The sequence below is a fragment of the Peromyscus eremicus genome, chromosome 3 (assembly GCF_949786415.1).
Source record: "Peromyscus eremicus chromosome 3, PerEre_H2_v1, whole genome shotgun sequence".
NCBI lineage: Eukaryota > Metazoa > Chordata > Mammalia > Rodentia > Cricetidae > Peromyscus > Peromyscus eremicus.
In genome coordinates, this window is record NC_081418.1 from 102931400 (window position 1) to 103002480 (window position 71081).

The 71081-nt window shown below is 49.7% G+C and overlaps 1 protein-coding gene across 1 annotated transcript; it reads left to right on the forward strand.

The window, feature by feature from the left end:
* The first annotated feature begins 28720 nt into the window (after positions 1-28720).
* Hdac11 (histone deacetylase 11) lies at positions 28721-46355 on the forward strand. The gene is made up of 10 exons (XM_059256795.1): positions 28721-28826; positions 29385-29533; positions 30924-31024; positions 36987-37103; positions 37679-37721; positions 39650-39726; positions 40715-40777; positions 41436-41532; positions 43911-44089; positions 44771-46355. Coding segments are annotated over exons 1-10 (1044 nt in total). The 5' UTR covers positions 28721-28824; the 3' UTR covers positions 44987-46355.
* Positions 46356-71081: the final 24726 nt, after the last annotated feature.

Sequence of the window (71081 nt, forward strand, 5' to 3'; positions counted from 1 at the left end):
GGCTGGAAGTGGGAGAATATGATATGATGATATGATTAATCCTTTTTAAATTATTTGATTATATGGGTTCTCTCCTCTCTCTCTCTCTCTGTATGTATATGTGTGTGTGTGTGTGTGTGTGTGTGTGTGTGTGTGTGGTACCTGCAGAGGCCAAGAGTGGGCATCAGATCCCCCTGTAACTGGAGTTAAGAGCCACCATGTGGGTGCTAGGAATTAAACCCTAATTCTCTGGAAGAGCAGCCAGTATTTTGTGTGGTTTTTTTTTTTTTATGGTTTTTCGAGACAGGGTTTCTCTGTGTAGTTTTGGTGCCTGTCCTGGATCTCACTCTGTAGACCAGGCTGGCCTCGAACTCACAGAGATCTGCCTGGCTCTGCCTCCCGTGTACTGGGATTAAAGTGCTTTTAACTGCTGAGTTTAGTTTTGAGATCCCCTAGGAGACATACTTCTGAGCACATCTGTGGGGTGTTTCCAGAAAGGTTTGACTGAGGAGGGAAGACCTTATGCCATGAGCTGGTCTCCTGGACCAAATGACAGGGAGAAAACAAGCTGAGTTCCAGCATTCATCCCCCTCTGCTTCTGATTGTGGATGTGATGTGACCAGCTGCTTCATGCTCCTGCCACCATGCCTTCACTGCCCTGAGGGACCACACCCTCAAACTGTGAGCTAAAATAAACCTTTCTCTTTTTAACTTGCTTTTGTTGGGTATTTTGTCTTAGCAACAGAAAAGGTAACTAATTCAAGGGTCAAGTGCTGGGGAGCCGTCATGTGCCAGCTGGGTGAGCTTGGTGGCAACAGAAGGCTAAGGAGACATCCCAACCCTCCAAAAGCTTGCTCAGGCCACTCAGAGCATGCAGCTATCTGGTTCTCATGCAGAGGAAGATCACTTGTCTTTGGGCGGCTGCACCAGCGTGGCTCCAGCTCTCTCTCGGGTGCACAATGTAGGAGTGACAGCTTTTGAGCAGCTGTCATGAAGATAATGTGACACTTGGAAGTGCAGGTGCTTGGTGGGTCCGAGTCCTGTCGTGCTCTGTCCACCAGAGACGTGCTGAGCAGCTGGGAAGCTGAGTGGTCTCTCCAGGCCCCTCTCCCGCTTCTGTTGGAGTCACCAGAATGCAATCATTAGAGCTACAGCCTCACAACTTAATCTGATCACTCCCCTATATCCCACCTCCAAACACCAGGGTTGAATTAAATTTCCACTCTGTTAATACTATGAACCGAAAACTTTGGAGGCCAAATCCAGTGTTTAGAGGGACAAGTCACACTCAAACCATATAAATCCCCCTGGATTGAGAGTGAGGGAGAGCTGGGTTTCCAGAGAGGATGCTGGGCCAGCAATCCCACCAGTACCCAGCCCCATTATCTAGTTTTCTAGATGTCAGCTCTTCCCTGACAGCTGATTCATCTCCGTGGCCAGAGGCAAGATAGTGAGACTCTGCCTAAGTTGATGGGTTTGGTCAGCCCGTGGGGACAGTCCCTTCCTGAGGAGGACAGATACTATGGTGGGGGATTTGAAAGTCTGGTGTATAGAGGGAATTGTTCCAACTTTCCTGGCACTGAGCCCATTGGGACTTTCCCAGAACTGCACACGTTTTCCCTCTAAAACATTGTAATTTCTTGTCAGTTGATAGCAGTCCAAATTCAGGGAGATTTCATTGTACAAAGTCACTGTGAACAATAGTCTCAGGCTTTTCTTGCCGACGTCATTCCAATCACACTGTCTGCCTCCTGTCGGTCAGCTGAGTGTGTTGCACACGGTGGCTTTCGATCAGTGTTCCCAGCACATTTGCAGATTGGAGTGGGGTTTGAATTGGGTATTTTCACTCATCCCAAGAAAGAGTCAACTGAGGTACCTGACTTGCCCAAGAGCACACAGGAGTGGGTGACCCATCTGTGAGTGCCCAACCTCTGCTCAGTGTTGTTAGAGATGAGTCTGGGGTCCCGAGAAAATAACTGCACAATCCAAAGGATTTAAGCAAGCAAAAAGTTTTACTTCTGCAGCAGGAGGCATAGCCATGTTGACTCAAGCAGGCAAGCATACCCAGTGGGAATCCCTCTGGGTCCTGTGCTTCACTCTGAGTAGTCATAATTTATTTTCTTTTTAACTATGAGTCTCTGTGTGGGCAAACATATGTGAGTGCAAATATCTGTGGAAGCCAGAGGCGTTGGATCCCCTTGAAGCTGGAATTCCAGCAGGTTGTGAGCCTCCTGATACGGATGATGGGAATCAAACTCCAGTCCTCTACAAAAGCAGCACGTGTTTTTAACCACTGAGCCATCTTGAGCCCCTTGGCCTCACATTCATTCACGGTAGGCACAGATGATGAGCAGAGTACAGCTTTCCAAAGGAAGATGCAACTCCAAACACGTGCTGTGCTGACCCTGGAGGAATCTGCCTTTCTGCCAAGTGGCTTCTTTGCCATTTGTTTGAAAAGATGTATTTATTTTTATCTCGTGTGTACATGTGTGTCTGTGGACCTACCACAAGAGTGTCTTGTGCTCTCAGAAGCCAGAAGAGGGTGTCAGATTTCCTGGAATTGGAGTTACAGATGGTTGTGACCTTCTGTGTGATGCTGGGAATTGAACCGGGGTCCCCTGCAAAAGCATCCAGTGATCTTAACCACTGAGCCATTGCTTCGGCACTCTATTTGCTTTTATAAGATGTTCTGTCTTATTTAACCCTTTAATAGAAAAGACAGTCCCCGTTGCTTACATTTCCCAGCCCACCTCTGCTGGCAGAAAGGAACAGGGCTTTCCAGCGCAGTAGAGTTATTGAATACAGCACAGGAAGCCTGTTGAATGCATGTTTCACACAACAGTGGCGGTAGCTGCGTGTTCTGGTGAAGGTAGACTCAGCCAGTGTGGGCTCATAATACTATAAAATTACTAGTCGCTTATGAACTCCAAATGCAAGTGGACATCTTGCAATTTTATTTGCTAAACCTGATGACTGGAATTTGGGGAAGATGTTCTGGGGTCACTATGGCCTAGGGAGGGAGAGAGGCCACACACAATGACTTGGGGAGTTACTGGCAAATCCAGGCTTGAGTCCTGCCTCCTGGGGAGGGGGGGGCACGCTGGGAAACCCTCTGAAGTTTCTGCTATGTGATGGGAAAAGCAGCTTCCTCCACATGCTTTCTGTGTGTCCCTGCCCCCTCCCCAGTTGTCTTGAAGGGCAGAACCTTGAAGCGGATCCCGGATCCCCCGTGGAAACTGGAGACCAGAAAAGTGAGGTCACAGTAATTTAGAGCTGATGCTGGTGATTGAGATTTCCAGACAAGGAGTACCAGCTGCTCAGGAAGCAGCTAATTAAGCAGGAGACTCTAATTAAGAAACGATTGGAGCTTTAGCTGCAAACCCCAGCCTCTGCCGAGTAGAGCAGAGAGAGTCTGGTGCTCAGGCTCCTCCTTGTGCGGTTGCTCACTGGGGACCTCAGGGAACTCACACAACCTCTCCTAGCTGCTGTTTTGGAGGCTATTAAATGAGGATGCTGGGCTGGTTTAAAACGCTGCTGGTCTCAAAATGGGCGATTCCAGAGAGCAGAGGTAATATGCTCCTGAGATGCTTTCCCTCCGACACTGGATAATCCCCTTTGCATTCCAGGGTCCTCCTCACCCTCTGTGTATGCTACTGGAGGTCATTTATCATTTCTAGACGATTCTGCTCTGTAAAGCCAGCTGTGGTGAATTGTACCTTTCTTTGGGTTTTATATCCCAGCTTAACTTCTATTTGCAGATTCCATGCCTCTCGGCTGGCAATCTAAGGTTCCCCTGGGATGCACCATACTCCAGAGACTGAATGCCATGCCAAATCATGTGTAGGCAGAGGTCAGAAGCCTCTGCTGAGATTCCATTGCTACCATCTGGGCCTCAGGAGTGGTCCATGGCTGGTTGCCATGGAGACTGCATTTCCATCTGCTGAGGATGCAGCTTGTGGTGGATGATTGTAATAATGGCCACAATTATCCTGTTTCCCAATGTTCACATCCCTTGGTAGTTCCCTCTCCTCAATACTGGCTGCAGGCTGGGCTATGTGACTCCCTCCGACTAACTGATCAGAGAGAGATGTAATCTAAGCAAAAATGGAAAAACAACAAAAACAAACTTTTCGCATTGCAGCTTTGTTGCACATTGCTTGGAGTCCTGGCTCTGCCCTTAGACATGCCTAGGTTAGCTGCCTGGAGCAAGGTAAGAAATACAGGTTGATGAAGACAAAGTTGGGGGGAGAGTCATTCCCAACAAGGCTGACCCACTAACTAATTGCAGCCAACATCAGCCAGGGATGATTCAGATTCAGAAAACCAATGGACTCATGAGAAACAATGTTTTCATTTTAAGTGCAGTTATACAATAAAAGCTAACTGATACACAGCTTTCCCCTACACTTCCATGTTTACCCCTCCTGCCCAAGGTTTCAAGAATGCATATAGAAGCTTTCCTACCATGTACAGGGCTCTGTAACCCAAAGCATAAGTTGTCCTATCTTATAGAAGTGAGCAAAGAAGGCCCTTTCTTGATTTAAAATTTGTAAAATGTCGTTTGGTAAAGTGTAGCAAAGGCTTTTAAGTTTTTGTCCTTGTTTTGTTTGTATTTTGAGACAATGTCTCCTATAGCCCAGGCTAACCTGACACTCACTGTGTAGATTAGGCTAGCCTCTAGCCTCCACCTCACAAGTACTAGGATCACATGCTGTGGATATCGCTATATGTAAATAAACACTGATTGGCCAATAGCCAGACAGGAAGTATAGGCAGGACTAACAGAGAGGAGAATTGAGGAAGGAGGAAGGATAGGGGAGACTGCCTGGAGCCGCCGCCAGGACAAGGAAGATGTAAAGTACCAGTAAGCCACGAGCCACGTGGCAAAGTAAAGATTAATAAAAATGGGCTAAATATGAGTAAGAGCTAGACAATGATAGGCCTGAGCTAATGGCCAAGCAGTTTAAATAATGTAAGCGTCTGTGTTTTTATTTTATAAGTGGGCTCCAGGACTGGTGAGACTTGGTGGGACCTGGAGAGAAAAGCTCTCCAGCTACAATCACAGGTGTGGCCACCCATCCGGCTTCATCATCACTTGTTTCATTTAACTAAGAAAATAATCTGAAATTTTGGGAGGATGTAAGACATGGGGCCTTGCTATCTTACCTTGTCTGCAGTCTGCTTCTAAATTTAAGAACCCAAGTGATCCCCCTGCTTCAGAATCCTGAATACCTGGGGTTACAGGTACATGTGACCTCACCTGGCACAGATTTAAAAAAAAAATCAAAATCTCTGTACAAAATTATTTATAATGATTGTGTTATTTACACGGGCAAAAATATAAATCAGGAAGCTGGAGAGATGACTCAGTGGTTAAGAGCAATAACTGCTCTTCCAGAGGACTCAGGTTCAATTCCCAGCACATGTCAGTTCACAACTGTCTGTAACTCCAGTTCCAGGGGACCCGACACTCATGGCAAAAACACTAATGCACATAAAAAAAAAATGTAAGTCATCTAAATGTCCATCAATATAGTATGGAAATTATGTATTTGCATGACCATGATTATAAGGAATTTGCAAACAATACAAAACAATGTTTTAGAATATAGTAAGCCATTGGGTTAAAAAGCATGTAGATCACATGGGACACAAACTCTTATATTCGATGCAGGGGAATGTTGGGGCTGGTAACATGGCTCAGCAGGTAAATGCACCACCTGCTGCCAAACTGATGACCTGAGTTCAATCCCTGAAACCCACACTGAGGAAAATTGAATTCCAAAACCTGGATATGGTAGTACACACCTGTCACCCCAGTACTGGGGAGGTAGAGGCAGGAAGATTATTTTCCACTATATAGGGAATTTGAGACCAGCCTGGGCTACATGAAATCCTTTCTCAAATTTAAATTAAAAGTAAGATTAAGTTATATTAAGTAAGGTACAGAAGTATGGGAGGCCCATTCCCACTTTTACCCCAGGGTACACTTGAGGAGAGAGAAGTGAGAAATATTTAGATAGAAATACAGAGGGGAGAAAGACAGAAATACAGGATAGCTCTGGAGGGCCTGGCTCCCTATCCACTGGCCCCTTCTGTCTCTTCTAAAGGGCTATTTATAGGAGTGCCAGATGTAGACCCTTCCAATCACCTAGTAACCATGCACATGGTCAAATAATCCTCTAATGCAGCTCTTCTGGGTAAAGCAAGCTCAGATCTCACTAGGAAACCTTTGTGGACCTCCACAATTCCTCCTTCTAGATATAATAAAGACTCCTCAGGCCCCTCAGAGAGACTGTGCCTGTCTTAGTTCATCCTTCTTGATTGATCTTCCTTACCCATCATGGAGATATACTTTCCATCAAGCATACTCTGGCTTAGGTTGGAAGCTATCAAGAAGAAAGTTGCCCATCTTTGACTACCAGCCTCTGGCAGGAAGGGGTACAGATCTTAAGTCAGCTCTGGCCCAGGTCCCTACTGAGCTTGCAAACACCCACAGCGATCTCCATAGCTGCCACACCTCCCAGTAGAGGATAATAAAGATGGGATATCCTTTTTGTGGAATGGGGCTAAGGTGATTACAGCAATCTTAGCTGCACCAAGCCCTTTTCCTGGATCAAAACTCTCTCCTAATAGATACTCAGTAAAATTTTCAAGAGACTATTTTGATTCCCAGGAGAAAACAGTCATTTCAAATCATTTCAAAGTATTCACTCAAGTAAACAAAAACCCATGCTAATTATAAAGACACTTTTACAAACTAACTTGATTGTGAGAGGCTTATCCCTTTGTGGGAGGCCTACCCCTTTCTAAACAAAAGCAGAAGGAGTGGAAACTTCTAGGAAGAAGACAGAGAAAGAAAGAAACCGAGAGAGAGAGAGAGAGAGAGAGAGAGAGAGAGAGATGCTGCAGCTTCACTTTTCAACTTAGGCACTCCACCTCCTAACTTTCACTCCTGAACATAGAATACCTCCTCCTTAATGTTTTCAACGTGACCAGACATGCCCAAACTTCCCATGGGGCCCTCTCCCCTCTTTCACCAAGTCCCAGGTCCCTGCTCAGGCGCCATCTGTGAGAGGCCCACTCCCACTTTTACCCCAGGATACTCTTGAGTGAGAGATACTTAGAAATATAGAGGGGGAAGAGACAGAAACACAGGATAGCTCAGGAGGGCCTGGATCCTTACCACCAGCCTCTTCTGTCTCTTCTAAAGGGCTATTTATAGGAGTGCCAAGGTGTGGAGCAAAGGCCGCCCCTTAGCTCAGCCAGGTGTAGACCCTTCCAATCACTTAGCAACCATGCACATAGTCAAGCAATTCTCTAATGCAGCGCTTCTGGGTAAAGCAAGCTCAGATCTCACTAGGAAACCTTTGTGAGCCTCCAAACAGAAAACTTTGGATATGTGCTCTATAAACCACACCACTGTATAGAATGAGCTTGAGCTCCTTGGACCTGGGACCACACAGCACCAAGTTCTTGAATCTAGTGAAGGAAATGCGCACACCATATACTTTGGGATACTAAACACACACTGAGATGTGCCTCCACTTCCCAGGTTGGCAACATCCGTAAAAGTGCAGACAGATGGATTTCTATGCTACCGATAAAGGTATAAAATGATACCAATTTTGGAGGACCATTTAGCCAGAATGAAAGTTCCTATCTGGCTCTGTGGATGTCTCCATCTACAAGATCTGCGGGGGTGTAGGAGCCTGGAAGCTGGAGATAAATCAGGCCAACAGGGGACACAGCATGCAACTGGAGAATTCCAGCTGTTACAAAGTAGAGGAGGAACTACCGCTGTGCAAAAGTCTGCAAAGATGAGTCTTAGGTGAAAACAGCATGTAATGTGAGAGCCTGGGGGTAGAGGGCACAGAGTTTCTAAGGGAACAAACACCACGAAGATTTGCTAGATGGGTTTACATTATATGGGCTGGGTAGTCTAGCAATGGCTGTGTTTATACTGGAAAAGCAAGAACAGTATCTGCTCAGTCCCTGATGCTGGCTACCCCAGCAGCCCCAATCTGATGCTGAAGGCCTTGAGGATTCAAGAGAGCTGCTGGCTTTCAGTACACACTGGATGTCTGTGTCAAAGTGTCACAGCACTTGGGTGTGTGGGTTCACATGGATCTGTGGAAAGAAGACTCAGAGGCAACTTAAGAATGAATCTAGCCTTTCTCAGCTGCAGGGGGGTCCAGCCTCTAAGGACTGAAGCACTTTCCCTTCACCCTGGGCATTTTTATTTTCTCTATATTTACAGTTTAGTCAGTTGGTTTCCATATGCTCAAAACGACATGAAAGGAGCTGCCAACAATACAATGCCAAGTGAAAATTCCTCGATTTATGATTTATCAGGTACCATGGTTTTCCAGGTTTCTTGAACCAAGTTTTGCATAGGCTTTGTGTGCTTGGGAGATTCTCAGACAAGATTCACATAGGGTGACTAGAGAAACAAAAGGTAGTGGTTAAACAAAAGATGGATTAGGGCTAGGTGCTACTCTCTGGAGCCAGGCCAGGAGTAGCTCAGCAGGAATGCAGCCTCAGACCCCCCTTTATATATATATAAATTATCTTGAAGGCTATGGAGCCTTACAGTAAATATAGCCTTCTTTCTATTTGTCTTACAATCTTACACAAGTATACCAAAACACATTTTTAAAGCCAATAAAGTCACTATTGCTAAAACGAGAGCAACATCTGCTACAGTAAGAAATCTATTAAAACGATTCATAGGATTGAATGAGGCTGTGGTATCTGCTAGACTTTCTATAATGTCCATTCCTGTCGTATCAGGGAACTTTTTTGCAAAAGCTTCTTTAATCTCTTTCTGTAAATCATAAATCATTTGAGAAGAATTAGGGTGACCCAACAAATGCATCTTAACCTTACTCCGATCATACTTTTGCTTTCATTAAATCTTAAGGGTATGATACAATAAGAGGAAATATTCCAATCACATTTTAATTTTATGTGCTCCTTCAAAATCTCTAACTGATCCCCTAACAACAGCTTGCCTTAATTCAGCTAATTCATTTACTATCTCATTATCCATCTTATTTTGTTCAGTGCACAGTTCTTCTGAATGTGTATGCCAGTCTCTAATGAATTCAGCGGTTTGGATTTCTTCATGAAGCGCCATTCCAGCTGTTGCTGCTGTAGCCGGCAATGCGATGATTCCCATAACTGCAACCACCAGTATAACCATTAAATGTGTTCTTTTTAATATTCTTCTTTTTTTATTTTTTATTTTTTCGAGACAGAGTTTCTCTGTGTAGCTTTGCACCTTTCCTAGAACTCACTCTGTAGCCCAGGTTGGCCTTGAACTCACAGAGATCCTCCTGGCTACGCCTCCCGAGTGCTGGGATTAAAGGCGTGCGCCACCACCGCCCAGTGAGGTTTCTCACTCTTACACTGTTACCAATGTACCAAGTCAGGTTCCTTGTTGGTAACCTTCATCTCACAGAATGGTAGGTGTATGGAACTAAGTAGCATTAATCTCCTGTCCTTTAAAACCAGATGCATGAAGCATATAAAACTTATTACAATAATCCTGGGTATTATTGACTATGGATAGACATACTTGAGAGGTTATATTTCCATTTCCCATGCAAATAGGAATTTCTTGTACTCCAGCAGTATAATTGTCAATCACTTTACCCTCCTCCATTGGCTAAGCAGGAACTCAGTTGTCATAAGGACCAGGTAGCCAAGAAGATTCATTAACCATTACAGGAATATTCATATCTCCCCAACTTACTGCTATGTTAATTGGAGGATTGGGGATAAAAGCCCAATAATTATGATCCATCCCTTTTACCTGCACCATTACCATGGAAAGCATGGCAAGAAATAAGTTTGTAGCGTTTAGAGGCTTGTAAATAATGGGAAGTATCATCTCTCTTTTGTCACACAAATTCTTAAGCTGTCCCCAGGTGGGAGCATTGTTTGTTGCAAAGGTCTCTTGTATCTCAACTTTGGCAGAAGCGTCCCTGCATCTGCAGCATCTTGGAGATGTCTTTTGCTCATGGAGGATTTTTTTTTTTATTATCAATTTTGATGGAATCCACAATTTATTATCTCCTGTGGAAACATAAGCATAACCCCACCTCCCCCTTTTTCCAAGCAGAAGTCATGGCATTCTTGTAGTACACAGGTTGATTTAAATCAGCAGTTTTTACTATGGTCCAATGCCTTTCTGATGCTATTGTCTCTCTATCATTAACATCTAGAAAATTTAAGGTTAATAAGGCATTATGTAGTCTGTCTCTGAGGGTCCTCATATCCCCCTTCTGCTTAGCAAGCATCTCTTTAAGGGTGCGGTTAGATCTCTCAACAATTGATTTTATGGTATCCCAGTAACATGCTTTATGTTGTAATGCACAAAAAATTGTTTCATTTTACTGGAGACATAAGCTGGTGCATTATCAGTCTTAATTTGTACCGGTATGCCCATTACAACCATTGTTTCTAATAAATGTGTAATTATAGAATCTGCCCTTTCAGAACTTAAGGCACATGCCCATTGGAATCCAGAATAAGTGTCAATGGTATGATGAACATATTTTAATTTTCCAAAATCTATGAAATAAAATACAACCATTTGCCAAATTTCATTCATTTGTGTACCTTTAGGATTAGTTCCTGCAGGTAAAGGAACTTGATTACACAAAGAACAAGCAGGACAGTTTTTTATAATTTCCTTAGCTTGTTGCCAAATAATAGAAAATTTTTTCCTTAAGCCTCTACTATTAACATGATGTTTCTTATGAAATTCTGAGGCTTCCGACACAGGTCCTATCAATAATTGATCAACTTCTGCATCTCCTTCTGCTAATGGCCCAGGCAACCCAGTATGGGATTGAATATGGGTAATGTTGGACAATCTCTTTCTTGGACTGTCTGTTGTAGTTGTAAAAATAATAAAGTTAGTTCTGAATTATCAGGAATAAATTAAGCAGTCTCTATATGAAATACAACCCTTTCAGCATATTGAGAATCAGTAATTGTTGGGGACCGATTCCGGACAGCAGTGTCCTTACTTTATCAAACCTTACAAAGGCAGGAAGTTCCTGGCCTAACCGCGGGCTGTACAACTTCCTGGAATACCTGCTAATCAACCAGCTGCAGGGGCCTGGGACCAAAGCGACATCACCCTCCCTTAGGAATTTTCCATCCTTCTCTCCGTGCTTCCCCTGTTCCCCCTCCCTGCCTGAAGCCCTGTTTATAAGCCTCAACACCCAGTCAATAAACGGAGACCTCGACGCAACTCAGAATGTCTCTCTCTTCCTTTACGCGCCTGGTCTCCTTTCTCTCTCGCCCCCATTGATCTTTCAGGAGGTGCCTCCTCGAGTCTCATCAAATAAACTGGCCCGCGGGACCGGGCAAGTGGCGCCCGAACGTGGGGCTCGAGGAACGGTGACCTGCCGGACGACGGACAACGGAAGGGGCCCCGGAGAGGATCAGGGTAGAGACGCCCAGACCGCATCACTCGTGCAACGCGGGAGAGTCTTGAGGTAAGTATGTCGTCCCATCGATCATGGGCAAAAATTTATCTAAAGAGGCTGTTTTTCTAAAGGAGATGAAAAGGTAATCTTAGGGAGAGAGGAATAAGAGTTAAGAAAAAGGATTTGATAAAATTCTTCCAATATGCGGAGGAGAAATGTCCCTGGTTAGTGATTAATGGACCAGGAATTCACCCTCTGACTTGGAACGAGGTTGGAAAAGATATTAACAAATTAATCAGATGGGGAAAATGTCCCGGATGCCTTTTTTAGTTTTTAATGGTGTGATTAGAGATGTTCTAAAGAAAGCAGAGGGAGATGGGCGTGTTTCACATTTACTAGCCCTTGCAGAGGATTTTCTCTCAAACTCCCCCTGCCTGACACCCAAGGGTCCAGAGGTTTATTGACATCTACCGGTAAGAGCGCTCTCTGTCCTGTCTGTGTCTCTGTCATGTTACTTTTGTTTTGTACCGGTCGATCGATTTGTACTTTGCAGGCTCTCACTGGGGCAGACGTGTCCGGACAGTGAACCTGGCGGCGAAGGGAGACGTCCCAGAGCCCTAAGGCCACCTCAGAGGTGACGATTTGGTTTAGGAGCATCTTTGGGTATCTTCCCCCACGGTGGGAGGAAGTGCCACTTTGTATTTTGTCCCGGGAATTTGTCAGAGCCATTTTGTGGGTTTTTTTGTATGTTTTGTTGTGATCATTGTTACTTTACTGTCTCTCCTTCTCTTCCAAGAAAAAAATTTTTTAACTAAACGAAAAAAGGGGAACTGCTGCAGGCTGTAGGAATATATCATAAGAACTCAGCTGGTTATGGCAAAGTCACTACCTGGAGGAATCAGGGAATTCCTCCAGAGGAAGCCAAATCCTAAGGAGTTTTTGGTGTTACTTGGCTTGTTATATATCAGCTGTATTCTGTTATAAAAATCATGTGTGCCTTCATAGTTTTCCCAATTGATTTTTCCCTAAGAAGGGCTAACAATGTGCACTGATCACTCTCTAGACATACACATTCCAGGCATTTGGAGAACAGCCCCAGGAAAGGCTTTCTCTGGAATCAGATATCTCCCCTAGCCATTTTCAAGGACTAAAGGAGACACCACCCAGGTGGTCACCCAACTTCCGAGGATTAACAGTGATAACCACCCACAGGCGAGTCTCCTAAATTCCACAAGGAGACACCGCCCAGGTGGTCACCCAATTTCCGAGGACTTACAGTGATAACCACCCACATACAAGTCTCCTGACTTAAGGTAAATTCCACAAGGAGACACCACCCAGGTGGTCACCCAACTTCCGAGGACTAACAGTGATAACCACCCACAGGCGAGTCTCCTGACTTAAGGTAAATTCCACAAGGAGACACTGCCTAGGAGAGGTGGATGTTAAGTAATAGCTTTACACAGTTTAGCTTGGACCCTCCCTTTTATATACCGGGACTTCCAGGGCACAGAAAGAAAAAGAAAAAAGAGAATGGAAGAACTAGATGGGTAAGAACTTGAGAGGAACAAACTGAGATGGGGAAGAACTAGATCGAAGGGCTAAAAGAGAGGACTAGAGGAACGAGATGGAAGATGAGGAAGAGCCAGATGGGGAAGAACAAGATGAGGAAGAGCCAGATGAGAGAGAAGGAGATGGGAGAGGAGCTGATAGGGGAAAGAACTAGATAGATGAGAACCTAGAAGGGTCAGAACTATATGAAGGAATTAAGATAGAACCTAGAGGTAGATAAATATAGAGAAATCAGTCAAGAAAGGAGCTAGACATGAGAGCAGAATAGAAGCTGTGTAGAGAGAGAACTGTCACAGAATAATAAAGTGTATGAACAAAACAAAACAACAACAAAAAAAAGGTGCATGTCTGACTGACAGGGATGTGGAAGCCCCTGATGTCTGTTTGATCAAGGACAGAGATCCTCGAGTCTGGATTGTTTTTGATGTGATTGAGCCTGGAGGGTTACCCCCCCCCCCCCAGAGCACGTCAGGCTGTCATTGTTCTTGGAGCTTTGTTGGTTGTCTTGTTGGGGCAAAGATTTTTTGTGTGCCCTTGGTCTTGTGTGTAATGTATTAATTGCTCTCATTGCTGACTTGACTGTGACGGACGCTGGGACAGTTCCCTTCTTCTCTACTAGATCTTTGCCTAGCCCACTGGAAGGATGTGTGAGCCACAATAGAGGGAATTGAGTTCCCCACCCCCACTCCCCGATTGAACTGAGATAAACAGGTAGCTCCTGCCAGGTGGGGCTTGCATACTGCAAGAGGGGCTTGCTGGCTGTGAATGAGGCCATCGTCTCAGTGCTGATGTTCCGGTTCTTGGATTGTCTGTGTAGATGTTACTTGTTTCTGTCTACTAACCTCCCTTATTTTCCTAGAGGAAGAGGAGGAAAGAGAGGCATAACAAAGGCCATCTCCGTCCCTCCCTAGCTCTCTTGCTATCAGGACTGCAGCCAGCTGGCTGCTCTCACGAGGGTGGGGGTGCGTGCTCTCGGTACAGGCGGGCAAAGACAGGAGCTCTGGACAGGGCAATGGGGACTGCCTGCAATTGACAAAAACTGTGTGAACACTAAAGAGAGAATCTGACCCTCCCTTCCTTTACTGTGATAACTTCAAGGTCTCTTCTGCCGGCCAGCAGCTTCTCTTGTTAGCCCTTCTCTGTCCTGATATTGCTTAAAAAGAAATGTTAAATTACCAGTTCAAGATACTGGGAAAATTATGCTTTTGTTTCCACAGGAAAAATAAAAATTTACAATGGGTTTTGGTCATTTGAGTTCAGTGGGTTACAAATACTTGCCATCATTTAAGAGACTTGGTTTCAAATTATTGCTGGTTAAGATAAAATATAATGTTTTTATAAAAAATGACTTGAGATATATATATATATATATATATATATATATAAAAAACATGTTTCAGATTTCTTTGTCTTGCTATTCTGCTGTTACATTGAGACTCCAAAGGGTCATAGTTGTAAAATGTCTGTCTACTCTACAGGTATGAATGAAAAATGTGGCCACATGTATGTTTGGTTTTGAATGTCTGAGTTTGCATGTCCTTTGTGTTAAGAAATGCAAGTTAATACTAGTCATCTGGCTATTCAGATACTAGTTTAAAGCATAAACTGTTTTATTTTAATATAAAAAAAACTGAGAGGTATATTTGACTAATATATCTATAGGAGAACAAATTGTCCTGGTTATTGTTACCAAACTTAGAGATATTTTCAAGATTAGGCCTAGATTTGTTTGGCTCAGATACATTTAATAGATAATGGTCCTCAAACCTGTGAAAGATCTGATGAATATGGCGTTTACATTATTTGATAAAAAGCTTACTATAGCAAACAGAGACTCTGAGCTCCCCAGCTCCTAGCAATGACTCCCAAGGTCTCCAAAGAAGATATGAAACAATAACAAGAAGATGCCACCTGAATTGTGGACAATGCTGTCCTGACACCTGTCCTGCCAACACTATGAAGACTATAGGAGCCTGGGATGATGACAGTCTGGGTAATGGATAATCTATGTTGTTTTTTAAATAGACTTAAAAGTCTGCACTCAGGTAAAGTTTATCCTTCTCAGATCTTTGATGACATTGATGACTGGGCTAGCTATAGCTTTCTCAGCTTAGTAATTGATTGATCAATGGATTAATTAATTAAAGCTAATAAGTCTCTTTAAAAAAGGTTCTAAATATAGACTTACAGATGCTTTTCATTGGGCCAAGGAAATTTCAGTCCAATCTATACTTGGTTCTCTAGATAGAAAAGACACTATGGATTTCAGGGCAAATTGATAATACTACAATTACTAAGACTATGGGTCTAAAAGTTCCAAATAAGTTCGTAAGTTTTAACTCCTGTTCCTAGTTTATATCTGTCTCAACAGGTTTCCACTTGGCTGACAGATACATCCAAGCATCATTTGCTGGTGACAACCTACTGCAAATGACTATGAGCCCTGAACTTGCTGAAAGCTGATATGGACCAATTCAGCCGACATGCATACCATCTCTTCAGCTGGTCAATAAAACGTTCCCTCTTGTCTTTGACTAACATTCTGGCTTTCCAGGGCCTTGATAACAACGTCCCAATTTCAGCAGGAAGTAATTATAGAAGAGAGAAAACTTCGCCCCTGTTTCCCCCCCACCCTGGAATGTTAGCTCAAAAGGGAATTTCTTGTCATAGGGAACCTGAGATAAAGTTCCAAGTTGCTTGAGGATAAGAAACTCTGTCAGCCATCATAAGGCTTTTGGCCCTTGTGCTTCTGCTAATTACTGTTGGCTCTTGTATCACTGATGTCTTAACTAAATGATGATTCATGTCTGGGTACCACTAAACTGAGGATGCTAGAATTCCAATATCCACCTCGGAACCCATGACACACTTGCAGATGGCAAAAACTGAATAAGGGGAAGCTCGCTTTGCCATTGATAATGGGAAAACTCTTATGTTGTGGTCCAATTAGTCTCTGATATGGAATTCTTTGAGCAGAGAGACAGATACACTCGAGAACCTGTGTCTATGACTATTGCCCTCTTGTTAGGTATTGGGGGCATCACTGCAGGAATTGGTACAGGAACTACTGCTCTCGTGCAGAGCAACCACCTTATGCAGTCACAAATGGCTATGACTACTGACCTAGAGGCCATAGAAAGATCCATTTCTGCTCTGGAGAAATCTTTAACCTCGCTCATAAGAGGTCTGGATTTACTGTTTTTTAAAGGAGGGGGGATTATGTGCAGCCTTGAAGGGAGAATGCTGCTTTTATGCTGACCATACTGGTATTGTCAGGGAATTGATGGAAAAATTAAGGGAAAGGCTGGCTCAAAGAAAAAGGGAGTTTAAAAATCAGCACGGGTGGTTTGACCTTTGGTCCCTGGGTCTTTCAGCGGTTGACTCAGTTTATCAAAAATCAGATTGATTCGGCCTTACCACAACACATCTCGATTCATTATCACAGAGTAGATTCCGAGGAGGCCAGCCAGGAGCCCCATCAAGGACTCAGATTCAGTGTCCTAAGGCCCTAACGTCCCCACGGTCCTGCTAGAGGGTACTCAATGACGGGAATAGTACAGGGCCCACGCCGGAGACAACAGCATACAGAGGTCACCCGAGACCGGCTCAACACGGCATGCTGCCGAGCGTGGGAAGCCCCCTGTGTAGCCTAAGACAGGGACTCTCTCGGACCACCCCGATCACATGGACTTGGTCCATTTTTGAGAAAAGAGGGGGAACTGTTGGGGACCGATTCCGGACAGCAGTGTCCTTACTTTATCAAACCTTACAAAGGCAGGAAGTTCCTGGCCTAACCGCGGGCTGTACAACTTCCTGGAATACCTGCTAATCAACCAGCTGCAGGGGCCTGGGACCAAAGCGACATCACCCTCCCTTAGGAATTTTCCATCCTTCTCTCCGTGCTTCCCCTGTTCCCCCTCCCTGCCTGAAGCCCTGTTTATAAGCCTCAACACCCAGTCAATAAACGGAGACCTCGACGCAACTCAGAATGTCTCTCTCTTCCTTTACGCGCCTGGTCTCCTTTCTCTCTCGCCCCCATTGATCTTTCAGGAGGTGCCTCCTCGAGTCTCATCAAATAAACTGGCCCGCGGGACCGGGCAAGTAATTATGTTGAGAGGTTCCTTAAAGTCTAATAAAACCATCAGAATAGCAAACAGCTCCGAGTTTTGAACTGAGTCATATGGACTTTGAACAATCTTACTGATGTTCCCTGCCGTATAACCAGACATTCATAGTTTATTTGCATCAGTATAGAATGTAAGAGCCCCAGAAATAGGTGCCCTTTTTATTGTGTAGGGAAGAATCCATTCAGTTCTTCTTATAAACTGTATTTGCTTCCTTTTTGGATATTTGTTGTTAATTTTTCCTAAGAAATTACTACAAGCTCTTTGTCAGTCATCATTAATCTCCCACAATTGCCTAATTTCAGTATTGGTATAGGGTACCACAATCTCAGCTGGATCCATACCTGGCAGTTGATGAAGTCTTAATCTTCCCTTTATGATTAGTTCAGAAACTTTTTCTGTATAGGTTTTTAATTTTTTACTCTATTTATGAACCAAGAAGATCCATTCTAAAATATAATCCTCTCTCTGTATAATGAGTTCAGTAGGGGAATGATTTGAAGATAAAATTACTAAAACACACCTCTTTGTAAGGTCTAATCTATCCAAAAAACACAGGCATTTTGTAATTTTCATTCTACCATGGCTAATTCTTTTTCAGCCTCAGCTGTTAACTGTCTTGGACTATTTAAATCTGAGTCACCTTGCAAAATTTGAAACAAATTAGTTAATTCTTGAGTAGACAATCCAATTGTAGGCTGCAACCAGTTAATATCACCCAATAATTTTTAAAAATCATTAAGAGTATGCAGCCGATTTCTCCTAATCTGTACCGGCTGAATTCTCAGTTTACTTAATTTATAGCCTAAATAGCTAAGAGAATCTCCTCTTTGTATTTTTTTTTTTTCAGGAGAAATTTGTAAACTCCAACAGGATAAATTTTTCTGTACTACACTGAACGTTCTTTCTAAGGTATCGGTATCAGAAGCAGCCAATAAAATATCATTCATATAATGATAACTAATAGATTGAGAAAATTGTTTACATACCACTTCCAGTGGCTGATGTACAAAATATTGACATAAAGCTGGGCTATTTATTTAGCATTCCTGTGGGAAGACATTCCAATGATATCTTCTTACTGGTTGAGCATTATTATAAGTAAGAATTGTAAAAGCAAATTTTTCTCTACCCTGTTCTTGAAAAAGGGATGGTAAAGAAGCAATCTTGTAAATCAATAACTATAATAGGTCAATTTTTAGGTAATAAAGAAGGTAAAGGAATCCTAGGCTGTGAAGATCCCATAGGCTGAATTATCTTGTTAATAGCTCTTAGGTCAGTTAACATTCTTTACTTTCCGGACTTCTTTTTTATTACAAACACAGGAGAATTCCAAGGGCTAGTAGTTTCCTCTATGTGCTTAGCATCTAACTACTCTTTTTTCTTTTTCTTTTCTTTTTCCGGAGCTGAGGACCAAACCCAGGGCCTTGCACTTGCTAGGCAAGCACTCTACCACTGAGCTAAATTCCCAACCCCCATCTAACTATTCTTTTATAAGTTATTAAGAAGCTGGTTCTGATGTCAGTGAAGAACAGTAGCAGCAGCAGCAAGGACAACAGCAGATTAGATGCACTAGAAAACAAGAGGGGGTCTCTCTCTCTCTCTCTCTCTCTCTCTCTCTCTCTCTCTCTCTCAAGAAATGTAAAAAAAGTTTTGAGAAGTCTCAGCTTTCTTCCTTGGATCTCCTTATACTTAGGCTGCCTCCAGAAGGTACCATTCACTCTGCTAAGGAACCTCCCTTGCCCCATTAGTCTTTCTTACAGACCTTCCCAGAGTTGACCCTCTTCCAGATTCAGTGAAGTTGACAACCAAGATAAACCAACACAGAAGGGAATCAGCAAGAGGGGGCTGGTGCTCTTCTCCAGGGGACTGGGATTCAGGCTTGCCTGCCCTTTCTCAGCCTTGATTTTCCTTCCTCAAGAACAGGTAGGATGACTGAGCAGGAAAGAATGGACTGCACAGGCAAGGGTGATCCTGGGCTCTAAGGGGCAGAGACTGCTTCTGAGGGTCCAGACTCTTTCCAGAGGGGATTCCATCCCATCCTGCTCCTGCCTCCTTTGGAGGCAAGGGCAGGTTGCCTTCTCTGAAGAGCAAAGCGCTGTGAGGGTTGGTAGATCTGAGGATGGATAACCAAGTGTGAAGGAGACCCTCTCCACCCCCTCATAGCAGGGTTCCCTCTTAGACCCTGGATTAGGCACAAACCACACCCAAACACATGTTTTCACAGAGAGATCCCTTATTAAGTGGAGAAGAAAAGTTAAAGTGGCTGCTTTCTGACTCAGGCAGAAAAACAGCAGCAAATGACCTTACAAGTATAATTGTTAAGAACAGAAAAATGGGGAGGTCTGTGTTAGAATGGGCTAGGATGTGGTGGTATATTTTGATGACATATGTTAATTAGGTAAACCAAAGAGGGTTTTTGATTGCTGGACTTTAATATTTGATAGCTGGACTTTGGTAGTCAGCCTCAGGAAGAGGAAGTGGCCAAATAAAGGAAGAGACTTTGGTGGCTGGATTTAGGAATGTAATCTAATGGTTTTTAGCTAGGCAGAGGGAAGGGGAGAAAGCTGGCCAGAGTCCTTCATTCCCACTTTTTTGTTTTATTATCATTGAGTTTCAGGTAAGTGGGCATCATTCTCTCTGGCTGCTTCCTGTTGACATTGGGGCATTGTTGTTAGGAGACCCAAGAAAGCTGGATTACTGGTTTCAGGAACAGCCAAATGTGTCAGCTAATGTCCAAGTTCCGCAGGACCATCTAAGGCTAGAGAAGTGTAGTCTGTGAGGCTGGACCATGTGGGCAGATTCCAAGCAAACAGCTGGTGATGGCACTGGAGTTCCTGGAGCAGTCAGTAGTTGATTTGAAATCTGTTGGGACAGATAGACTAGGGACAGAGGTAGAGTTAAGGAGTCTAGAAAAAAAAAATTTGTTTTGGATATAAATTTGAAAATTTTAGGTTCATGGTCCTGGTAGTTGGGAAAGGAGTCCTGAGAACAGGAAAAAGGGGAGAGATCTCCAGGATAGGAGGGGAGATCCCTCCCTTAGAGTAAGCAATGGGCAGGAAAACTTAGGCTGTTGGTTGGCAGGATTACTTACCTGTAGTCTGTTTGAGAGTTCTTGAGGGGAGCCAGGAAAACCTAGATTGGCTGTATAAGGTTAACTGGGGACCAACTGCTTTCTGAAAGCAGGGTCTGGTTGTGTTGGGAGAATACAATTTGAGAGGCTTCCATTACATCAGTATAGTCTTTCCTGGGGTGTTCAGGTGGGTTATGAAGTTGAAATTTTGTAGGAACATGGATGATTGGGGAGGCTCTTGGTAAACGGTGAGAGGGATGGTCTGTAACAGGTTTGGGGGCTGCTGTTGGAAAGGTTGAGAGAATGTTTTAAGTTTGGCTTTGGTTTCCAAAGGAGGACTTGTTTGATGGTCAAGGGGATAAGTGGTCAGTAGTAGGATTTGAGGTGGAGGGAGGGAGTGTGAGTAACTGAGGGCTTTGAAGAGAGGCAAAAAGAAATTGGTGGGAGGTGATGAAGTGGGTATCAGTGAAATTGAGGAGAGAGTTTGTTGGATGACCTTGACCCAAGTGAGAAATTGGCAATGAGTGTGTGTGTGTGTGTGTGTGTGTGTGTGTGTGTGAGAGAGAGAGAGAGAGAGAGAGAGAGAGAGAGAGAGAGAGAGAGAGAGAGAGAGAGAGAGAAGATGACTTAGGTTTAGTTGTGTCTGGTAATTGGGAGTGTAGGCTGTGTTTAGTGTTTGTGTCTGAGACATCTGGACAGTTAATGAATTTAGGAGAGTGAGTTGGCGGTGAATATTTGGCTATCATTTGGACAGAAGAAAAGTAGGATTATGAGAGGAGATGAGATTTGTGAGGAGCAGGTGACCATGAGGGATCAGGAATCAGAGGATGAGGATGAATACCCAGAATTGGGGTTAGAAGAGTGTTCTGTGTTGAAGGAGGGTTAGGTGTTTGGGTTATCTTGTTATCTGGGTTATATAGTAGGGTAGCCTGGGGGGAAGTGGGGTGAGTTATAAAAGTGGGGTGGTGGCTTAACAAGCTTTCATGTTGGTGCTACTATTGATAATGGCAGGGTCAATCTGATGTGGCTGTATGACAAGAAGGAACTGCCATCTGCATAAAATGTGAAGGCAGAAGTAACTAGAGGACTCTTGTGTGTGACAGGGATGGGGGAGGAGTGTTTTTGAGAGTTTGGGGGCAGGAGCATAAAAGATCTGGGGACAGTGAGGCAAAGGGACAAATGCAGAGGGGTTGAGGAGAGGACAGGTAAGGACTGTGAGTGACGGGTTTGATAGAGAAGTTTGGAGAGATGGAATCTGAGGTGGTGGAAGGGACGGTGGAGTCCTTTGTAAGTTAGGGGTCAAGGGAGATGGTGATGGGGATAGATGGTGAGAGGGGGTTCCAGAGTTTATTTGTTAGATTTAGAGGTGATCAGAGAGGCAAGAGTATGCAGACAAGGAGTTCAGCCATGGACAGTGTTGTCTAGCGATTTGGAGAGGTAGGCTGCAGGGCAAAGGTCAGTCTTAGGAAGTGTCTATGCATTTTGGAAGTATAAAGACGGAAAGGTTTGTATAGATCTGGAAGGCAGAGGGCTGGAGCTGAAAGAAGAATGTTTTAAGTTTAAGGAATTGTTTGTGGATGGGAGGAAGGAGGAGGTCTAGGAGTGATTTGACATAGGAAATGTATTAGGAGAGAGTATTTAGGGATCTATGAGTGGAGGAAATTGGCCATGAGGGCAGAGGTAAGGTGCAGACATGGGCAAGGTGAGCTGTTTATGGGTTGATGTGAGAGAGAGTTCAAGATAGGTGACTTGGCGAGAGAGTTGAGCTTTGGAGGTGAGAGCTAATAACTTCTGGAGCTGAGGAAATAGAGACTCTAGACTCCTAGAGAGTGATTTGTGTGGGTTTAGTGAGTTTTAGTCCCTGGATAATCCCAGGGAGGCTGTGCCCTCGATGCCCAATGGCCACATTATCTATACCTAGGACAAAGCAAGGCTAGGTATGCCTATGAGGATTTGGACAGAGATGGGCCCAGTGACTGTTCTTACCACATTTAAAGCTCCAAGAGTTGGTAATCATGTCTTTGGTTGTGCTCATCACAGTATGGTCAAATTTAAAGGCCAGGACCAGGACCTTAGCCTGGGCTGCAAGTGGGCCTTGTTCTAGGTGTTTAAGTTTGGTCTTTATGTCTGGGTATGATTGGGCAAAGAAGTAGGCCATAAAACATAATTGGCTATCTGGGGTCTCAGGGTCCAGGTTTGTGTACTGAGGAACCGAGAGGGATGTTCAGGCTTGTCTTGAATTACCTCCTGGACCTTTTGAAAGTTAATTGGTTCAAGGGCTGCTCCCCTTAGGCCAGAGAGGAGACAGGTAATGAAATGGTCCCTAGCCTCACAACCAGCATTACAGTTGTAGTCCCAATGAGGATCTGTGTCAGGGACTACAGGGGCCCTGGTGGGAAAGTCTCTATCTGTTTGGTGCATTTGGTCTGCCTGGTCACATGTTCTCCCAGACATGTCTGCGTTTCTATTAGAGAGGATCATGTAGAGGTCATGGAAGGTAAGGTCATAGGACTGGCTAGGTTTGATGACGGTTGTGGGGTCTAAGGTAAAAGAGCCCAAAAGTTTTTCAACCTGGGCCAGTTCACTAAGACAGAATGGGACGTAAACTCGAGGAGGGCCCTCCACACCTGCTACTTCTCTGGGGGGGGGGGGGCAAGATTGAGACCTGGGCTGAGCACAGTTCACCACGAGAGCGAGTGTGAGGATGACTGGACACAGGAGGGGACTAGCTGGGGGTGGGTGGGATGGAGGAAGAGGAGGAGGGGAGAGCGGGAACCAAGGGCAGAAAGGCTGGTGGGTCCGGCTTTGGTGAACCCCGGGTGATGGAGGAGTGCAGACTGTAGTGGGACAAAGGAGGTTGTTGGGAAGGCGCTGACAATGAGAAGGAGGAGAAGGGGGGCTCACCTGCAGGTTTGAAGGATGAAGTTTCCGTTTCAGGAGCTGAAGAGTTAGGGGGAGGGGCTGAGGACTTCAGAGCAAGGAGGACATGGGATGGTGAGCACGAGGCATACAGGGAGGGCTTGGAGCAGAGAAAGGAAAGAGTAGAGACATAAAGTGTGGCGACCACCTCGACCAGCAAGGAAGACGCAACACCAGGCTCTTCTCCAAGCAGTTTATTCAGGAACCTTGAGACAATCTTCTGACCCCGGGGAAAGCCATCTTCTCACTCTGGGGAAAGCCAGCCCACGCCCTTTATAGCCACTGGGCAACCAACCCCGTAGTGCCACGTGGACAATGCCGATAGGGTCAGACATATGCAAGCAAGCCAGATTAGGTCCAGGTGCGCGGAAGCAAGCCAGATCCTAGCCTTAGCCAAATAAGGAGTTGTTTATCCCAGAGAACACGTGCCATCGGGAAGGCGGAAGGCGGAAGCTGGACGCCGGCGCCATCTTTGAGGCGCGGCCGTGCATGGCTCTCTACAATAAAGGATCTCTTTCCATTTTCCTGTGCGCTCACAAAAGGTTGTAAAGGTCCTGAATGATGTTAGGATCCAGAGAGCCCTTACGGGGCTACTTTGATATCTAGTGGATATAGAAGCAAAGCCTGGGTACTATAGTGAATGAGCTTAGGAGATTTGATGTCTGAGAGTTTTAGCTATTTGAGATTCTGGAGGAGACATCCCAAAGACAAGTCAGTTGGAATGGAAGGGACAGAGCCCATCACCCTTGGTGGTAGTGGGCCAATGTCTAGAGACTGGGTGTCCCTGTGTATCTCCAGTGGCTCAGGAGAGGTCTCTGTGAGAGAGGGAGTCATCACCCAGGCTCTGTCACCAAGAGAGGGATCCAGGTGGGTCCAAGGATGAATCCAGGACCTGTGGACAGGTTTCTATTTCAGAGCAGGAGGAAAGGGCACCAGATTCTGGCAGTGTGACCACCATGAGTAAAAGGGGGATTCCTTCTACCAAACCAGACTGGATGGAATGTGCCTAGCTCACTGCTAGTCTGTGGGAGTCCACCATAACCAGTGAAGGTCATGGTGGGGTGCAGTCTCCCTAATTCCCAGGCCAGAGTGGGGACACCGGACACTTGGTGGCTCTCACCTAATAACCTGAGAACTGTTTAGGACAGCCAGGGTGGGGGATTTACCAGTCAGCCAATGTTGGATGAGGGAATTGGGAGCCAGAAGGACTGGAACATATGAAAAAAGTTGGGGGGGGGCAGTTTACTGGCCTCTCCAAGTCACGGAACCAATGAAGGAGGAGACCTCACACACACAGCAGGAGATCTCTCCGAGACCCTAGATTAGACACAAACCACACCTAAACACCTTTATTAAATGGGGATGAGGTGAGGAGGGTAGGGGTGAGGAATGAGGAGGTAGTTAAAGTGGCTGTTTTCTGTCTCAGGCCAGAAAAACAAAACAAACAAACAAACAAACAAAAAACCCAGCAGCAAATGACCTTGCAGGTGTAATTTTTTTTTTTTCAAGACAGGATTTTTCTGTGTATCTTTGACTGTCCTGGAACTCACTCTGTAGATCAGGCTGGCCTCGAACTCACAGAGATCCCCCTGCCTCTGCCTCCCAAGTGTAGCTGGGATTAAAGGCGTGCTCCACCACCATCCTCAGGTGTAATTTTTAAGAAGAGAAAAATGGGGAGGTCTGTGTTAGAATGGGCTAGGATGTGGTGGTATATTTTGATTGGGCATGTTAATTAGGTGAAACAAAGGGGGATTTTGATTGCTGGACTTCTATACTTTGATAGCTGGACCTTGGTAGTCAGCCTCAGGAGGAGGAAGTGGCCAAAAAGGGAATAGACCTTGATGGCTAGCTTTAGGAATGTAATCTGTTTTTAGCAAGGCAGAGGGAATGGGGGGAAGGGCAAGGCCTGCCAGAGCCATGCTCCACACGCTTGAGCTGGCCAGAGTCCCTTCAGAGTGGAGAGAGCCACTAAGCTCAATGTGAGTGAGGGCAGCCTTTCTGAAGACTACTTCCGTGAAGGAGCAACAATTTTAGACAGGAAAATAAAGCTCTTGGGACCCTCAGTGGCAGCAAGATCCCATCCAAGGGAGGTTATGCCACAGCTCTGTGAGCTCAGCTCCAAGGTGCCAACTTAAAGACTGTTGAGGTGGTCAGTACGTGTTACAGATTGAAAGCTCTTGGGGTGCCATTCCATCACAAAGTAGGCGTGCAGAAACCAGAGGCCACCAGCCACCTATAAAAGCTGCAGGAATTGCAGGAGCGGCAGGTTTCTTGGAGGCTGGGGACAAGCTGTAGGAAGGAATGCTCCTATGCAGCCCAGGCATGGCGTCTTGGAGGCTGTCTCCGGCTGCACGAGTCCCCAATGGGTCTGTTTTTGGCAGGTCCTCAAACTGGTCTTCCTTCTCCAAAGAGCCAGGCCCCCGAAACTAGACTCTGGAACCTTCCTTCTTTTCTTATTCTGAGAAGTGCTTCTGAAGGGGAATGAAAGGCCCCTTCAGAGCTCTACTCAGCAACAGGGCCAATTGAGCTCTGATTGGCTGAATGTGTGTGCACGCAAATAAGGTATAAAATGGGGCCAATCAGGGTACAGCTGTCAAACCTGAGGGGGAGAAAGAGAAAGCCTACCCGAATTTGAAGGTGTTCTCAATTAGGTCGACAGGTCCCATGTCCCTCACCATGATGTTAAGGAAGTGGGCACCGAGCTGTCAAATCTGGTTCCCTCAGTTTCTGGTTGCCATAGCAACGCTCTGATCACCTTTGCACCAGAAACTGCTGCAATGTTCGAGAGCCAATCGTTGCTGCTGTTGCTATGGTGCTGTTGCTAGGGCAACAGTGTAATCCTTGAGGCTCTGCAGCCTGCTTCCCTGCCCCGGGTGTGTTTGGAGCTGTCAGTTTAGTCTGTTGTAGGCAGGCAGCCCATCAACAGTCCCACTAGCTTAGCCTTGCGTGAGCTTGGCAGCTGTCAGGAAGCTCCACGTGGGAGCCCCTGCAGCTCCTACCACCTACGTAGTGCACTGGGAATTCTGTACTCGGATTGGACAGGGAGGGTGGTGGTGGGATGGTATCAAATTCAGGCCTATGCTAAGTCCCGGTGCTCTACCATGGGAGCTGCACCTGCGGCTCTCGTTCATTTTTAATTGAAATATATCCCAGGATGATACGGATGACGTAAAAGGGAAAGGATAACAAACATACAATGTTCAGTAAGTCAGTGTCTTGTCACAATGACGATGTGAAAATACAGCACTGAAGGAAGTAAAAACCACCTCATGGAAGCAGCCCTCCCAGACTGCTGTGGACCAGGGCCCACTACCGCCTCAGGGCCCGGCTTGTACAATTTACAAGAATACAACGTTTAGTAATTATGACTCTGGTTTCCTGGGGGCTGGAGAGGTGATTTAGTGGGTGAGAGCACTTGCTGTTATTCCAGAGGACCCAGAGTTCAATTTCTCACACCCACATGGTGGCTAATAACTGTCTGTAACTCCAATTCTAGGGGATCTGACACCCTTTTCTGGCTTCCTTGTGGCACACATGTGGCGCATAGACATACATGCAGGCAAAAACTCATACACGTTTTAAGAAGTAAAAGACTTGTTCCTTCTACTCCCTGTGGGCTTGGCTGAGGCTGTCCACCCAGTTTACTGTGTGCACAGCTGTGTGTTGGGTCTTAACAGATGTGTTAGAACGCTGTAACAAAGAGCCCCCCCCCCCAATTCAACTGCTCAAATCACACAGCGTATTCTCACACCTGTGACTGTGCAGACAGGTGGCCCAGCCCGCCATGAGAGTCTGAAAGAATTCACAATCTCCAGCGTTCCTCAGACTACCTCCCTGCTCAGACACAAAAACAAAACTGAGGATCTGTTCTTAGACCAACTCTGCTCTCTTGGGCCTCAGCTCCCAGATGCTATACTGCATTCTCTGACCCTCACTCTTCCGACCTGATGCTCACCTGTGCTGCTTTCCCAAACCCCAGAGCAAGCAAGTCCCCTGAGATGAGACCAGCCTCATCTCTGGCAGTATCATGTGTGGGTTTTTGTTCTTGGTTTGTTTTGTCACTAAATTTTACACATTTATCTACACCCTTGATATTTGGGCAAGTGACTCCACTCCTTTTTTTTGTTTGCCTCAGTTTCACTTGTATAAAATGGGGACAGTTTGCTTTCGAGGGTTGTTTGGAGTTCGATATGCATGAGGCTTTTGGGACTGACTTGGCATGCAGTAGGAGCTGATGTTATCTGTGGAGTCTCTCGGCCTCTCCAGAAGGTAGACAGGACCACTGCCTTCCTCTCTAGATTCAGCAGTGAAAGCCCAGAGAACTGATTCAACTTCCCTAGGCCAGGATGCTGGCAGATGCCCAGTCTGGGTTTAATACGGGCTCGAGCCTCATGATAACAAAAAGATAAAGAAGACTCCCCTCTTGGTTTGTGATAATCAAACACCGTTCCCTCTTCCTGCACAAGCCTAAAGCAACTTTGAATTATAACTTCACTGACTTATCTACTATGGTTCAGGCTCTATAACTCCTAGCACATAGGCTAGGTCACATGGTATGGAAACTCCCCAAACCTCTAAGAACAAGAAATTGCCTTTGTCCCCTGAGCCAAAGGCTCTGTCTCCTCAGGCCCCACCCTAATACCGATGGCTGGTGCAGTGACTCTTGAATGAGGTCACACTCCCAAGGACATCTGTCTCAGTATCTTTCACAATCTATGTCATATTTTCTGAAAATTATCTAATGGTAGACTCATCAAAAGCACTCTTCAAAACTGTCAGCCCATGATAGGACTCAGCTGGCAAATAGATGCTTTTGGTGCCCAGGCCAGAGGACCTGAGTTCAATCCCTGGAACCCCCACAAAGGTGGAGGAAGAAAATTGTCTGCACAGAGCTGTTTTTTGATCTACACATCACACTGTCACGCTGCCCCCACCCCCTAAAAAACAGAAAATGTTGCTGGTTCCCTTCACGTGACCCTGGAGGCCCTGGGCTCCCAGCTGCCATGCTAGCTCCTGGCAGCCCTCTGGTCAGCTGCCTCTGTTTGGTTGATGGAGACAGCTGGGCCAACAGAGGCTCACTGTCTTTGCTTCTGGGCTCTATTGTTGAGGCTTCCTCCCAAGTTCCAGCCACACAGACACCCCCAGCTGTCAGTCAGCTTCCAGGGTCAGAATGTAGGGGAAATGGAGACAGGAGAAATGTTCAAATATATACAACTGTACTCTAAGGACATGATCACCAGGGCTGCTCTACAGACAGGGAAACTATAGTTCAAGGAATGTTATGACAAGTGGGGAGTGCTTATACCATGGTGAAGAAGCCACAGATGGTACAGGAGCGGAGGGCTGCACCCCAGGAAGGAATATATATCGGGGATGATAGGACCAGAACAGACCCACCACCTCCACAACTGAGGCCAGAAGCGCGAATGGCACAGAGAAGCCCATAGTAACACCACCTAAGCTAGTGTCTGCTTATTTCCACCCTGGGAATGCGGGCGGAGCTGCGCTTGACCACACCTCCCAGGCGGGACTCCATTGGATGCCTCTTCTTGGCCGGCGCGGGTCCGGTTGTCTGTGACGCAGCTGCAGGCCAAGGCTCCACCCCCAGCTCCAAGCGCCACGGAGGCGTGTTCTGCGCCGGCCCCGCCCCTTGCACCCCTCCCACCCCTCCCGGTGCGGAGTGGCGGCCAGAGCAGGCAGGGCCGGCTGCGGGATGTGAGTGTGCGGGGTCGCTCATGGGGCCAAGCCTGGGTGTTGGGGGTCCCCGTGGGCACAGCGGGACAGGTGGGGCAGGCTGGGAAACCGGGAGGGCGAACTGTGGCTCTCCCCTCCCCAGGGCACCGCGGTGGGCTGCAGGGCTGCGACGAGGGCACAGCCTCCTGCAATCGCGAGCTACAACCCCCCCCCCCACCCCCCCAGCGTAATTTGTTCCCAGCTTCGCAGATGCGTGAGCTGGCTCGTGAGACAACCACATTCCACCCCGCCACCCCACCCCCGTCACCCCGCCTTCCCCCGTGCAGGCCTTGGGCCTTGGCGCCAGCACTACTGAATACACCTGGCACTGGCATGTGACCTTGGGCACACCTGGTCCCCAGAGCTGCTGTGAGGAAGGTGTTGGATGCGGGTTTAAGCAAAGCCAGCCAGGGCTCAGGAAGGAGCTGTTTTCATTTTTGTTGGTGTTAAGTGACCTCCTGGTGTGAATGGGGAGGGGGAGACTGCTTTCCACAAGGAGGCTGCCCTCCATATCTGCGTCTGTCTCTCTGCACATCGAAGGCCGCACGCAACACAGCTGTACCAGCATGTACCAGAGAAACGCTGGCCCATCGTGTACTCGCCACGTTACAACATCACCTTCATGGGACTGGAGAAGCTGCACCCCTTTGATGCTGGAAAATGGGGCAAGGTGATCAACTTCCTGAAAGGTAAGAAAGCCCCCCACCCCAGATTTGGATCTGCCTCCATTTCTTCTCCCCAGCCTCATCATCCTCTTAGACCTGCATCTGCCTCCTCCACCACTGCATCCATCCCACCCTTATCTGAATTCAGCCCCAGACTGCCTTCTGTCCTGCTGTTAAAGGGTCTTTCCAGGCAGGCTGCTAAGCACAACAGGCCCTGTCTCATATTCCCTCCAGTTAAACCTAGTCCCCATCTCCCTTCCTAAAAATCTAGAGCAGGCTTCCGGCTCTGCATTGTGCAGAAAATAGTACCAAATTAGACATTAATAATACAGCTCTTTCTGTTGGGTTTGTTTTTGTTCCTCTGGTGACCTTCTATCTATGGCAAGTGGTACAGCTTTCCCCTCTGCTGTAGGTACCAGCCTGAACATCCAAAGGAAAACATGGAGTAGAAAGCACGCAGATGATGTGTGGTGTTGGTGTGAGCCTGGGACGCTAGCCTTGCACATCTGTTGCCTGTACAAATGGTTTCCTGCTGGTGCTCTCTCTGCCCCCGGGCTCCTGTCTCTCCCAGTGGCTCAGCACAAGGGTCCCTCATCTCCCTCAGTTGGGAGCGAACAGCCAGCCCCTTTTACTCCTGTTCCTCTGAGGATGAGGAAGGATGGGAGGCAGGACCACAGGGCAGGCTCTTTGGAGGCCCTGGCAGGAAGGGAGCTGGCTGAGTCGGCCAAGTGTCAGAGGTCCTGGGAGCACCTGCCTGGGTCTGCCTGTAGAAGTGGATGGGACTGGTTGGTTTCTGAGCATGACTCATGGAAACTAGAACTAGATTCTGATTTCTCTAGAACCCAGAGCCTCATGGCCCAGTCTCACAGTACTCTGAGGGCAGTGCCTTCTCTCAGCCTCAGTTTCTTTTGCAAAATGAAGTGAAACTAGACATCTGTAAGCCACTTGGACACCCTGATGTCCCCTGTACCACTTACTCCTGTGTTTACTGCATATTTTTAAATGACTGAGCCTTGGGACTTTTTTTTTTTTTAACTTAAATTTGTTTTAGAAGGAAACCCATGTCATCAATGTGGGAAAAGGCAGTTTCGTTTGCCATAAATAGAAGGTTCCTGCAGGAAGGCAGTGCTCTGAGCACAGCAGTTGTTAGACTCTGGCTTGTGCTACTCTCCTTTGGTTGTTAGCAAGGAGGATGAGCAAGGCTCGGGCAGAGGTTGAGGAGAGGCCATGCTGTCCTGCGCCACCTGTTGAGAAAGAGGTTGCTTTTCTACCTGGAATACCCACAAGTTCACTGTGTGCTGAGGGGCTGCCAGAGGCCAGCCTGCAGCCCGGGGAGGGTCTGGGGTTTGGGGGGGGGCTATGCCTGGCCTGAGGGTCAGCGGAAAGGAAGCAGGGGCTTGCTCTGTGGTTCCAGAAGAGAAGCTGCTGTCGGATGGCATGCTGGTGGAGGCGCGGGAGGCCTCGGAGGAGGACCTGCTGGTGGTACACACAAGGCGTTATCTCAACGAGCTGAAGGTACAGTACAGGGGTTGGTGGGCGGTGGCCAGGTGCAGTGGCTGGGGGTGGGGGAGGCTCAGCCTTAGGGGTACCTCCTCCTGTCCCTAGCACAGGAGTCTCCAGGGCTTAAGATCAGGAAGGGCTATAAGAAGACATCTCTGTGGGTAGTTAGCTCCCCATCTTCCGGTGTGTGAAAGCAGGGCTATGCAGACAGAACCCTCTTAGAGGTTGTGGACAGAGACTTTCAGCCTGTGCTCTGGACAGGCCTCAGAGGCCCCTGCTGGGATCATCACTTTAGTGGGAAGGGGACACCAGCCCTTGTCCTGTCCACTAAGGCCGCTTCACTCTGGCCTGTTTTTTTGAGTGGGCCGAGATGCTAATTCTAAGGACTTGTTGTAAATAAAAACTCTTGGGCTAAAACTGGGTTTGAAACTCCCCCAGGGTCCAGCAGGGAACATGAAGACCTGGGGGGGGGGGATGGGGGTGTCTGGGGTGAATTGCAGAAGACCTTTCTCTCCCACGAGGGACTTGTGGTAGGTTGCCACACGGTTGGACCCAGCATGACTACAGTGCCCGCTTTGCCAAGAGAAGCCAGATGCTGATTATTAAATGATATTCTCAGATTTCTTTCTTTTTCTATTTTTTTGCTTGGGGCTTTTTGGGGAGGGTTGGTTTTTATTTTTTTTTTATGATTGTTAAGATTGAACTGAGGGCCTCATGCATGTTAAACAAGCACCCTATCACTCAGCCATATCCCAGCCCCCTACTTTGATTTTGAATGTGCTAACTGTAAGATTTTTAAGTCCTCACTGCAAGCCACACTGGACTACCACTGTTTGCCTGTGGCCTCTTTGTACAGGAGGCTGCAAGCTCCAATTGGGAGCTGAGGTCTTTAGTACATCTTTTATGTGGCTGGTTGGCGTGGGAGCCTGGGTCAGAATCCATGGCTGCCAGCCTGCCCTGGCTGGAGCTGCATCAGGGTGCCATTGATTCTCTGCCTCAGAATGTGGGAGGCCTGGCCCCCAAGCTTCCTGTCAGAGTCATCTTGGACTCAGGACTCCGCAGATGGCAGAAGTCAACAGGCCCCTTCACTCTGTCTGGAAAGACCTTGGCTCGGAAGTAGGCTGTACCGGCTCAAGGCCATACCTAGGGGGAGCTGGTTAAGCGTGGGAAGACCCTTGCAGGCACTGTTCAGGACCAGGGTCCCAGCTGCTGGGCTCTTTCCCCTCCAGCTGTGTCCTGAGTTGTGAGAATTCTAGATGGGCCATGGCAGTGTGAGCTCATGAAAGATTGCCAGGAAGAGGCTGCACCCTGTCTCCCAGGAGAGAGGTGTGAGGCATTGGCCGGAAGCCCAGTGCCTGGCTGCCCTGGTTTCCTGGGGCCCAGACATGCATGGTTAGTCCGCAGCCCAGGAGCCTGGCCAGGAGTACAAAGGAGGAGGGGAAGGCAGGGTTAGATGCTCTGAGTTTGGACAGGAAGAGACCAAGAGTGCAGCTGGGATCAGGCTTGGGGCTGGGGGGATAGTCACCAGGATCCCACCCATTTATAAAACCTTCAGGGAAACTTACAAGGCAGGCTGCCTGCTTGGTCTTTGTCCCAAAAATCTGGAAGCAGGGTAGTCTGTGAGTCCCAAATAGAAAATAAGACCGGGGATGGGGCGAGGTGGTGGTGGTGGGGACACACAGCTTTATCAACATAACATAGGGGTTCACCAAGATGACGATGAAGTAACATTTGGCTCACAGCTCCCTGGTAGCCAGAAAAAAGGGAGAAACATAACTTTTCTAATACACCAGGTCTTGTGTGGCCTGGCTAGCCAGCACCAGACTACATTGGGTCTGGCTAGATGAGGAGGAAACATGAATTTTGTCCTGAGTACTGTGAACAGGTTTGCGGTGGGGGAGTGATACGTGAGGTGCTGTTCACACTCAAGTGAGACCCATTGTCTGGTGCCACAGCTCTCCCACCCCATGTCTGCATCGTCTGTCCCTTTCCTCTGCTGTGGACAGACATCCCAAGCGGTGTCCGATGTCTGGCAGGTCCCTTCAGGGTTCCCAGGGTTGTTATTGGGTCTGTCTGTGGGTGCTGTGTACCATGCACCTTCTCCCCAGCCTCCTCTGCTCTGTCCACAGACCTGTCCTGGGCTTCATCCCTGGTCCTGCACTGCTGTAGCCTTCCATCCCAATAAGCAGGGCACCAAAAGGGAAAGATCGCGTTGGTGCAGGGCACCACCTGTGTGTACAGCCTAGAGCTGGGCCCAGTCAGGGTGGCATCTGGGCAGCATCAGCACTGTTCCTTTGCTTGCTGTGAACTCTAGGGCCTTGCCCCTACCAGCAGGTCAGAGCTGGAAAGATCCTGATGTCTGTCCCTGAGCCCTGTCAGCAAGTTCATGACCAGCGTGCGTACTGTTCTGGGTCCTGCAGGGAAGGGATGGAACCAGAGACCAAGTCCCTCTCCAATGGAGAGCAGAGAAGGAACATAACTAGCCGAACAGGTGCCAAGTGTCCACAGAAAGGGGGACAGCAAGGTAGAGTGTGAGGACAGTGAGGCCCGCAGGCCTGGAGTGAGGGACGGGTAGTCTAAGCAGGAGCCACAAGTGCAAAGCACTGTGGAGGGAAGGACACTGACCTCAGGCACCTGGAGGGCAGAAGATGGGAGAGGCTATGGGGGATGGGAGCCTGGATCTTTGACTTTGTCAGTTCTTGCCCAAGAGGCCCATCTCTCCTTTTCTTTAAAGAAATAAAAATGTGGTTAGTCACGTATGACACAAGCTACTGTCTTAAAGCAGCATTTCCATCATCCACCGTGTGATGTCATGATCCACAACTGTTCCCCTCACCCTGAAAGGAAACCCTGATCCTGCAGAGCACTTGCTCCCTGGTACTCCCTGCCCCCTGCCCGGTCACTGCCCATCTCTAGCGTGCTTCCGCAGACTTAGGTGCTTTGTACCTGACTTTGTACAGATGGAATCAAACAGTGTGTGAGCTTTGGTGTCTGGCTTGCCTCACTGTACATCACACTGAGCAGGTATCATGCATTCTCCTCCCCAGTTGCTGGGATTCAGAGTATGCAAGGCAAGGGCCTTGTCACAAAGCCACGCACCACCCCCTACACATTCCTCTTCCTGGATGTATAATATTCTACCATGTGTGTATCACATCTTGTTTGCCCATCCATTGGCTTATGCACATGTGAGTTATTTCTCCATTCTGGCGATCGTCAGCAGTGTTGCTATGGATATACCCGTACATATTTACTTGAATATCCAGTCTCAGTTATTCGGGGTATACTCCAGTTCTGTACCAAGAAAAGGTCTAGCATAGCCATATGAGTTTGGAGTGAATGAGTTTATAGCGAGCAAAAGTAAAATAACCAATAAATAATAATAAGTAAAATAACCAATAAGTAAAAATAGCAGAAGCAGCAGAGAGAGCTCAAGAGGACATCGAATCAGGAGTCTACAGCCCCAGCACAAGGCATTGGATTGACCTGATTGGCAGCGGAAGAAAAGTAACAGGACCCAGAGGTCCCTGGGAGTTTACTTTTTTTTTTTTGGTCTTTTATAGTTATTTAATTTTCTTTTCTCCATACTGAAGAGCAAACCTTGGCAAGTACCTAATTACTAAGCCACATCAATCTCCCCCTCTTAAAAAAAAAAAGACCTTTTAATTTTGAGACAAGGTTAGTCTGAGCTAATGATCTTCAAGCTTGGCCTCCTGAGCAGCAAGATTTACAGGCATGGGCCCCCAGGCCTGGCAGTTTTAGTTTAGATCTGAGATTGATGGTACTAGTTTCCTTCTGAAGGGGATAGACACAGATGTCATGTAGCCTTGGGTATTGACACAGATGTGCTGGCAGTGGTGTGCAGCTCTAGGGTAGCCTCTGGGCAGCCAGGACACTGTTTTATAGAGGTGAGAACAGGCCTCTGCAGCAGGGCTCCAAAGTGACACCCTCATTCCAGGCCCTGCTTTGCAGATAAGGAGACAGACATGCACAGAGGGAAAGAACTGCATCCCAAACCATATAGCTGAGACAGAGCCCAGCGTGGCTTCAGAGCCCTGTCCTGGCCCTGCATCCAGCCTGACCATCCCTAAGCCCTTGCCCTCACGGAGTTTGTCACAAGGCAGTCTGGGTGGGTTCTGCTTAAAAAATCCAGGCTGTCCCCTGGTTAGCCTGCTGCACATCCCAGACCATCGTATCTGTCCCCTCCACACCAGTGCCTTCTCAGTGGCTCTGTCTTCTGCTGCTCACCCTGCCCTGTGTCAGTGTTACTGTGAGCCCCCATCCATTCACTCCCATTACTATAACTACCGTCTCCCTGGCCCACAGCCCACTCTGCCAAGCCCCTTTCTCTCCCTCTTCCTCTAGAGCTACAGGTCACCTCACCCCTGCACCAATGTTTTATTCGGCCACCTACAGTTTTTTTTTTTTTTTTTCCAGAGCAGTCCTGCCTGATAAAGCTATCATGATGGGCATGTCCTAGATCTGCTCCATCCAACCACTGGCCACAGTGGCTGGCCAGCATTTGAAACATGCCTGAAGTAACTGAGGCATGAATTCTACTTAAATGGAGATATTTTTGCTTTGTTTCTTTGAGACAGGGTCTTGTGTAGCCAAGGTTGGCCTTGGACTACTACTTATTCTGCCTCCACATCCCGATGGTGGCCATGTACTACCACACTACCTTTAGCTCAAAATTTACTCATACTTATAGGCAGGAGTCCATATATTTGAGTCCTTTGTTCTCAGTTTCAACCATCCACAGAAGGAGAATATTCTAAAAAGAATATTGCATCTATCTTAACATACAAATTTCTTGTGTTACTTCCTAAACTGTGGCATAAACTTCTCTCAGAGTGGTAGCACAGCCTGTGTCATAGACAATCTAGGCATGATTTATGCATGAGGATGTGCTCAGGTTCCATGTAAACATGACCATTTACACATGGGCCTGGAGTCCCAGTGGATCTTGGCCAAGAAGCAGTCCCCTGGGGAAAGCAATGAACAACTGTCTATAAAATAATAATAGTAATAATACCAAGCAGGGCGTAATAGCACATGCCTTTAATCGAAGCATTCAGGAGGCAAAGGCAGGTGGATCTCTTTGAGTTGGAGGCTAGCCTGGTCTACATAGTACCTGGACATCCAGGGATATGTAGAAAGATCAAGTCTCTAACAAAAATAAAGGAACAAAGAGCGGCAGAGCGCATTAGACACATCAAATCAGGCTTCTGCAATGCCCAGCAGAAAGGATTGGAGTCGCCTGCTTAGAAGTTCAGGAAAGTAACAAAGTATCTCCCATCAGCTGGGTATGGAGCTCAGGGGGTCCCTATGAATTTAGTTTTTAGTTCTGGTTTTTGCTTCTCTGTGTCTCTGACAGTAAGCTGTGAGAGTGTGTTCTGAACAACTGGAGAAGCTTATCTGCCCTGTCCTGCCATACCCAGCTTCTGTCATTCCTGGACTCAATTTCTTTGCCCTAAATTGCCTCTTTGGCCTAATGCCTGCATCTAGGGACTCTTGTTCACTGTTTATGTTTTGTAGATGTTGCCTTCTCCACAAGGCCCTCTCCTTCCCATGAAGATGAATCATTGCACCTGCTGGCTTGTTAGCCATGGCTACACGTGTCCCAGCACAAGACAGGACTCCAAGCCCATCTGGGTGTCTCACAGGCCCTAAGTACTTAGGAAGTGCTAACTGGCACTGGGCACCAGAGCCAAGGCCCTCCTGGTACTTACTGGGTAGTGGGAAGCTGAGGAGCCATATGCAGGCTTAGCCTTAGAGCAACCTGCAATTCTTTTTCTGGACACAAGAGGGCAGCAGAGTGCCTCAGAACACCGACATCGACTTCACTGTGCCCAAGCTCAAAGCCGGGAGTAAGAGGTGGTTCACAGCTGTCACTCCCCAACAAAGAGTATGCAGAGCAGGGAGCCACCATGCCTGGGCCTGGCACCAAGTTTAGCATCCCTGTCTCTTTCCACAGTGGTCCTTCGTGGTGGCTACCATCACTGAGATACCCCCGGTCATCTTTCTCCCCAACTTCCTTGTGCAGAGGAAGGTGCTGAGGCCCCTGCGGACCCAGACCGGAGGCACCATCATGGTAGGCTGGGTGGGGTGTGCCGCTCCTGACCCCCGCCCCACTCTGCCTTGTAGAGTCTTACCCCACCTAATAACAATTTGAGTTACTGTGTTTATAACCCAACAAAAGTATGTTCCATAGTAGCCCTAGTCACGGCTGGAGAGCTAGTTGAGGGACTCTGTCTCCGAATGAGGTCTATCCCAGCCACGGTCATTGCCCTCTGACACTGCCATGTTTTGTATTGCTACTCATCCTGAGTGCCTGCAGGATTTCAGCCACCAGCCTATGCCGCAAGCAGACTGTCTCGTTTCCATTCCCAAAGCCACAGGGGAACCCTCAGCTGACTTCACTTGTTATTTCTAGTGTTTTCCTGGTAAAACCAGGAGGGACACCCCGAACTCTTCCACATGCTGGCAGTCTGGTTCTTTTCCCCTGTTGGCCAGATAAAGTTGGCTGCTGGTCTGTTGACAGATGGGGTGGGTATCACCTGATTCCACCTGTGGCCTATTCCTGCCCCAGAGCTTACATACTGAGGGAGTGAAGGCATGCTTGCTGCAGGGTGAGGCCTAAACTCTACCCTCTGCTTGTCTCCAAAGGCGGGGAAGCTGGCTGTGGAACGAGGCTGGGCCATCAATGTTGGTGAGTGCTGGGGCTTCAGAATGACCGGCTAGCCTGGTGGAGCTGGAAATGGGGTGGGGACAGAGGGATGGGAAAGCCCTCAGAGCCAGTTCAGGAGCCTGGGGGTGAGTATTCTGTAGCTAGAGTTTTCCTGCCTGGCCCACCTCAGGACAAATCTCTCTCACCTGCCAGTCCCACAGCCGCTCAAACTGGACCAAGTAAACACAGAGACTTATATTGGTTACAAACTGTATGGCCGTGGCAGGCTTCTTGCTAACTGTTCTTACAGCTTAAATTAATCCATTTCTATAAATCTATAACTTGCCACGTAGCTCGTGGCTTACCGGCATCTTCACATGCTGTTTGTCATCATGGCGGCTGGCAGTGTCTCTCTGACTCAGCCTTGCACTTCCCAGCTTTATTCTCCTCCTTGTCCCACCTATACTTCCTGCCTAGCCAATGGCCAATCAGTGTTTTATTTATTGACTAATCAGCAACACATGTGACATACAGAACATCCCACAGCAGTATTCAGCCCTTTTTGTTCTTGTGAAGCCCCTCCCAGTTTCTGTCTGCTGTGGGATATTTGTCCTGAGAATGCCCCTGCCCAACATTTACATATTTCCAATGGCAGGGAGTCCTTTCCCACCCAGAGAGCCTGAGCCATCCCTTAGGAAGGCCCCTGGGCAGGTCCTCTGAGCATGTCTGTGTGGAATTAGTTGCCTCCAGGTGGCGTTCCTGAAAGACTCCATCCTTGTGGGGTCTAGGCCAGTGGACAGGGCTTAGTCATGTGGTGAGTGGATGGTCCCAGGCTCAGTGCCACCACAGGGGTCCCGGAGGCTGGTGCTCCCCAGCTCCCTGGGCTCTGTGTGGCCCTTGCACATCTGTGGTCACAGTTGAAGAACCTTTCCCCCAGCAGCCTTTCCTTGGCTGCTGCACCGTTGTCTTGTGAGGAATTGAACATGGTGAGAAGGTGCCGGCTTGTACAGGGTCTGTAGCAGGCTCTGAGCCCTTTTGGAATTTTGCATGGCTGAGGGCCATGGTTTTCCTGCCTGCCTTGACGGGTACCCAGCATTAGATCTGGCATAGCCGTGATGTTAGGATACCCCGTTGCACAAACACACGGGTGATGCATGCCCTGCGTGTCTGTAACGTGGTTTCCCAGTTCATGAAGGACCACTTCTACAGTGGTTAAAGTTGAGCATCTGGGTCCTGATTAAGCCTGGCTTTCACTGATGGCGCTGCCGTTTGCTAGTTGTGTTCTCTGGGCAAGTTGTTGACCCTCTCTGTGCCTGAGGCCGCTCATCTGCAAAAGGTACTGGTGAGATGGAGCTCTCTTCTGGGCTCGAGAGAGGCTTTGGAAAAGCCGAGTGCCCTGTTAGGAGTCCCCGGTGTGTGTGTGTGGGAGGCAAGTCCTTCATCTGCATGGCCCCAACCTTACACTGCTGGGGGTGGGGGTAGTTGTGGGTCTCCATTTCAGAAGGTTCCTACAACCCCAAGTCTCCAGAGATAAAGGGGCAGTAACAGCTTACTAGCCATTCTAGCAGAAAACTGGCAACAGCATTTCTCCAGTCCAAATCAAAAAGGACCCCCAGACTGTGTCTCAGGTTGGGGGTGGCATGGACAGCTGTGGCCAGCAGAAGGCATCCTTCCCAGTCATCTCTGTCCACTTCTGGGGTCCACGGCAAGCCTGCTGGTGCTGCCTCTTCCTGGTGTGGGAGCCCAAGGGCAGCTCAGCTGGCTGACATGGCTGGGTCTCCCTGGGAGGGGCCTTTTCTGTGGGGTGTGGTGGCTATGGCATGGAGCAACCTCTTGGCCTGGGTGACATGCCCAGGTGTTCTGCTCACTTGGCCGATCTGGAATCCAAGAGGAAGGGGCTGTGGGGATGGTAGGGATCAGAAGGCACCTGAACCTGGCTCTGACCGTTACCATCATCTGCCTTTCTGCAGGTGGCGGCTTCCACCACTGCTCTAGTGACCGTGGCGGAGGCTTCTGTGCCTATGCAGACATTACACTAGCTATCAAGGTGTGTCTGAACCTGCGGTACCTGACTTCTGAAGCCCTCCCGTGTTAGCTCATCACACATTCCAGGGAAGGGAAGTGGGCTCACAACGGGGAGAGGCTTCCTCACAGTGGAGAAGGACTTCCCTAGCTGCTCTTCTTGGCGGGGACTCAAGCTGGATCTGGCACATTCCGGCCACTAGAAGGCCTGTCTGAGGCAGGAGGGAGCCTCTGCTGGGAGTGGGTGTGGGAGAAGGGACAGGCAGGTTTCAGGACTGAGGACAGGAAGAAGGGTGTGGCTGCAGGAGGGAGGGAGAAGAGGGGGAAGAGGGGGGCAAGGAGACTACAGAGCTCGCTGCTGCTGATTTCATATCCTAACCAGACCCCCACCCCCACCCCCACGCCACCCCGCACCCCTGCACACTGAACCCTTGAGCATTACAAATGAGGAAACTGAGTGAAGGGAACTTGCCTGAAGATTCTGTGGAAGCCCTCCTCCTTCCCCATGTGTTCTCTGCCCAGTCTCATGCTGGGTGCCAGGCTAATGGGGTCTCTGCTCTCACAGGCATGTAGATGGGCTGTCAGTAGGCCTGGCTGGCTGTTAGAACAGGGCATAGGAGGGAGAGAGGGGAAGGTCTCCTCAAGGAGGAAGAGGCATCAGCATTTAGTTTTATAAAATAAGGCAAAGTTTGGAGAGTTAAATTCCAAGACTGTGGGGCTCATCTGTCAACCCTCACATTCCCTGGAGAATCGGGGACCTGATCCCTCAACTTTCAGGTCATAGTGTACTGCCTGCCCCCAGAGCCTTTCCTGACCAACCTCTACCTCTCTGACACACACACACACACACACACACACACACACACACACACACACACACCATCTTCCCTCACCCCAGCACTCCTGGGAAAGCGTTATCTTGCCCACTGTCCTCCTGACCCCTCAACCCCATAGTCCTAAAGGGCCGGGTCCTCTGGCCTGTCCGAGCCTCACACGCCTTCTCTCCCTGTCAGTTCCTGTTTGAACGGGTGGAAGGCATCTGCAGAGCCACCATCATTGATCTTGATGCCCATCAGGTGAGCACGCTGCAGGAGCCCAGGCCCCAGCACTTCCCTGTGGTGAGAGTCCCCTCCAGTGTCCCTGGCAGCCTCTGTCTGTCACCCAGCCCCATACTGTGGATACTCTCCTCCTGGAAATGGCTGAAGTATGCTTCAGCCAGCGTCGTCTGCTTCGCTCAAGGTGCAGACTCAGGGTCTGTCTCCCTGCTGGCAGCTCAGTCCAGCCAGGGTGGCAGATCCTCCTCATCGCTCCTGTCCTTGAACCCAAGGGGTCTCACTGCCTCCTGCTGACCACTCCTACACCAGGAGGGTCCTCAAAACCCCCACCTGCTCTCTCCGACCCATACTCCACTCTAAGTAAACCAAGACACACATACACAGCCCTTTACAGTTTGTCCTCTATGTCCCAGTTCCACTGATAACCCTGCAGAGCCAAGAGGGTAGCAGGGCCAGACCCTGCCCTGTTTCACAGAGAGGGTGAGAGACAGGGCTGGACATGGTGCAGGTTCTGAACGAGGATACTGGGTCATGTCTGGAGTGTGTCCAGCTCTGCTGGCTGACACTACGTCCTCAAGGTCTAGCCTGCCACATAGAGCAGGAGGCAGTTCCTGTGGTGGTTGGGGATACCCCCTTCCTGAGAGCGGGTGCCTGCAGTGACAGTTGTGTCTGCTCACAGGGCAATGGCCATGAGCGAGACTTCATGGGTGATAGGCGTGTATACATCATGGACGTTTACAACCGCCACATCTACCCTGGGGACCGCTTCGCTAAAGGTAAGTGTCACCCCACCTCTGTCCCCAGCGCGTGCTTGGTGGGTAGGGCTATGCCACGCCATTTATTATCTCTAGTATTCCCATGAAGTGGGTGCTCCCACCGTACCCACAAGCACATGTAGACCCCAGTCACTCAACCCCCAAGACTACAAAAACTTATCCAGGAAATAAACACGAGGGCTTCACGTTAGAGATGAGCATAGATGGTGACGGGGTGGGGGTGGGGGAGCAATAGAAAACATAAAGATTGCAGAAGTTAGCTCAGAAGATTTGTGCCTTAGTTAGAGTTCTGTTACCATGACCGAAAGCAACTTGAGGGATAGGAACAGTCTATATTTAGTCCATTTTGGGGGACAGAAACAGTCAGTCCATTATGAGGGTCAGGGCAGGAACTCAAGGCAGGAATCCCAAGGCAGGAACTGAAGCAGAAGACAGAGGAATGAATGCTTGCTCCTCCTGGCTCGCTCAGTTTCTTTTCTTAAACCCCAGGACCACCTGCCCAGGAATGGTATCACCTACAAAGTACAAGCCAACACAATTGACCCCTTGTCAACTTGACACACAAACACCATCACTATTCAACTACAGCCTTTCCTTTCTCATTTGTCCCCAGGATAGTATGTTAATATTAATATCACAATATAAAAATTTCCAACTTTTAAAAGTTCCAGCCTTTAAAAAGTCAAGCACTTTTAAAAATTTAATTTCTTTAAAACATCCAAAATCTCCTTCAACGTTCAAAGTTTCTCTAAACTATCCAAAGTCATTTCAAAATTTGAGTCTCTCTAAAACTCCAAAGTTTCTCTAAAATATCTACAGGCTGATAACTGGGTTTCTATAAAATCAAAATAAGCTAAACACTTTTTTTTTTTTTAACTCTGAAAGGGAGGAATCATGACACAATCATAATCAGACCAAAACAAAACCAAAATTCAACAGTGTTAAAAAGCTGAGTGCATCTGGGACCCACCACAGTCCTCTGGGCTCCAGGGGGCCCAGGCCACTTCTCCAGTTCCAGCCTCTGTGGTATACACAGCTGGTGTCCCAGGATCAGGCCTTCTGCACTCCACAGCTGCTGCCGACCACGGTGGTCATCCCATGGTACGAGGATCTTCAAAATTCTGGAGTCTACAATGTGACTGGGGTGCACCTTCACCAATAGCCTCTCCTGGCCTCTCTTTGGGGTCTCTTATCCTGCCACATGGTGCCAAGTCTCAACTTTTCTCCATGACCCCTTCATGCCTTCAAAACCAGTACCACTCTTGTCTTCCAAGCTCCCACAGAACGGCACACTGAGCCATGGAGTACTCAGTGTCTTTCCCAGTCCAAAGTTAAAATGTTATTACAGTCTCCCCAAAATCTGTCACAGCAATTCCCCCATGACCTGGTACCAAAAATGAGGGCTAGAAAAAGGGCTGAGTTCAGTTTTCAGCTCCCTTATCAGGTAGCTCACAACCATCTATCATTCCAGCTCCAAGAGATCCAGTGCCCTCTTCTGCCCTCTGCAGGCACTGTACTAATGTGTGCACCTCCTTATACCTGTAATTACAATAGAATAAAATATTCTTAAAAGCAGCAAAAATGGACTCAATGCATAACCCAAAGGCTCTGAGACCTGATTTGAAGTCAGCAACTTTCCCGCTCTGCAGGTAATGTCCTCTCAGTCAGCTTTCTGTCTCTCTGACAGGATATGTCATGTAATTTTGAAGATGCCAGTACCATGGGACCACTGCCAAGGTCAGCAGCAGCCTTGGAGCAGAGATTAGCATTGGCCCATGGCTTTAAGGTCCTGGTCCGGGTTCAGTTGGTCCTGTTGCCTTGGGCCTGTCATGTTCTAGGATACCTTGGCTACACATATGGCAGGACCAAGCTTTTTACCTCATGATGGCTGAAGGCAAAGAGACACATGAAGAGGCATGGTCCTGATACATCACTCCCAAGTAACATCCCTTCCTCCACTTGGCTCAGCCTCTTAAAGGTCCAGTCATCAGCAGTACCATGGGCTGTGAACCAAGCCTTCAACAGATGGACCTTTGGGGGACAGTTAAGATGAAAACAGGGCAAAGCCATTTATGCCCATTGTACCACTGGTTCTGCCTAAGCTGACTCTGGACTATTTGGTCTTGAATATGAAGGGGGTGTGTCCATTGTTGGTAGGGCCTGAGGATAGGTCTGTAGGTCCTCAAGACTGAAGAGTCTCGGCTTTCATCACCTGCCCTCCCATGGGTACCCCTTTGCCACTCAGCTTTGGTGAACTGAGAGGCCAGGCTGAGATGGGGTCGGTCCTGCTGTGGGCATCAACAGGTCCCCGCGTCTTTCCCATCCTCAGCCTCATTTTCCCCTCCGTGTACTTGAAGCTATCTGTGTCTCTTTCCCAGAGGCCATCAGGCGGAAGGTGGAGTTGGAGTGGGGTACAGAAGATGAGGAATACCTGGAAAAAGTGGAGAGGAACGTGAGGAGGTCCCTCCAGGAGCACCTGCCCGATGTGGTGGTGTATAATGCAGGCACAGACGTCCTGGAGGGGGACCGCCTTGGGGGGCTGTCCATCAGCCCAGCGGTACGTCCTAACCTTGGGGGATCTGCCCATAGCCGAGGTCACATTCCGACTGTCATTAGTTACTTTATGTTGCTGTAGTAGATTGCCCTGATAAATGTGGCAGCTTAGAGGAGAAAGGGTTCACTCTGACTCCCACACAGTTCCTGAGGGAATACCGTTAATTATGGTGGGGAAAGCATAGCAGCAGGAAGCAGAGAAGACCACATTTCATCTGCACACAGGAAGTAGAGAAAAAGAACAGGAAGTGGAGCCCAGTTATGAAATGTCAAAGCCTACCTACCCACAGTGACATCCTTCCTCCAGCAAGCTCTGCTAACTAAAGGTCTAGAACCACCCCAGACAGCATCACCAGCTGGGAAGCAAGTATTCTAACACATGACCCTGTGGGGGGACATTTCATATTCAAACCACAACACTGACCCTAGGCCGCCTAGGACATGTGTCCATCAGCCCAGAAATCTTGACCCTGGGGGCCATTTGGGGCATTTGTCTGTCTGCCAAGCTGTGTGTCCTGGCTCTTGTGGGGCAGGGAAGCCATGCTCTAAGGTTTTTGACAGCAACAGAAAAGATGGGCAGCCTTATGTCTGGAGGCGATGAGCTAAAGCAGCAGTTCAGAGCAGGGCTAGACTTATAATGGTACTCGGGCCTGTCTGAGCTCACCTTCCCGCTGTCTTCCCACAGGGCATTGTGAAGCGGGATGAAGTGGTTTTCCGGTTGGTCCGAGCCCACGATATACCCATCCTGATGGTGACCTCGGGTGGGTACCAGAAGCGCACGGCCCGCATTATCGCCGACTCCATCCTCAATTTGCATGACCTGGGGCTCATTGGGCCTGAGTTTCCCTGCGTCTCGGCACAGAACTCAAACATCCCCCTGCTTCCTTGTGCTGTGCCCTGACGGCTACCCACAGAACATTACCATACCTGTCCCCCACCCCGTCCACCCGCCCACCCGCCTGTGTTTGTTGCTGTGAAGACAGCTGCCAGTGAGCGTGGAGGGGCAGGAAGAGCAGGAGCCAGCCTTGCTGGCCACTCCTCCACCAGGTGCCCAAGGGTCTCTGGGCCTTGGGGTGGAAGAGCTGAGTCCCAGGGAGGATCCCTTATGGGATACAGGCAGGTCATGAAGAGTCAGGAAGGAGAGCTGCAGGGAGGGACCTCTGAGATATGGTAGCCTGCTGTCCAGATCAACCAGAAGATGGGCCCTCCCTGACCTGGTGGGTTCATTCCCTCACTTCAGTCTGGAGAGGGCCTTCTGGGTGATGGTGCCCATGGGTCTGAGGAAAGTTCCATAACCAGCCTCCAGGGGGCGCTGGGTTCTCAGCCAACAGGCAGGAGTTCCTGGTATGGATGTGGAGGCCTAAGGAAGGAAAGCTGGGATTCTCCAGTTTGGGTTCCCCTCAATAAATCAAGGTCCAGACCTGTTTTTTCCCAAGCCCCTCTATGGTGATGGGGTGGGACATTGAGGATGCCCGAGGTTCCCACTTTGCCAGTAATCTACTCTGTTCAGCCTGGGGGCAAGTTTGGGGGAATGTTTAGCTCAGTAGTGACCCTCCAAACTGGAATTTTTAAGGGGCTGCTGACCAGGATGGAGAGGAGAGGAAGGTGGGGCCCAGCCGGTAGGAGTCCTGTGGAGGCTGGTGGCCAAGCCAGCCCTAGTTGGGACTTCCTGCTGGGAAGGCAGCAAATGTGACATTTAAGTGTGGTGGCTGCACAGACCCTGGGTGACAGTTTCCATTGGCCTTACCCAAAGTGCCGGTTTCCACCTCCGTCTGTGGCCCTCTGGCCATTTTACCCTGAAGGGGACAGCCAGGGCTCTCCATGACCTAGGCAGGAAAGCACCCACCCCTAGCCAGTGATTGCCAACTTAACCGAAGGCACAGGGGTAGGAGGATGTGGGCCAACTGGGCTTTCTCCTGCCCTGGATCTGCCCCAACTACAGGACTCATGTTCATTACCATGTGGAGTATTCCCACAGCCTCCATGGCGTCCTTCATACTCCCTCTGCTGGAGTGGGGAGGATGCCAAAGTCACCAATTGTCCAAACCACTGACCTGGACCAGACCCCACAGTCCACCCCTCTGCCATGGCCTCTCCGCATCTGACTGGAGGTATCTCCCAGGACACTGGGGAATGGTGACAGAGTTTGTCATTGTGGAGTTTCCATCAGAATACCATTCAGGCTCCAGGTTGTTTCTGTGTGTTCTGAGGTAGACAGTCCTGCCTCCAGAGGACCACTGGAATAAAGATTCAAAATTCACCAATCCAGACATTTGACCAGGGCAGCTGCCCAAGATGGGTTGTTTTTTTGTTTGTTTGTTTGTTTTTTCCAGTTGATGGAGACCTGCGGATAGCACAATTCCCATTTTAGCAGATAAGGAAACTGAGGCCCCAGAAGGAGGGTGGGGAGTTTGAGGAATGTCTTTTGAGTATGAGCAGGATTACAACCCTGCTCTGTCCGCTGTGGAAGCTTGAGGCTCATCCTTTGCAGGGGTGAAGGTCAGGAGTTGCTTACCAGTCAGAGTAGGTGTGGCATCTCTGGCGTTAAGATCACTGGGGTTGGGATCTGGGAAAGTGAGGGATGACCGGCAGGCAGATCTAGGCTGGGATGGTGGCTCTGCACAGTGGGCGGGGCCCAGCCAGGGAAGTGGGTGGAGGGGTCATACAGACCTGTGAAGCAGTTGGAACACACAGGGATGTGTTGTCCCCGGGGTGGGCCTCCCAGCAGGCAGAGAAAGCAGAAGTGTGTCAGCTTGCAGAGTAACCAGGCATGTCCCAGTGGCACAGCTGGATGAGAACTGTGTTGAGACATAAAGGGGGCAGGAGGGTGTGAGCACATGGATAAAGGTTGGCATTGGTTCAGGGTGGCAGGATTTACATTTGTACCCATTTCATAGGTACAAAAAAGGAGGCAGGGATGGGTTAGTTAGCTCCTTGATGAAAGTCCTGAAGTGGAAGAGTGATGATTTGAACCAAAGTCTCGCCTCAGGCTGTCTGCAAGCTATCTCCTCATTTGTGTAATGGGGGCTGCAAAAAGACTTGTCCAAATGCCTCTCTGAAAGACACCGTGTAGGTTTTGCTGCACCCAGCAGCTTGTACCAGCAGAAGCATCATGCCCACTGGAGGCAAGTGTTCAGATTTGGGCCCCATGTAAATTGCTGTCTGAACATTATCCCAGGGGAGGGCTGGGGGTGTGACTCAGCTGGTACAGTACCTATCATGAGTCCCTGGGCTCCATCCCCAGCATTGCATAAAATCAGGGTGGTCTTGCACATCTGTAATCTCAGATCTCGAGAAGCGGAGACAGATCAGTCAAGGTCATCCTTGGCTACAAATCAAGTTTGGAAGTCAGCCTGGGCTACAGGAGAACTTGTCTCTAAATTAACAAAATAGGAAATCATTGGAGCTGGACCTGTAATCCCAGCACTCAGGAGGCTGAAGTGGGATTATTTGACAGAGCAAGGTAAGCCTGTACTTGATGGTGAGTTCTAGGCCATCCTTGGCTACAGATGAGTCAGCCTAGTTTAGAGAAATAGAAATAAAGATTAAAAAGGAAACAACCCTAGGAGAACATGTCAACTTTTGCAGAGGCTGGTGGGCTGCTGTGATCAAGGGCAGAAGCTGGCTGGAGGTTCTGGGACTCTGGAGAGAGAACCTGGAAAGACATCAGTCCTTGGCACCCTCTGCTCACAGCAGCTCAGATGCCATGCCCAGATGTGACTCCGTAACTTCTCTGGGTACTCTCCTGAGGAATTTCCCCCCTCTCAGTTGATGAAGTGGAGTCCTCTGTGCCCATGAGTTGGGTAGACTAGAGCTTCACTCACTACCTGCAAAGTCCTGTTGGCCTGGGCCCGGCTGTGGGGGCCTTGGCTCTGGCAGCCCCCCTTGTCCTTAGCTGGCAGGGCTGGGAGGGTGTGTGTGTGGAGCTGGGAGGGTGATGCAGGTGGCAACCAGAGCCCGGCACTAAGCATGTGTTGCCTGGATGTGGCCTCCTCAGCCTCATCACCACAGATCCCAGCACAGTGGCCTGCCTGGCTACCAAGCTGTTGGAGACAGGGAGAAGGGATCTCCTCTCTGGAGTCAGCTGTCTTCCCATGGGGTAGGAACAGCAGTGCCCAGCTGTAGGGGCCCTAGCAGGGCACCCTAAGTCTAGCCTAACAAGGCCCTAGTAGAGAGTTCAAAGACAGGAATTAATGCACCACCCTGCTTCCATATCCCCAGCTTCCTCTGCACCATTTTTCAGATAAGAACACAGACATAAAGTAACACATTCATGGTCACAGTTCAGTCATGGGGAGAGGAATGGACCCATGTCATCTGACCCTATTATGGTGCCTTTTCTCACAGCTGGTTCTCTGGCAAAACGTGTCTTGGTGAGATGTAGTCTCCTCATACACTGTCTTCTGACCCCACCAGCTCCCAGCTTACCAGCCATCCTAAGAGAGGCAGGTGGCTGCACTCCTATGGCCCAGACCAGATGGAGAACCTGGGAAAATGTCAGCCATGATGGCACTGGGTGGAGGTGGGGGTTGTAGGGCTGAATGCAGGGGGTTGCCACTTCTGAAAGGTTCATGTGGAAAGCACACTAGGTTTTCTGAAGGGTGAACTGACTGTCAGCCAGATGTTTTGTAGTACCAAGAGGTACCCATGGGTGGGTATGTGCAGAGAACCAGAAGGCCTGGAGATCACCTGAGCTTGTATTCATGGCTTTGGGAGCACATAGATGGCCTTTGCGCTGTAACTGGACAGGCCTCTAGGAGGTGGATACCGTCCTAAGACACTGTGGAGCCTCTTGGCTCTGTGCTCTTCTGGTCCCCACCTCCTGAGATTTTCCCCTCTTACACTCCACTCCCTGTGGGGCTAGGGGTGGCAGGGGTGGGGTTATGCTGTACATGCACTGTGCTGGACCTGACATGATGGGTGTGGGAGACCCCAAAAGCCACCTTCCCCAGCCTCGCCACCCTGCAAAGCTTTGCTCATCCTAACAACCTCGGAGGCTCTACTGTCTAGCCTGTAAACTGAGGCTCAGGGAAGTCTGCAGGCGTTCTTAAGGCCACAGGCAGCTGGCTAAATGGCTCTGCCACCATCAGGATACTTTCCTTGGTTCTGCTTGTCATTAGGGCCTGAGCAGGGAGGAACCATGAACTGTCTGAGGGGTGGGGTGGGGCATGGCCATCCCGGGCTTGAATTCTCTCTACACATAACCTCTAGTGTGATTCTAGACAGATTATATCCCACCTCTGAACATCTTTAGTTAGGACTGTTGAGATAATGAAAGCGAGCTGGCATAGAGTAGGTGCACAATGCCACTACTTCCCCTCTTTTTCAATGCAGAAACTGGCAGAGTTGTTTCTCAGTCAGTCGGGAGCCTGGGCACTAGGTGGCAGAGCAGGCTGAAACCTCTACCTCTATACTCACCTGGGGACTGGGTAAGGCCTGGGCAGCTAACAATACTTACATATCAGCTGCGGGGACAAGGGCTGGCCTCTGGGAACCTCTCTGAAGCTCTTGTGACTATAGCAGTCTCTGCCCCTGGCCCAGGGGGCAGCTGCCTTCTCAGGCACCATGGTCTGGATTTAGGCCTGGAATCCAGTTGTTAGCTACTGTGGGCAAATGGCATCACTATTTGTGCCTCAGTTCCCCTGGCCCCACCTCCCATCGATGTAGGCATTAACTCCTTCATTCCCAGGTTTGGCTTGATGCTGAAGGAGACCAGACAGGCAATGCACTGGCCTATGTCCCTCACCTCAGGCCCCGCTGGCCACCCCAGCCAGAAACCACCGTTGACACTGCTTGTCCTGAGACGGTGGCTCCCCTCCAGAAGCAGGTGAGCATGATGGAGAGCAGGCTCAAGCTTTGCCTCTGTCCTTCAGGCAGGTGTGAGAGAGAGAGCACTTGGTGCCTCAGTTTCCCCATTTGTAAAATGGGGTCATGTAAGTACCAGGCCCTCAGGTTGACAGGTGAACAAACCCACTTAGGTGCCAAAACTGCATCTGACAACTAGTTCTGTCACCAATGGCCTGGGTCACTGACAGGGTAAATCACTGGCCTTCACTTCCCTCAGTGCAGAGCTCAGTGACTGCTACCTGATTTGCTGGACGCCAGGCCCTGTGCTGGATGCTGGGCCATAGACTGTATCTATCTGTCTTCCCACTGTACTCCATATTTCTTGAGGGCAGGACTCCAGCTGCTGTGTTGCTGAAGCGATCCAAGGTCAGGCCCAGGATCAGCACGGTAAGGATCCTCATGATCCTGAACCTCTCTAAGCTAGTTAGGTTTTGTCTCCTTAACTCAAACTAAAGTCACCTGGAAGGTGGAACTTAATTGAGGAATTGTCTCTTTCAGATTGACCTGTAGATGAGTGTATGAGGCCTATAGGTGTGGGAGGGCTCAGCTCACCACGGGTGGTGCCACTTCTGGGCAGGTAGGCCTAGACTGTATAAGAAAGCCAGCAAGCAGCATCCTCCATGGTGTCTGCTTCGGTTCCTGCCTTGGGTTTCTACCCTGACTTCCCTCAGTGATGGACTGTTGCTTCTAAGCTGAAATAAACCCTCTCTTCTCCACGTTGTTTTAGGTCAGTGTTTTATCGTAGTAACAGTCTCACGCAGAGTCAGGGGACCCAAGGCCCAAAGAGACAGAGAGCCTTGCCCCAAGCAGGCTCTAGAGACCACAGGGTGCAGGCAGATTCAGGGAGGCAGAGGCCAGGCTTTCCCTCATGGCCACATGGGCCTATTGGTCCCCTGATACCTGGCACACCACACCAAAAGGACTCAGTTCTTACCATATTGACCAAGAATATCTTGTTTGGAGTGAGAGGGGCATCCTTACAGCCAGCACTGCCTGGAGTGGTCTGGCTTTGAGGCACCCCTGAATGTCGGGGGGGGGGATATAAAGTGGCTTTATTCCCATGTCCACTCAATGGGGACTATGTGCCTCACTGGCCATAGCAGAAGTCTCCTGGCCAGGGTAGAAGAGTCCAGGTGTCTTAGAGCTGCTCTGCTTGCTCTAGCTCCACCCCGAGTGCCCTGGGGAACATGGGCTCCCTGTACCCCAATAAGTATGTCAGTGGAAGGTTTGGGCCTTTGGACCAGTCTGGCTAAGCAGTTTCAGAAACCCTTCCAGCCCCTTTACAGTTCTGACTCTGCTGTTCCCGGACGGTGGTGGTGGGGCCATGTCCAGGGCTCAAACTGGGCAGAGGGGACTGGGCAGAGCCCAGAGAGGCTGATCCTCTCCACCCTCCTCCAGCCAAGGCACAGCCTGCTGCTCTGTTGTCTCCATAACTGATACGCAGGCAGCCAGACAGTTATAGTGTGTGTCTGCAAGGCTATTTTGTCTAATATGCTAAACGCCTTTGGAAATACCCAGTGCCCATCTGGTCCTAGTTATACCACAATATTGCTGTCTCTTAGCTCTCAGACAAGGGACCACTTTTATTTCTTCTTTCGTAGCTTAGGAATGTACTTAAACACAAGCCGGCAGCCGCCCAATCTGCTCCCCAGTTGCTTGATCGTGGTCACGCCCATCATTGTTTTAAAGGAACTCTGCTCTTTCCCCAAGGCCTTCAGAACCTCAAGAGTGCCTGGGGAGGGCAGATGCTTCAAAGGTGGCACTCTTGGCTCTGGGGCACTCTGGACCTCCGCCTAGTTTCTCAATGGGTACCATAAACTTGAACAGGACCCTTGGCTGATCCAAGCCTGATCAGGAAAAGCCACCTGAAAGACGCTAAGCTGATGGCTATTCCTTATGCCTAAACCCCTTTGTCACCCATAGCCACCCAAGAACCAGAAGTGAGAGCCAACACTCGGGCTCTATATCTGAAGCATCCGGATAGGCAGGCCATACCTACACTCTTCCTTGGCTGGAGTGTGTGTTTGTTCCTAGCCAGGAGTTCTTGTCCCTTTGGGTCCTTTGGGGGTCCAGCTGGCTACAACGTCCATCTGGAGACTGGGGAGCTACTCCATGATGTCTCCCCTCCAGGCTGACTGACCCTTGGCTGCTGCCCTGGGCACTTCTCTGGGGCCAGCTGGCACCCTGCTCCTTCCTTGAGGAAGTTCCACTCTGGGGTCTGGGCCCAGCCCCAGCCACTCCTGCCGTCCCAGAAGCATGGTGTCATTCAAGACTGGGCAGCAATATCCCTCTCTGTTCCCTCCGAGGTCTGATGTGGCGGTACACACTTGTTCTATGAACTTGTGAGCCCAGTGGTTTGAGGGATTTCCTGTGGATGTTTTAAGAGCTGGTGCCCAGTCCTGCATGTTCCCCCAGCACAATGCTGAGAGTACACTTCAAGTTGTAGTGCTGGACACTGTGGGTCTCTGAAATCTCAGGATGAGGAGGGCTTGAATCCAGTTAGAATCCAAGGACAGTAAGAAATAAACCTTTCTTGTGTCTGGGCTAAGGAGGCCTTGGGCTGACTTGTTATAGAGCATAATCTTGCCCAAGGTGACTGATACATGTTCCTTGGTTACAGTTTAGTGATACATGTCACAAACTGGAACAGAGTCGTTATACATTTTCACTTTAGGATGGGAGAAGGGACCTTGTCTATCGAGTTATTACGTTTAGAACAACCGTATTTCCTACCACAAACAGAAAGTCTGTTTTTGGTATGCAAGAAGAAAAAGAATCCTGGTCATTTCACAATAGGGCTACTGTGAAGAGCTGCACAGGTTACACATTGCATAACTCTAGAAGCTGCGATTACACAGGAGGTACAGTAGGTTTGTGAATAGGGCAGCTTTCCAGCAGAGAGCAGGTAAGTGTCTCCAGGAAGCCCTTCACTACCTGGCTGGCAATTGCTATGCAGGCTGACAGCCATGCCTGTCAAGCCTGTAGTTTCAATCATTGTGTGGTCTCCAGAGTTTGAGAGGTATTTGTTAGGATGTATCCATGTGATAAACATCCTCTGCTGTTAACTCTGCTCACAGCAGAGATGCTGACCTTCCCGTCACCCCCAGGTGCTTCCAACGGGCATTCTGCTTTCCAGGGGGGAAAAAAAATAACAGTGCAACAGTATCAAAGGATGTGATACAGCCTCTCAGAGCAGAAGACACAAGTACCAGGACAGCAGAAGGGACTGCCCTGGTTTCCATGTGGCTTTCATTATCCAAGGGTTCCTGTGTAGGGGCCTGGTGCTTAGCTGGCTGTGTAGAGATGGTGGGATCTTTACAAGGTAGAGCCTGGGCAGGGGAAGCTAGGATTCCTGGACATGCTGCCCCAGAAGCAACTGGGGTAGGTCTCATGGGACCCCCAAATGGTTCTCTTTAGAGCCAGAGCCTGTCTCCTGAATCACCCTCTGGCTGCCTGCTTGGTGGTGTGACCTCTTCTTACACACACTCTACCGCTACGATGTCCTCAGTCACGAGGTGGTCACCAGAGCCAGGTGGAGCCGCGCCCCCAAGCTCTAGGACTGTGAACCCAATAAGGCTCTTTTCTTTAGAAAGCTACTCAGCCTCGGGTATTTTGCCTCAGTGTTAGGTGTCCGCAGGACTCCAGGACGGAGCCACCGTCTCCTGACAGCTGATAGCTATTCGTGCAGCAGCCACTGCAGAAACCACAGAAAGCCCTGGCTGAACAGAACAGGGAAATGGCAGGCCAAGGGAACTGTGGGAAACATTTTAACAAGCATCCGCAGACAGACTGGCAAGCCTGATTGTGAGCATTTAGCAGCACTTGGTGTGCTCTGGGGTGGGGTTTGGGGTGTGGGGTGTTCTTCCTCTTCCCCTCCAGGTCTGACAGCTCTTCCCTGACTGGGCTTCACTTACACTCTTATTTCCCTGCCCATAGTCAGTCAATTAGGGAGGGCATCAGAATTCAACTGAGGATGAAGAAAGGATTTGCCTGAGATGGACTCCCAGGAGATGGAGCCTCCTACACACACACACACACACACACACACACACACACACACACACACACCCCTGAGGCCTCTGCCTTGGGCAGAAAGATCTGTAGAACTATCTTCTAGAACTGGACTTGATAGGAGACATCCCTGCCCTGGCCTCTGAACCCCCATGCTTCATTTCCCAACTTCCAGATGTCTGTGAGACAGTCAATTTAAATTCCTTTCCCTCATTTAAGGCTATTGATTGTGAATGATAATGAAATATCTCCTGTTTGTACATACCTACTCGGTGCTGTCTTCCCACTGCATTCTTGGAGGAGATTGGGACAAGAGCCTAGTTGGGTACAAGTGATGGTCTGCATGTGCCACCTCGATAGCAACACAACCTGGCTAATGCAGGGGCCATCTGTGCAGGTGCATGAGTCTCACCTAGTTCACCGCATGGGGCCCCTGCTGTCTCATTCTGGGGCCGGCAAGTGTCAGCCATGATCAAACTCTTTGGGAATACGGAGAGATACTGCATAGGCTTCGCTTCCTTTTGCAACCGTCAAATTCTAACAGTGCTGTTGCTTAGAAGAAGGGGCCAGAATTATCTAGGGAGTTCACTGTGTGGCTGAGCTAGATAAATAACGCACCATTGTAAAAGAGAGGATGGTGTCAGCCAAGGTCCAGCTCCCAGCTGTCCTCTGCAGGCAGTGGAGCCCTTCCTCTGCCCCCGCCCCCCAGCCAGGGCCCTGACCCCACTGTGCCCTGCCAAGACAGCAACCTCTCATGATCTAAATGATGGTAGGTTTCAGGGGAGATCTGGGGATAGCTATGATCATCTGAGGCCAGATGATCAGGGGCAGGAGGAGTCCCAGCACTGCCTTTTCCAGCTGAGGGACCCTTGAAAGCTGCTCCCCGACCTGAAGCCACAGGTACCATTTCTCTGATGTTGACCACACTGAGGAACCAAAGGAGGGTCAGGTGGGCCTGGGAACAGCCTGGCAAGTAAGCACTTAACAAGGCCATCTGTCCCCAAGATGGCCCCTACGAGCCTAGAGCTTGCCGAGATACTGAACTCCATGGCTTGACTTTGGGTGCCTTGCTGAGCCCCTGTGGTGCTCTCTGAGGCTTGGCTTCATCTGTCCAGAGAGGATTCCTGGGGTGCTGGAAACAAGCACATTCTAGATACTTCTGGCTTCACTGTTCCTTCCTGCCAGGTGTAAGTGGCAGGCCCAGAGCCTGTGCCTTTGACACAGTTCCAGAACAAGGCTGCAGACACTCAGCAGGTGCTTAGTTAACACCCTGTCATCTGCTTGTTGGGAGAGAAATTAGCTAGTGTGTCTTGGGGCTCCCCATCTTCCAGACTGTGGGGCTAGAAGCCAGCAGTTCCCCCCTCCAGATCCATGAGGCCGCTCCCACCCTTGAGTAGACCTTCCACCCCTCCCTCCCTCCCTCCCTCCCTCCCTCCCTCCCTCCCTCCTTCCCTCCCATGTTTGTCAGCCAGGCCTGGCACTGCAGGACTTGGAAGAGGAGACTCAGGCCCTCCAGCCACCCCAGCCAACACCACAACTGTTTTTCCACCTGCAATGTCCAAGGAGCCATTGGCAGCCAGGAGGGGCTCAGCCCGAGACACCAGCAGATGCATTAGGAGTGTGACTCCCCTCTGTGTGCAATGGCACCTGGGCTGGGGTAGCTGAGCCAGTAGCTGGTCCTGGCCCTCGTCCTTTGGCCTTGAACTAGTGATTTACTATCCCCCAGTCTCACACTTCCATCATCTTTAATATTTGTGGCTATTTCTCAATTTGCTGCTCCACAGGAGACACCAGATATGCCTGGTAGAATGAATGTTCCAGGAACCAGAGGTCCTCATGATGGCTCCTCTGTCACTCCAGCTAGGAGCTGGGTCTGACCTCTGAGGGTGGCAGCTAAGTGGCACAGGGTCAGGTCAGGACCCTTCTTACCCAGCGAGCCCCCCATGAAGTCTCAGGGAATGTGATGGCCTGAGCCAGAGGAGTCAAGGGGTAGGGGGTGTTTCCTCCCTTCCTGTAGCTTGGGAGAGTCCCGGAGCAGGAGATGGAACCAAATAATGGCAAGAACTGCCTTGTTCCATCTCCCATTACACAGGAGAAAAACAGCTGGGCCAGGGTGATGGGGTCACTGATGCAGCTGGACAGATGACAGTCCAGTGTAGCCAAGGTGTGGCCAGGCTGGGCTCCCTGGGGTCCTGCTGTGGGAACAAGCTGTCCTGACTTCTGCAACAGCAGCCCGTGCTGTTGTTTGTATGAGCACTTGTCTGCAGCTCAGCTCCTGCCCCACCCTCCGAGGTGACTTGGACTGCCACCTTTTACCTCCATCAGAAAAGATGGAGCTATGGGTGCCCTTTCAATTCAAGGTCAGGGAGAGGACAGGTGGTCCAGTGTGGGGATGGGGTGCTGACATAGAACCACCCCAGGACTTTCATCCCTGGGGCCATCACAAGGAGGGATAAATGGTTGCCAGTATTGGGTAGACACAAATGTTGTCCTGGCTAATTTTATGTCAAGTTGACACAAGCTAGAGTTGTCAGAGAGGAGGGAACCTCAGGTGGGGAAAATGCCTCCATAAAATCTGGCTGTAAGGCACTTTCTTAATCAGTGATCAGTGGGAGAGGGATGGGTGGTACCATCCCTGGGCCGATGGTCCTGGGTTCTATAAGAAAACAGGCTGAGCAAGCCAGTAAGCAGCACCCTCCCACAGCCTCTGCATCAGCTCCTGCCTGCAGGTTCCTGCCCTGCTTGAGTTCCTGCCCTGACTTCCTTCAATGATGGACTACAATAAACCCTTTCCTCCCCAACTTCCTTTTTGGTCACGGTGTTTCATTACAGCAATAGTAACCCTAAGACAGATACCTTGACCATGTGGCTCACCTCACGGTGGGACATCTCTCACAGTCCTGTACAGCCCACCTGCTCCACCCCAGCTTCATGCTCACTCAGAGTGGGTTTGCGGGGGAGGAGCAGAGTTCATTTGGTCCCTGGGCTGACAGTGGATGTGGTCTCCAGGGACAGGGACAAAGAAGCACAGGGTCCTTGGGAAGGGGAGCAGAGAGGTCTACTAGGTCGGCTTGGCTGAAGTGGAGCCTGGTAAGGTGATGGGACAGAGGCAGAGAGACCACATGAAAACTGTCCTCTGGGGCTTCTAGTCAGCAAAGGATGCTGAGGTATGCAAGAAGCCCAGGTACGCAAGACCCAAGGAGGATTGGCCACTTCGTGGATAGTGGCCCCGCCACCCCCGTGTCTCCCACCAGCTTCCTCTGCCAGCAGGTAGGAAGTTGCCATCTGTTCAGCTGAGACCAGGCCGTAGATAGGGAGGGCTTGGGGATGTTGAGTCTGGGTCCTGTTTTGGCAGCCTGTCTAAGATGCTTCCTCATCACAAGTCTGTGAACAAGATGATTCTCTCTCTCCATTGTCTTTCTCAAGTGGAAACTAACAATTCCAACAGAATGCCAGAGAGGAATAATCTCAAATGCAGGACTGGAGGCCAGAATGTAGCCAGGGTTCTCAAAGAGGGCCTGGGAAGAGGTCCCCAGGACATCCTATTTGTGCACTGGTTCCATGTCCTCAGAAAGCCTCCAGACTGCTTCTGGATACCTCTGGAAAACAGTGCCAGCCCGGAGGTTGACTGTGCCTATAGGAAGTTGGATCTGTCGCGGGGCTGCAGGCCAGAGGCTCTGCCAGTGCTCTGTCAAGGCATCGGCATGATACGGAGAGTGGGCAGAGGCCAGTGCCAGGGTGTGTGCTACCCACTGAGAGCTGGTCCTGGAAGGCTGGGAGCCTGCAGATGATGAGGGAATATTTTCCCAAAGGACATTGGGAACAAAATGAACTTAGCCAGATCCCCGTGGTAGCTGGACATGGGATGTGTCAGAGGGGGTGTGGTGGCACCTGCTTAGAGTGCGGGGGCCGTTCTGAAGGCTGACAGTCAGAGTTGAGAATGAGGGAGCTGAGCCCAGGCATCTGGCTCTAAGGGCCAACCTCCTTGCTTGCTTGGGAGGGCTGGCAAGACTCAAGCAAGCCTTGTCTGGGAGCTCCCAGTGTGGGGCTCTGGGTTTATTACATGAGGTATCCAAGCCATCACTAGAGCTGTGCCACCCTGCCTAGCTGGTCTTGGAGCAGTGGCCTCCTGGGTCGGGAAGTAGGTCCCATGCCTTCAGTGTCTCTGTCTCCACTTCCTCAATAGTGACTTCAGACCCATCTTGCCCTGTGCCACTCAGGGTTGACTCCTCAGAAAGCTTGTGAAGACCAAGGAGAAGAAAGCAAGAGGGCAGGAGATAGAAAGAAAGAAATGCTAGCCCTGGTCCCTAGGGAACCTCCTGCCTCCCCCTCCACCACCCACTGCTGCCTCTAAGATCCATGGTCCACTTCTCCCCAGGTTCCCACCCTTCTGCATCATGGGACTCCGAGCCCTCCTGGCCCTCCTGGCACTCTGGATGTCCCACACCTCCTCCCCTCACCCTGGGCAGTGTTCATTAGAGACAGAGTTCTCCTCTCTGATACCCTCAAGAGCCAGGCTGAGGGCTCCAGGTCCCTGCCCCTCACTTGGCAACATTGGAAACAGGACAGGAGAGTCAGGGACCGGGAACTTGGTTCAGCTGCTAAACCCCATGGGGCTGTAGTCCTCTTGGCTGTGGGAATACTGGAGCAAGGTCCAACTGGGGAGAACGCACTCCCAAAGGAATCCTCTTAGGCAGTCCCAGTGGGGCCAGAGCCAGGGGCTTCCCTTCTCCTGGAAACGGTCCCTGGCTGAAGAACCTCAGAAGCCTCTGGTCCATCGTGGTAGTCCAGCATAATCAACATGCCCATGGAAGAAGGTGGAGGTCCAGGGACCATGAGAAAACCCTTCTAGTCCAGGAGAGCTTCCGGAAGGAAGAGGCACATGAGCTAAGCCTTGAAGGGTAAATAATACACTCCTGTGTTAGGAACATTGGTCCAGGTAGAAGGAACAGCGTATGTCAAATGCCACGGCCATAAAGAAGCTCAGAGATAGGCAGGGCCAGGAGCCTGGGATTCTGAGGATGGGAGGAAAGGCGGGGTTTTTCTGAAGTCTTCCTTACCCCATGCCCTTCTCACGGTGCCCCTTTCCTTCCCTACCGCCTTAAAGCTGCCTCCTCGCAGGCGGCTGTGTCGCGGGGTCAGCCGAGGTCCCTCCCTAGTTCTGCCCCCACTAGTTATTTAGCTCTAAGCCAGTTAACTTTCCGGAGCCTCAGTTTCCTTAGCTGTAAAATGGGCTTGTGTCTCCTTCCTCCCACAGCTGTTGTGAGTTAAAAATAGTCTATGCTCAGAGAAACCCCCTCTCTGGGCCTGACATGGAGTAAGGCCTAAAGATGGAAAAATCTAGAAGGAAGCAACATTGTGAGCTTCCTTCCCCTTCCTGGTGGGGGGGGAGACAACATTCCAGGAATCTGATGGCTTTTCTGTTGTAGCCTCCCACTGTGATCTGAAAGGGAATCCACTTTCTTCCTGGACCTCGGTTTACCTGTCTGTGAAATAGACATCGCTGAGAGGAGCCATAAAGAGGATCCTTGAAAAGGCCAGCCTCACACCCTCCCCCACACTAGACGGCTTTCAGCTGTCATCACTCAGTCAATGGTCCTGCTGTGACCTCAGAGGAATCAGCTGGGATGGACCCCATCGCTGTTGTCCTAGTGCTTGAGTATGCGAGGCCCAGGGCTGGACTGGCACAGTCAGAGACTTGTGGCTCAAGCCCCGAGAGCCAGGGCCCTGTGACTCCAGACTGTAGAAGATGGAGGCTTACAGCTCCAGGTGCTCTGGCTAGGAGCTTGTTACCCTGGGCTTTATCCAGCCACCTGGCCCAAGGCAGCTGTTGTAATCCACAATTTCCAGCAGCAGGCAACACGTGCTAGTCTCAAAGTTCCTGGCTGGGCCTCGGATGTGTGTACTCTCGGTAGCTGCAAATAATCCTGCTCTTGGGTTTTGAGCGTCTGCACGGCTGGTCCTTAAGGCTCAGCAGCGCCCTGGAACTCCAAAGACTGGAGCCTGTGGTGTCTCACTTCTGGCTTCCCACAGCGTCTGTCTTTCTTTATCCTTGGCTCTTCTGGTCTGCAGGCCTCTGACAATGTCCCAAGACTCAGAAGACTGACTCACAGGGAGCAGGCCATGGCTCACATCTGTGATCTCAGCACTCAGGAGGAAGAGGCAGGTCTACCTCTGTGAGTTCTAGGTCAGCCAGGATTACACAGTAAAACTCTCAGAGCAAATAAACCAGAAAAGATTCACATGGCCTGTATTATTTTCATAATAATCATCATCAGTATTATTCTTTTTGTCTTGCTGACATTTTCAATGATGACAGAAAGACAGGAAAAGTGTGACTCAGGCTGTACCCAACTGTACTCTGTGCAAGTGTGTGTGTGTATGTGTGTGAATATATGTGCCTGTGTGTGTGTGAGCAAAAGCCAGAAGAGGGCATCAGTGTCCTCCTTGCTCACTCTCTGCCTATTCCTTTGAGGCATGGTCATTTCGGAAGCTAGAGCTCATACTTAGCTAGGCTGACAGCCAGCAAGCCCGGTACTCTTCTTGTCTCTGTTACCCTTGGAACTGGGGTTACAATGATAAGATACCAGTTTTGGAGTGAAAATTAAAATAGGAAAATGTGTCCTGGCTCTAGGAGGCAATGCATAGAGATACTTCTGTTGATGTGGCCAGAGGTACCACCACATTCAAGGCTTAGTAGATAACGGAGTGTGTCACCATTTGAAAGATGAGCAGGGAAGGAGTTCCCGGATGTTGGAGGCGTGTTGTGAGAGCCATTTGGAGAGCAAGGTCAGTCTCAGTTTTCAAGTAATCGCACATGAAAACATTCCTCCAGCTGGTGCACACCCCACACTGCGTCTGGGGTTGAGGAAAGTGCCACTCATTGCCTTTGGGTGCTACAGCAAAGGAAAGCATCTGGGACTGTGAAGAGGCTGTGAAAAGGCCCTGCCGTTTTCTTGCCCCACATTTGTGAAACACCAGATTTTCTTCACATAGGTCCAACAAAAATCAGATCTTAGGACAGACTGAAGAATTCAGCTGTTTTTAATGAAGCCAGACACTAAAGAGATTTGTAAAAATGCAAAATAATAATTACTACACTTCTCATTGACTTTTCTTCTTTTCTTTTGAGACAGGGTCTCCTGTAGCCCAGGCTGGCCTCAATCCTGATATGTGGCCAAGGACAGCCTTGAACTCTTGATTCTTCTGCCTCTAACCCCCAAGTATTGGGAATAAGCATGTGCCACCACACCAGTTTTTATGTGGTGCTGGAAATCCAACCCAGGACTTTGTGCACACCAGGCAGGCACATTACTAGCTGGGCTACATTCCCTAGCCCATCACTGAATTTTTAAAAGCACTTTTTGGGGCCTGGAGAGATGGCTAAGCTGTTAAGAGCACTGACTGCTCTTCCAGAAGACCTGGATTTGATTCCCAACCATCTGTAATTCCAGTTCCAGGGGATCCTACGCCATTTTCTGACCTCCACAAGCACCTTACACTATTCCCAGTTAGCTCTTTCTGCCTCCTGCTTGTGGATCAGATGTAAGCAAGCTCTCAGCTACTGCTCCGGCACCATGCCTCCTTCCATTTCCCCACCATAATGATCATGGACTCTAACCCTCTGGAACTGTGAGCCCCAAATTTAGTGCTTTCTTTTCTAAGTAGCTTTGGTCATGGTGTTTTGTCACGACAGTAGAGAAGTCATTAAGGCAGCTTAGAAAGGAAAGGAGATTGCCACCGTGTCTGCTCAGGGCCACAGAGACAACCTAACAAGGCACATGGGCAGGAGGACTCAGGCTTGAGGCCGCATGAGCATCAGGCCTGGAGTTTGCAGTGAGCTTGTGTCCTTTGAGGACTGTCAAGGAACATGAGACATGACCTACTAAGCTTAAATCTGTTCTGGGAAGGTAAACCTCTGGAGGTCCAAGCAGTAGACTCAGAAAGGTGCAGGAATTAGCTGAGAGGTCTGCATCAGGACATGACATCAGGAGGGAGCCCACATCTGGCCCTCCCTGGCTCTTCTTACTGCAGGATGGGGCTGCTGGCCTGAGGTCTGTGGTGGGAGATGCTCTGCAGGAAACTTCCTTCCTTCCTGGCGGAGGAGAAGGAGGGATAGGGGGAGGGGCAGAGGACCAGTCAGACAAAGGCCTCTTGTGAGAGGAAGGCTTTGGGGCTCACCCGGTCTGCACGTAGGACTAGGGTCACCAGTATGGTGAGTAGCACTGCTGATACAGGCTGCCTGCTGGGCCCAGGGGCAAGCTGTGGGGAGAAGGCTGCCAAGCAGACTGCACTGGAGGGGTGGTGAGCTCACAGCCATCTGAGCTGGGAAAACGAGACAGCGGCTAAGCGCTTCTTAGCGTGCCAGGGCACAGCCAGAGAAATGTTGGTCCTGGGAGACTTTTAACTTCCACTGCCACTCAGCCTCAGGACTGGGCCGTAACCCAGGTGGTATATAGGTGGGATAAGGGCCAAGAGAATTTGGAGTCCCTGGCTGACCCGGGGTACATCTGTGTGGTGGGGCAGCAGGAAAGACCACTCTTTGGAACTGAGAGGCCAAAGCCACTAGTGCACTGAATGGGAGTGGGCAGGCATCTGTCCCAGGGCAGCCAGTGAGAGTGGCTAGAGGGGACCAAATGCAGAGCTGATGGGGGGCCAGATAAGAGGGATGCAACAGAGCCTGAGGTGGGATCCAGGTAGTACTAAGAAGGAAACTATCCACTGCTCCCACTTCCTATAGACCAGATCTCTGTTAACGTGACCCCTGGTGGCTTCTGCCTGGTGGACAGCCCTGCTGCCCTGCTGCCCTGCAGCCCTGCTGCCCTGTTGCTGTAAGAAGTAACTGATTAGTCCCGGCCCTACCCCGTTCTGCCCTCTATCTGAACTTAGAGGCCGGAGAGTATGGAAGGGGGCCTCAGGGAAAGCAGGAACACTGACTGCATGCTCTCTGTGGCCCTCTGCTACCTGACTCCCCTGCTTTTTCCAGCTGGTCTGTATCCTCTGATTTTTTTCTAGGCCACTCCATCCTGCCTTGTCGTCCTCTTCCTTTTCCTGCCAAGACTCAAATGGTTCAACAATCTCATGTGGGACTTGTCCCTTGCTCAGAATCCCCAGCAGGCTCCAGCACTGCCCCTGCTGGACAGTCCTCCATGCAGCCAGCCTGGGGCCCTACCCTAGTCTCTCTCCTGGGTACTCCTCCTCTTCCTCAGTGCTCTGGTTCCCTCGGGGCCGCCTCTGTTGCCACCTTCCGTGTGTCTGCTTCTTCCCAGAGTCCAGCCTGGATCACTGGGCTATCCTCAGCCCCATTGTCACTGCCAGTGTCTCTCTTTCCTTTAGTGCCTCAGCTCGTGCCGAGATCCTCCCCTGAGCAAGGTCCTAATGTCCTCCTCAGCCCCATGTTCAGCCCCCCTTCCCACAATGCCTCTTTCTCCTTCCATTCTTATCCTCCCCTTTCGTTCACCCATCTGCCCCCATCCACTCATCTCTTCCTACCCTTGTCTACCCCTTCTGTATCTCTCCCCTCCCCACCCTCCTCCCTCTCTATCCAGCACACTCCATCCTCCCCGCCCCACCTTCTTCATTTGTTCATTCTGCCCCCACTTAGTGACTCAGATGTGGTTCTTGCCCTTGAAAGCAGGAAGCCCCAGGATGGGGGAAGTTATGCCAGAGCTGGGATCTGCAGGATGAGTAGGAGTCTTCTTTGGGAGGAGTGAGAGGAAAGGGCCTCAAGGCAGAGGGAAGATGGTGTGGGTATGGGAAAAAGGAAACCACAGAGCCAGCTCTTGAGCCTTGAAGATCAGGATGAATCATCCAGACTCTGGCCTGATGACATAGAGGGCACCAGGGCTTCTAGGCAGGGTGTGGCGTGGGCAGCTGTATGCTTCTGGAAGAGCCTTCCTTGTGGCCAGAATCAGCTGATTGACAATCAAGCTGATCGACAGGGGTGAGGACCATGTGCTGGGCCAGCACAACACTCTCTTGGTATCCAGACCTCAGCTAACATGGAGCTTGCAGTCAGTGTCTGGTTTCAAGCCTGTTGCTTTTTAGCCTCCGCCTTGGTCCCCCAAACCCCAGCTAAAGCTAAATTGCATGGTGTCAGGGAGCTCTGGGGGTGTCTTTCAGGACACGTAGCTTCAGGCTCTTGGCTCAGCATGGGAGGCTCAGGGATCAGAGAGAACCAGGCCAGATTAGGGCCACAGCTTGGTCTTGGCTGTGGACATCTCCGTCAGATACACCCGCTGGCTTTTCAACAGAAGCCAGAATATAGACTCTGCAAGTGTCTTGACTTTAAAACTATCCCAGGCAAGCATAGTGCTGTTTGTGGCCCAGCTCTGGGTTGCTGGGAAGATGATATGCCGCATGAGTATCCCCTCCACAGTCCCACCTCACCATGCTCCTCTCCTAGCAAACGGCAGGCCTGCTTCTTCTTTTGAAACTGAGGGCTGAGCCCCCTGGATAGAGCTGAGAGTCTCTGTAGGAAAAATACCCCAAAGACATGAGAATGGGGATGTGAAGAGCTACTGGCATACCCATGCCCATCACACACTAACCACAGCCCTAAGCAAAAGTGTCCATTGGTGGGCAGATGGGCAGATGGGCACAGCTCAGCTTCTCCAACAATAAGCTAGGCACCCACGTCTAAAAGAAAAGGGATTGGACGCCAGCTGTATCATGGATGAATTCTGGTTATTAAAATGAACAAATTGATCATAAAAGGACAAACTTTGGATAATTCTTCTTGTATGACATCCCTGAAACAATTCAATTCAAGTCAGAAGATAACATAGTATTGCCAGGGGCTGGGGAGTTGCCATTTGGGAAGATGGAAGGCTCTGAGGCATTGGCTACAGGGCTCTGTGACCCTGCTTCTTTCTACCGAGCTGCAGTGGGAGATTGCATAAACACTATAGCATGAACTTCCAGAAAAAAGAGAGAGATGCTCATGGAGGAAGGGGAAAAGCAGGCTTGGGAAGCTGGTCAGGGCTGGAGCACCTATGGATCCGGGCATCCAAGGGGCCCTGGAGTCACTGGAGTCTGAAGTGACTGCTCATGTAGGTAGGGTCAGCTTCCAGCTCCTTTCCAGGCTTCCTTTATGGGAGGAGTTCGGCTTCATCAAACTTGCTCTCTAGTATGTATTAAGATGGCTGTGGACCTCCTCCTCCTCCTCCTCCTCCTCCTCCTCCTCCTCCTCCTCCTCCTCCTCCTCCTTCTCCTCCTCCTCCTCCTCCTCCTCCTCCTCCTCCTCCTCCTCCCATCCTCCTTCTTCCTCTTCCTCTTCCTCCTCCTCCTCTTCTCCTACTCCTCTTCTTCTTTCTAGCCTTCTTCTAATAATAATATTTTATTATTTTTATATGTACAGATGCTGCCTGCATGTATGTCTGTGTACCACAAGCATGAAGTGCCCATGGAGACAGAAGAAGGTACTGGATCCCCTATGACTGGAGTTATAGATGTTTGTGAGCTGCCATGTGGGTGCTGGGTGGGAATCTGTCTTGGTTACTTTTCTATCTCTTTAATAAGATACTGTGACCAATGTGAGTTTATTTTGGGCTTACAGTTTCAGACGGTTAAAGTTCATGTGCATCATGGCAGAGGGCATGGCAGCAGGCAAGTAGCATGGTGCTGGAACCGTAGCTGGGGGCTTACATGTCAAAACACAACCATGAGGCAGAGAAAGCTAATTGGGAATGGTGTGGGCTTTTGAAGCCTCAAAGCCCACCCCCCAGTGACACACCTCCTTGAGTGAAATAAAAGAAATAAAAAAGGAAAGGACATGATTGCTCCTCGGTATGGTGGGAAATGAAGGTTTATTGTAGATAAAAGGGAGAACATAGTCAGAGGCAGAGACATCTGGGAGAGTCCAGAGTGAACATCACCAGACTGAGCTGAGCCGTGTGAGGAGAGAAGGGGAGGGAAAGCAAGGCAGGAGCTGCCAACCGAGAGAGGCAGCCTGGGCCAAGAAACTGGCATGACCAAAATGGCTGGATTGTATAGGGAAGGGCAGCTGGGGGAAGGGCAGCCCAGCCCCTGGGCTGGAGAAATTTAGGGTAGGGGGACCCTGTAACAGGTAGGGACTAGGGATGCAGAAACCAGTGTCTACTTTGACATGTTAATGGGTACCTCAGTTAGCCATTTGTCCCGGGTTTGAGACCTAACACTCCTAATCCTTCCTTAACAGTTCCACCAACTGGGGACCAAACATTCAAACACAAGAGCCTATGGGACATATATGAGCCTGTGGGGACTATTCTCATTCAGACCACTACAGAATCTAACTCAGGTCTCCTGCAAGAGCAACCAGCACTCTTAACTGTGGAACCATCTCTCCACCCCCCACCCCCAAGATTTATTTTATTTGACTGGACATGGTTGTGCCTTTAACCCCATTGCTCAGGAGGAAAAGCAGAAACAGATGGATCTGAGTTTGAGGTTAGCCTGGCATACATAATGAGTTCCAGGCCATCCAGAGCTGCATAGTGAGACCTTGTCTTTAAAAAAAAAAAAAAAAAAAAAAAAAAAAGCTGTGTGCACACCTTTAAATCCAGCACTTGGGAGGAAGAGGCAGGTGGATCTCTGAGGACAGCCTAATTTTCAGAGTGAGTTCCAGGACAGCCAGGGCTACACAGAAGCCCTGTCTCAAAAAAAATTTTTTTTTTAAAAATTTGTGTGTGTGTGGGGGGGGAGGGCGGGGCATGTGCGTGCGTGCGTGCGTGCGTGCGTGCGTGCGTGCGTGCGTGCGTGCGTGTGTGTGCATGTGTGTGTGTGTGTGTGTGTGTGCAAGTGCATGCATGTGCACATGCCCAAGGAAGCCAGAACAGGGTGTCCAATCCTTTAAGAGCTCAAGTTACAGGCAGTTGTATGGTTGTATGCTGGGAATGAATTGGGTCCTTTTCAAGAGTCATCTCTGGTCCTAACTGCTGAGCCTCACGCCAGCCCCATGGACTTCTTTCACCTGCATCTGTCAGCCACATACCTGGCCCATCTGGGCTGCCCGGCTCAGGGGAAGCACCGTCCACCCGCCTGCCTTTGCTGTCTCTTGAGAAGGGACTGGATTAGCGTGCTAGTGTTTGTTTAGGAGTGTTCTGATCTCTGTCTGCTAAGAGTAATGGATCTTTTGTTTTTGCTAGGAACATTGATTGCTCAATCCCCCTTCTCTCACACCCGCTTCCAGGCTCCACTTCTCAGGCACTTCAGTCACCTCAGTTGGATGTGGCCCCCAAGCCTGACTGCACGTCCACAAGCCAGGACAGAGCTTCATGGGCACCTGTGGGCATGAGCTTGGGGTCTGTTGGGGTAGGCAAGAGTGATCCTGGCTGCTGAGGCTGCTGGCCTCAGTGTCATTGAGGGAAGTGAATTCCTACTTGAAGGGGAGCAGAGCCTTTCATGGTGGGTTGGGGCTGGGCCACAGCTTGACTTCCTTTCCCCCCAAACCCCCAAATATCCTTCCATGCTTTCTCTAGGCATCACAGGTTCAAATACATAGACCATTGGGTACTGAGCAGCCTGGACTCTGGAGGACAAAGGACAAAGACTTCCCTTTTCTGTCCGTTTGGTAGTGTCCTGTGCCCCAGGCTTTGATGACCCACGTTTTTTTGTTTTTTTTTTTTTAACTTATTTATTTTTATCTACATCTCTGGGTACTCCCAGTGCTCAGACATGAAAAGTCAAGTTTAGCTACTACCAACTGAGACACCCATGTCCCTCCCTACTTATGTGCCCTATGGTTCCAGGGACAGAGAGCGGGGAGGAGAAGGTATGGCCTGTCTTTCTCTGAGGTGGGAGATTGCCACCAGGCCAAACTGACTCTCCTGACCTCTCTGTACCTCTCTGGCTGCAGTAGCTGGCTATCCGTGATGCAAATGCTCCTGAAGAAGCACCCCTTTAGTGCATTCTTTCGGAAGTGCTTGCTATTGGGGGACACCTTCTCTGCTGGGGACTGGCTTGGGGTATTTGGCAGTGGAAGGACCACCTCACCCTCAGCACAGTCCCTGCTGCTTGTGTGTCCCCATGCCCAGGAACAGACTAGGCAGCCCATGCCAGACCCCCTCTCGTGCAGCCATTTGACCTGAAGAAACTCCCACTCCCCGTCTAGCCTTCCCGCCAGGACAACCAGACGTGATCACAGCATGAGATGACATGCCAGGGAGATGGACACTGTTGCTCAAATTCCTTCCAGGGAGGACAGCCTTCCACCAAGGGCACAAGTCTGCCAAAGCTTCCTTTGGGGGACCAAGGTGTTTATTGTACTTCATACAGAGCATAGGTAAGGGGTCACCCAAAGGGATGTGGGCATTCCTCCCCGAAACTGGCTGTACCTGGAAAGCCTCACCAGCAGGGATGAGGGCTTCCCTATAGCCATAGATGGAGTTCCTCACCCAGTCTTTCCCTGCGTCAAAATACTCTAGCCTCTCCCCCGGGCCCTGTGCTACCTACAGTGTTGCCGGGTGGTAGGGAACAGCTGGCTACTCAGGCAAGAATCTCCAGCCGTATGCCACACCTCTCCGTGTGGGGTGTAAACTGTCCACAAATCCAGCCGGGATGATCTTTCGTAAGGGGGCTCTGCTAAACTCCCCACGATAGATAGCATTTGCTCGGAAGACAGTCACTCATGACAGAGGCCCATCTCCCCTCTTTGCAGGCACTCAATCTCCAGGGGGCTACAGGCTGTGTCTGGTCACTATGTGGCTCTGGCTCCCTTTAGAAAGTAAGTTTGGGATGCTTCTCTGACCTGACTGTGGGGTCCAGGCCACTAAATCCTGCAGAATGAGCTGTCCCTCAACACCCTGATCTGCTGGGTGAGATTAAGTTAAGGCTGGGCATTTGCCCACAGCTTCCCTGTCCAAGCTGGTCTGGTTAAACCCAGCATTGTCGTCCTCCTCCTGATACCCACACGCAGGTACAAACCACTTATCATTTCCTCTTGTCCCCACTCTGGAGGCACAGAAGATGGGGCCAGAGAGCAGGGCAAAGACGGGACAGGATAAAGGAGATGCCATCACTGCTAGGAGCTCAATGTGACTGGGTAGCGACTCTTCAGGGTACACCCCAGATACACCCCAGAAAGCCCTGGTTTTTGAGTAGCTATCCACCAGTGTACCCTCCTTGCTGGGAGCTCTGCCCACAGAGCCATCTATATCAAGGGGTAGACTATACATGAGGCTGCATGTGACCTCTGGCTCTGGGACTGAGGACAAGAGCCAGGAAGTAGTGTGCAGCAGTGTGCAGCACCCTGGCACTTGTTAACTCCATAGGCCTGTGTCTGCATTGTCTACCAGCTGCTTCCTCATGACCCGAACAACCACCTGTAACTGGCACCCAGACCCTGGACAGAACCTGCCACCCTACGCCCCACCCAAGTGGTTCTGGGGATACCCACTCCTGGTGATGGGACCCAGGTCTCAAGCATGCTAGACAAGGGCTCCACGCTGACTTCTAACAGCTCAGATAGTGTTCCTGTCATAGGATTTTACAGAAGACACACTTGTACGTGCGTCATCATTTACACTGGACTCTTTGAAGCCCAGCTGCTTTCCTTCCGTGTGTGACTCTGGGGTGGAACTCATCAGGCTTTGGCAGAAAGTGCCCCTACCCACTGAGCCATCTCACCAGCCCCACTAAACCCCTTTTCCCTGTGATGGTCCCCTTTGAACTCCCACAGCGGTGGGAGAGAACTTCTGTTGCTTCCATTAATGCCCACTCTCTGGATTCCATCCCGCTCCTTCAGTGCAGGCAGGCATGCCCGCAGTTTTCATATGCACGTATATGATGTGTTCCATGCCCCCTGCTGCCCTCGTCTGCTTTGCCCAGATTAAACCCAGAGGTTCCCTCACTGCTTGCCTGCAGCTGGTGGATGGCAGTTCTGCCTGTGAGCTGGACTCTGCAGGAGGTCTCTGCCAGCTGGCTTGCTGTAGGCCGAGGGAGCCACAGCTGGCCACTTAGCTGATCCCTGGGGACTAAGTGGGAGACGGGAGCTTAGACTCACTTCTCCCTTGAAGTTGTCTCACAAGTGTGATTTGGCCTCTGTCCCTGTGAGGTAGATCAGAGGTACCACCCCACCTTGAGTTGTTAGATACTGTTTTCTTATTTAACTCATTACTTTTTTCTTTTGTTAGACACTAGCAGGTGCTGCTAATGTGAACAGCAGGTCTGTGCTCTCAACACCCCTTTTAGTGTGTATTCTTCCTTTAAATAAGCTAAGATGTGGGCTGGGCCAGTTTATGGCCGTAAGTGACAGTTGTTAGACCCTTCCCTGGTACTCAGATGCTGCACTGCCTTCATGGTGCCCTGGGGGTAGGGGTACCCAGCAAGAGGTCTGTGATTGGTGCAAACACGGTCTTTGGTTTGCATGAAGGATTGTACTGTAACAAGTGCAGACAACCTGACCACACCCCTTTCTTGATAAGCTCCCCTGGGCCTCAGCTGAGAACAGTACAGTATAAAATGTGTCAGAGAATACTGAGTACAGCTAGCCAGGAAGAAAAGCAGGGGATGTGGGATAGCAGAAGAGGAGAGAAGGGGAGAGAGTGGCAGAGAGCCTGTCTGAGCCAAAAGGCATTCTAGGGAGCTGCAGAGCCCTAAGGGTTCAAGGTCTCAGATACTCTGGGCCAGAGAGCTATGACACACACAACCAAAGGCACTGTTCCAGGGCCCAAGGCCCGTTTAGGAGCTGAGGGTACCGCAGTTGCCCAGTGCCGGGCTGCGGTGCTTTGTGCCTAGGCAATGAGCCAGCAGTCCGGGCACCTGGAACCCCGAGTCTCTGGCTTCCACAGCTTGGAGTAACAGGACCCTGGCTCTCAGAGTTTGAGCTGCAGCCTCTGGCTGTGCCAGTTCAGCCCTTGGGCTTTGGGCAGGGACTGCCAACACTGGAGATGTCTCCTTGCCTGCTCAGGTTTGTATCCATGGGGTGGGGCATAAGGACTCCAGCCAGCTGAACTCCTATGATGTGAGGCCTACCTGTGCAGTCAAGGGAGGGCATGGTGTGGGTAATGAGGTGGGGTCATCTGGATGTCTCAAGTCACTTGGAGCTGAGCCTGTGGGCTGGAGACCATGGCCTCCAAGGGTTCCTAGCTTCTCATCTGTAAAAGAGCCACCTAGTATTGCCTTTCTGGAGGCTTGGACGTGCCTTGCATGAGATCAGA

Coding starts and splice junctions, on each gene's coding strand:
- Hdac11 (XM_059256795.1), top strand. Junction 37,104..37,678: donor AGACCGGAGGCACCATCATG/GTAGGCTGGGTG, acceptor TTGTCTCCAAAG/GCGGGGAAGCTGGCTGTGGA. Junction 41,533..43,910: donor TGGGGACCGCTTCGCTAAAG/GTAAGTGTCACC, acceptor TCTCTTTCCCAG/AGGCCATCAGGCGGAAGGTG.